Here is a 72089-nt window from a genome sequence, read left to right on the forward strand (position 1 = left end):
TTAATTTCCTTTGCAATCAATCACATTATCTGTAATCATAGGCAAATAGCAATTTCATTCCTTCTTTCATAATCGTAAATCTCGTTCGTTTTCGCAGCTTTCGTTACTGACTAAGCAGTTCCGGCAGATGTCCTTGAATCGTTGCTGACTTGAAAGGGGAGGCTTCGCCTACTCTAATATTAAGTAAGCTAAGTTCTGGGGGATTATCATGTGATCATGCACTATCATGTTCAAATTCATTTCTTTATTTGAGAACTGTTTCCTTTTTTATCATACGTGAGTTTTATATCATCCAATACTTTTGCAGCATGTATTACGGTGGGCATACAATTTTTCCTCACAGTCTCTGTTAATAAGGTAAATTATATTAATTGTTTTCCTAATATAAAATGTCCAGCTACACCGGTGGCAGCTCTTCTTGGTCACGGTGTCTTCAGGGTCCTTAGTGCTACCAACCTCTGCTGGCCTCAGTACTGCTTTCGCTGGCTTGGGTCAACCCCCAGAGGGCGCCAGTGGCCAAACCAGACCTTCCTCTCCCTTTTAGCACTCCGCGCCCTCAAAATCAGTTTCATTCTGCCCTACACTTCTCCATTATCAAAAAAAAAAAAAAAAGCCCGAATCTTCTGGGTCATCGTTTATCACCTGCTCCTACTTCCCCATGGCTACATGTCTCCCAGCATGACCCAAACTTTCTTCCTCACTCTTAAAGTTTCTTCCATGGGGTAGAGTCAGCGAAATGCTCCACATCGTCAACCTCTTCTCTTAACTTCTTGAAGAACCTACCTTTGCCATTTTCCTTGGGCCTTCCCAAATGGTAGGTGTTTTTCTTCCATACTTCTCCTGTGATTCGTCCTAGAGTTAGGGGCGGTGGTTGTGGAGGCCGCATTTTACAGATGGCGGCGTTGCATAGCCCATCCCGTGTGCTCTTCGTGTGATGACGATGTTGACTCTCCTTCCTCGGGATGTGGGGTCTGTGTTCTCTTCTCTTCAACTTAGATGGACCTTTGTAACTGCTTCAGTCACCAGAATGGGGCAGAAGTTTTTCCACGTGACTTCTAAGGAGAGGTGATAAAAGGCAATGCGGCTTCTACCTAACTTTCTCGCTCTTTTGGGGTGCGTGCCCTTGGAACTCAGGCCCATGCTGGGAGGCAGCCCAGGCACCTGGACGGCCATGTGTGGATACTGCAGCTGACAGTCCAGCTAGGCTCGCAGCCGTTTGCCAGTATCAGAAAGTGCAATGAAACTTCACGGGGTGCAGCGCCCCCCGCCCCACCCCCCACCCCCCGCCGCCCCGAGCTCTGTTTTCTGGATGGGGCCCCAGACCTCATGAAGAGACATCACTGTCCCCTTTGTGGCTTGCCTGAATTCTTGACTCACAGAAACCATGAGAGATAATAAATGATTATTGTTGTTTTTAAGTTTTGAATCAATTTGTTCCACAACAATAAATAACTAATAGGGGTCCTTAATTTTCTCATTATCATTTCCAAATCCTTAATTATCCCAGCTTCCTCCCTATAAAACCCTAGATTCCGTGAAGCTCTTGCTCTCGGAGCATGTCATACGTGGCTCTCGTTTCTTGTTATCCCTCGCCCCTATGGTGTTTTAATTACTAATTTGTCACCTCCTCTTCTAACCACTCACGAGTCATCCTTTTGGGTTACGTCAGCATTCTCACAGCGTGCCCTGGGGCCTCTCATTTCCCGGAGGTCCCCGCTTCCAAGGCCCCTGTCCTCGGTCACGGTCAGCCACCCGTGCTTTCGCCCTCGGTGAGTTCATCGCCCCCAACTGCAAGTCCTTCGGAACCTCACCTTTGCGCATTCTGCTTTCTGACCACCGCTTACTCCCTCCGCACTCCAGCTTCGACGGCTTCCATCCTAATTGGCCTCCCAGTAAATTGACCCATGGCCTGTCACTGACCCTTAAATTCCGATCACGCCTCACTCGCTTTCTTTCCTGGCTTAGAGCTCCTCGTGCATCACCGTGATCACTTCGATATCTTCATTCCTGACAAAATCTCACACCTAGTTAATTACAATTCTCCATTAACTCTGCAACCAAGGAGGCGAGCGTAACCAGAGAAACACGTAGAACGATACTGGCTGGTCTCACGGGAGATTCGTGACCCGTACGCTTAAAAGCGTTGTGGCTGCTTCCTGCCGACGGTATCACCCTTCCTTCATCTTTTCCCGCTCCCTCTCTCCCAGACCTCTTTTTAGATCTCCAAAACCTCCTGCCCTCTCCTTGCTCTCAAGCAATAACTTTTTAAAAACTTATTTCTATGAGAAAATACAACAACAACAAAAAAATTAAATGAGAGCTTTAACGTCTCCCATACTGTTCTATCTGCATTCGTGTGTACATTTCCGCCTCACCTTTTATTACATGGAGTGAACTCCCGGCTCCTAAAACCGGCTCCTCTAGTTATGCGATTACGTCCAGTTTCTCTTTTTAACTAACGCACACACTTGCATTATCTCTTTTGTATCGCTAAATTTCCCCCGTGCTGGACCATTTCCATCAGCCTACATGTCTGCTCAAAACACTCATTAAAAAAAAAACCCTATTGACCCCATTATCTCTCTAGCAACGTGCTTCTTCTCTGCCCATTTATTTAGAACCAGATTTTGAAAATGTTTTCTGTACTTCCTTTCTGCAGCCCACCTTCTCTCATTCTTTCTTGAACCCATCCATTAAACTTCCACCCCTACTCTCCCACCGACATCTCACCCGACAGGGTTATCTGCGATCCCCGACTTGCCAATTCCCACGATTATTTCTTGTTCCACATCTGTCTACAAGTGGCAGGACGGTGCGTCTCAATTTGCTCTTCTGTTCTGGTTTAAAGGGAACAAACGTCCAGTTATAAGATGGATCAGTCCTGGGATCCCACGTACAGCATGGTGACACAGTGCGCGGTACTGCGTTGTGTACTTGCAGGTTGCTAAGAGCATAGGTCTTAAATGTTCTCACCCAACACATGAGAAGGTTGATATGTGAGGAGATGGATCTGCTCACCAAACTTCTCACGGTGAGCATTTTGCAACACGGGCATGTGTCAAGTCACATTGTACATCTTAAATCTATATGAGGTCTTGTCAATCAGATCTCAATAAAGTGGAGGAAAAAGGTGTCTTTACTTGGCTTCTGGGAACGACTTAAGTTAATCCCCCATCGCGAGGCATTTCTGCCAACCAATGTAGAACGCCTTGGGGGGAAACTCCCTTAGAGTCAGGACCCTCCAAGGAATTGTTAATGAGAGACCAGTTTAAAAAAAAAAAAAAGGAAGTATCTTTGTTCACATAAATGGAACATATGCTTTCATCTGTTACGAAGACACTGTCTCTTACAGGTGGACAAAGTAATCAAAGGAACAAGAATGATAAAAAAAAAAAAGGGGGATGAGTCACTGAGGAAGAGCAGTAACTCGGGTCATGACCGGGGGCATCAGCCAAGGAGTTTGAATATCTTCTTGTGTCTATGCAGAACCATGTACCAACCTACAGAGGAGTTCAAGGTTTAGTAAGAAGGTGCCAGGTTATACGACTATTTTGAAACTCGAAGACATTTGGGAGAGTTCCAGATGGCTCCGAGTTGAAATTGGGCGCCTGTTCCATTAAGTTCCAGGAGGGGCCTCGTGTTTGCTGGCTCTCGGGTCCCACTTCCATCTGCAGGTACGCGTGACGCGCTGTTGCTCAAGTGTGTTTGTCATACTGGAGCCTTCTAGATTGTGTTCAATTAAACAGCTCACCGGGCAGCACCGACGGCCTCCGATCCCATGAAACCACTCCCGCCTCGTTAAAATCTCATTTGTTATGGGCACTCAAAAGCAAAAGGTGCCTCCGAGGGAAAATTATTACTACTCATATTGCAACAGGAAATAACGCTCCCTATAAATCAAGACCAGCAGGGGCGTTCTTATTAAGAAGGGACACGCGGGTCAATTGCTAATTTCCCGTTGACAGTGTAACTTAGTGAGGCACGCTGTGCCCTCTCGGCGGCTGCTGACGGTTTCCAGAAAGAGCAGGGGTTGTTTTCCTCGGGCTCCATGAGGAGCGATCTTCAGTAGAAACAAAATCGTATCAAAGTTTTGAATATTATTAGATATTTTCTTTATTTTCAAACAGGCTTTATTGAGGTAGAATTGATATAGAAGAAACTGCATGTATTTAATGTGTACAGCTGGATGCTCATACATAGGCAAACGCCCATGGGACCATTATCATAATCAAGGTAACAGACACATCTAAGACCCGTCAAAGTTTCCCTGTGTTCCTTTGTGGGTTTCTTTCTTCCGGTTATTGATTTGATTTGATTTAATGTGCGTGCGCGCGCGCGCGCGTGTGTGTGTGTGTGTGCACGGGTGTATGTGTGTGTGTGGTAAGAACACGTAACGTGAGATCCACTCTCTTAACGGATTTTGAAGTAAAGGACACTGTTTATAACGACAGGTACGCATCGCATGGCAGATCTCTAGAATTCACTCATCCCCTATAGTCGCAACTTTCTAGCCAGAGGGCAACTCCCCGTCTCCCTGCTCCCCGACCTCTGGCAGCCACTTTGCTCTCTGAGTCTAGGAATCTGACAGTTTTTGATTCTTCGTGCAAGTGGAATCGTGCAGTATTTGCCTTTCTGTGACTGGTTGATTTCACACAGCACAATGTCCTCCAGGCTCACTATGCTGTTACAATGGCAGGGACTCCTTCAGTTTAAACGTCGAGTTATATGAATGGATGGATGGATGGATAGATAGATAGGTAGGCAGACAGATAGAGATGGATAATAGATAGATGATGATGATAGACAGGTGATAAATAAATAGATAGAACATAGATAAATAGAGATAGATGATAGATAGATATAGATACATATATCATATCATATACAGCATTTTCTTCAGGTGGACTCTGGACCCTGAGCTGTTTCCGTACCTTGGCTGTTGTGAATAACGCTGCAATGAACATGAGGTACAGATACGTCTTCAAGATTTTGATTTCATTTTTTTGGATCTATATCAAGAAATGGAATTGCTGGATCAGGTGGTAGTCTAATATTTTGGGGAACCCATTGTCAAGCTTTCATTTTTTATTTTTTTATAATTGCCATTCTAACAGGTGAAAGGTGATCGCTTATTGTAGTTTCGGTTCAGATTTCCTTAACGATTAGTAACGCTGAGCATCATTTCATGTACCTATTGGCCATTGGTGCGTCTTCTTTTGAGAAATGTCTATTCGAGTTCTTTGCCTATTTTTAAATTGGTTTGTTTATTTACTATTGACTTATGGGAGTTCCATATATATTTTGGATATTAACTCCTGATAAGATGCATGGTTTGCAAACAGTTCCCCCGTCTTGAAGACTGCCTGTGCATTCTGCTGCTTGTTCCCTTTGCAGAAGCTTTTTAGCCTGTAAAGACGGAACAGGTTTTCATCAGTCTGCACTGGCACTATTTTGGGATTTTCCGGTGCGAGTTGAGTTTAATCGAGGCACAACTGGTTTTCTTACTCAAGATCCCAGGGGGTTGCACTCTAGGGAAAAAAAAAAAACACTCATTGTCCTTTGCAAGGTTAGTATCTTCTTTTGCTATCTTAAAGGCTGATATAACTGGAATTAGGGAACATGCGAATGAGGCACTCATTGAATTTAAACCTTGATTCGGTCCCCAGGGAGGATGTGTGTGACCACTTCAGTCCTCACTTTTGCTTCATAGCCGGGCAAAACGCTAGGCTCAAGTTCATTACTCACCATGATTAATACAAGCAGTAGTGGGTTAATTCTGATATTTTTAATCCCGGCGCTCTGCAGCCGTTTTCCAGGTGAAGATAATGAAATGACACTTTTAATTTTTTTTATTTGAGCTTTGGAAACGCCTTCATGTACACTATCTCATTTGCTTCTTGCAGCCGCCACACGAGAGAGGCAGGGCAGGGCTCATAATTCCCACTGACAGATAAGGAAATTGGGAAGTAGGAAGGATGAGCGGCTCCTCACAGACGTGCTGCTTCTCTGGCGAAAGGCATCATTTTTGTAGAAAGCAGCACGTTGTGGGAGAAAAGACACCAGCTTAGGACACAGCGTCTGAGCGTCCTGTCTTTTCCCATCTTCGGCACTGTCCTGGCCATGTCATCGGAATTCCCCGAAGTCTGTGTCTTTAAATGAGCATGAGACACTTAAAATGAAACACGCCAAATAACAGTAATGCCTTACACACAAACCCAGATAATGAGTATGACGGGCAGAGAGCGAGGAAGGCCAAGAAACAGGGAACAGCGACAAGACCGGAGATAAAGACGCCGGAAATAGAGAGGGAAGCCACGTTTTATTACTACTCGTATTTATTTCCGTTGTTGGAACACCTCTTGGATGTACAATCGATCACAGACCTGTGGCGTTTTTAGTGGCAAGGAGCATATGGATGCTAGCATCCTGGACATTTTAACACCTGCGGTAGCACCTGTCACTTATTATCAGGAACAGGATGCGCAGGTGTCGTTTGGGGAGAGACACTTTGGAAACAGCCTGAGACGCGCAGCCCCGAGGCTTGCGTGATGTGATTGTGGATCGCAGTGTACTGGGGCGTGATGAGGAAGGGGGTCTCTCGGCTGGACCGGCGGTTATCCGGGAAGAATCGCTGTGCGTGGGACCAAGAGCTAGTGTGGCGCCGAGGCTCGGAGCTGCTGACTGCCTGTGTATACAATTTATTCTCTATTGGCAAAAGAGAGACGTTGAGAAGTTTTGAGCGAAGTCGTTCCACGCATTCGTTGGATGCATTCCCTGGTTTCCAACCAGATTTAACAAATGAAGTGCCTTTTTGCAATTCCGAACTATTTACAATACAGTTTGTGTACGATTCTAATTGGGTGCGTAGTCCTTAGTTTACTAGATGTTAACGATAATCGTGTAGACATCCCCCCAAACGCACAGGCCGGTGGCTCGTGGCGGTGGCGCGGGCAGCTAGGCCACCCTCGCGTCCTCTGCTGCGAGTCGCGCGCAGTCCCGGGAGGGCCCCGTCTCCGGACGAAACGGCGCCGCATCGTCGTCTCTTATTTCAGAGTCTCGTGTCGCTGACGCGTTCGTGCTGGCGCCAACAGCGTCCTCTCCCCCAGTTCTCATGCTATCACTGCGATTAGAGTTTTGTTTTTAGGCATCTTTGACTGAATTTCTTCTGGTCATCCCTTAAAAGTAGCCTCCCGGGGCTACCTTCATTTTTGTCCGATGCCAAGAGCCTAGTCTCATCTTGGTAATTGCATTTCTGTAAATTTGTTTCCCAACGCCCAAACACACCTTCTTCTCGAATTTATGAGAGTTCCTCTTTTTCACCTTCTCACTCCCGGAAAGAGTAAGAGACAGGTGATCAAATTAACATGTAACGGAAAGAGATGTCGCTCTCACCTAAAAGCATGCTTAATGTCTCTACAGTTAGGTGCAATTTTAGAAGCTTGTTTAAATCACTTTCATTTACTCCCCGCAAACCACAGATCATAAAACAGAAGGGCGCATCACAACAACCGTTTAAATGATGTGCCGTTGCTGGCCATTGAGAACATGCCAGAAACAGGTACGTGTCTGTGCTGAGGAATTCGGGAAAATGTACTGCTGGTGCCAATTTAAAGCTGAAATGAGGCTCTCGTGGAAAAAATAAGGCATTCCTGTCTCAGTACAGTAAAATATTTTAGATATGTCAGCCTCATCCATACCTGTCACTGAAGCGATACTTACACAAAATAGATGCTTTAAGAAAAATTTGCATGAGGTAGAGGTGGAAGTGAGCTTAGTTCCCAGGCAACCAAATGTGCACCTAACCCCTTCTGCAGAGTCTCGGAAATTCAAAATATGAGTCAAAATTAGAAGAGTTTGACTCTCTTTATGATTCCCCACGGTTCTTAGGCTGGCAAAGGTTGGGAACACCTGCAGGGAGTTAGAATACAAAGATCTCTGTCAAGCTTAGCTAAGGAATTCAGGATTTGCATAAACAACCTGGTCAATGCATCTCCGTTCTCTCCTTAAGCTTTCCTGCCTGTCTTTCCTCACTCCCTTCTTTTCTCTTTATTTACAAGCCTTGCATTTCTACTCTAGGCAGGAGCTACACTGCTGTTGGGGATACAGAGTTACAATTCAAGGGGCTTATGAAATGCACCGATAACTTCTATCTGAAGATGTATGATCCACATTTCCAAACCTTTGAATCTGAGATGCAGGCAACATGAATTCTTATAGCAAAGGCATTCTTAACTCTGCATGATGTTGAAACACATACAATGGTGTGCTTCAAGGGCTCATTGCTTATTGTTACAGTTTTTTTGCATACTTATTGTCATCATAAAAATTTTAGTAGTATGAAGTTTTAATGTATATTTTGCATCTCGATGGGTGAAGATTTAAATGTCGTTTGGCTTGATTTTTAGTTGAAGGCGCTGACCTCGGGACTTAATTTGTAAGATTGGCCTATCCCCCCCAGTAAAGCTGAGTTAGCCATTCAAAATTTTGAGTATATCTTGATTTTCTTTTTGAAACACAGCAAAGTGTGTTAACATATTCGAAAGCATCTGAGTCACTCTTTTATTTTTAGTTAATAGATTTTAGACAAATTTTAGGTTTACAGGAAATCGAGCAGAAGGTCTAAGATATACAGAGGGCTGAGATATACTTCAGCCCTCTGTATATTTTATCGACTACTTCATTATTGCTTATTTATAATGCTTTATTCTTAGTATTTTTCCACCAACTTTTTTCATTTAATTGTTTCATCCACCTAGAATATTCATGGGTTCATAATGATCGGTGACTATGCGACCACTTTTTGATTGAACCATAATTACGGATTGACTAATTTCACTTTTCCAGTTGCTTTCATATAACCTTCATCGTGCATTGTTTTTTACACTCCTGAGTACTTTCTGGAACATTCATTGTGTTCCATTTGTCCTTCTGCCAATATCCGGACCCAAACCACATTATTTTAATTCTTGTACTTTCATTATCTGGGAGGTTAACTCTCCATTCACTACTCTTTAAAAATTTCCTATGGGTATTTTCCCTCATTTCTCTAAGATTACGTTTAAAGTCATTTGGCAAAATTCTAAAAATGAAAACAAAACAAAACAAAACTTAGCTAGGATATGTTTAAAAATGCATGGCTAGGAAAGAATGGTCATCTTTATAAAGACTCATTTTGGAACATGATATGGTTTCCAATTAATTTTTCTTGTGTGCTCTCAGTATATAGATTTTAGTTTTCTTCATTTAGGTCTGACATCTTTCTTGATATTATTATTCTTATTGATGTGTGTGTTCTCAGTGTGAATGCATTTCTTTTTCCATTATTATTCTAACTGGTATAAAGGAAAGTGTTATTTTGGTAAATTAATATTTATATTTTATGATATTATCGTTAATGACTAGCCCTAAAATGTCCATTTACCCCTTTGTGCTTTTCAGCAGATAATTATTTGCCTTCAAGTTATGATAATTATATTTTTCTTTCAAATTTTTCTTTCTTATCTTTGTGTTTTGCACCGGTTTGATTATGAGATCAGTGTTAAATATCAAACAACAATAACAGTGATCCCGATTATGTTTCTTAGCTTAATAAAGTGTTTTCAGTGTGTAAATGTTAATTATGTGTTTTCTTGTTAAAGATAGATTTTATTCATTTTCTTGGGGATGTATCTTTCAAATTGAAGTTTACAAAGAATTTTCTTTTTAAAAACTTCATTATGTATCATTTACTGTCTATAGAGGCGCTCGCTAAATCACCTTATTTCACCTTGTATTAATATATACGCTTGGGCTCGATGATGAGGCTCCCAGGCTGCCGCACTTCCGGGTCCCCAAGTTGCCCATAGGAGACACCAGTGCCGAGCCCGTGACCCGACACCGTTCCCGGGGGACCTGGCAGGGCTGGTTGATTCCACTGGATTCTTTCCATCACGGAGCAGGTGACCGTTGGTTGTGTCTGGACCAGACGAGCGTTCTGCACCCAGAGTCCCCGCCCTCGGGCCCTGCACTTGCCAGCACAGAGGAGGTGGTGCCTCCATCAGGCGACAAACAGTGGCTTCATTAAACTGGAGGTTGAGATTGCCACTTGCCAGTTTAAGCAATCCTGCCACCCAACCTACTAGAGATGATCACAGGCACGTCGTAGGTCATACGCTTGTATAACTATTACTCTCTGATCTCTCGTTATGTCTTAACATTTTTTTCCTTCCACTTTTTCCAAGTCGCTCGCCCAGAATTTTGCCTCTTTTATTACTCGTTCAAACAACTTTCTCCTGTATCTGCTCTCTAAGGTTTTTCTATTATAGCTTTCGATGTATTTTATTTATTTTTATATTTCTCCTTATCCTCTGGTCCATTTAAATGGCGTGTTTTTACCTTCTTGTGTTGAGAATATAATTTACATAATTTTTCTTGTTTTATAATAAAACATTTAAGAATGCCGATTTTTCTCAAATTCAGATTTATGTTTACAAAGTGTTGGTTTTATTGTTATTGCTTTCTTTTATTTTTAATGAGATTGAATATTTTCATGAATATTGGCTATTTGTATTTCTTCCTTGAAAAAATTTGATTATTTGCCTCCCCCCTTTTTAAAGCTGAGATTTTTTTTCTTTTGCTTACTGATTTAAGTCTTAAAAAATATGAAAGGATATTGATTTGGGCATATTATGTATATGTCAAAGTGGTTTTTCCCTTAGTTCTTCTTTGGATTTTGTCTTTGAAACGACATAAATTTTAAATTTTATGCTGCAATTTAATTTACTCTTTACTCACTTTATTTTGCTGGAATTTCACCCCTCAAATAGTTAAGAAATTATTATTCTGAGAGTGCCCGAAGGACTATTTTTTCCAGGGATTCGAATGTTGTCTTCACCATATGCTCTTTAATACACACTGTAACTGTTCGAACAAGTGTATATATGATTTCGACTGTCAAATATCTGTCATCAGATATTTCTAGCTGAGTTTTGTCTGTCTTCTAGATATCTGAAGAGAATAGACTTTCCTGGCTGCAAAATCACCTATAAGTTGCATTTAAACGTTTTCCTTTACGGAGAAGTAATTCCTGATGACACTGTGAGGTGGGCTGATGACGCGGTGGGAATACGGAGGCGGGGCGTGACGTTTCATGCACCTTCAGGACCTTCTCAGACACTTTCTTCCTTCTGTGCGATGGCTGGACTTCGCGAGGGACACCAAGTCCCAGCGGGTCACATCACCGCCTGGTGGCCCATCTTGATTTAATTTCTACCAGCGGGCAGTGGTAAATGGTTTCTTAGACGTAGAGGAGTAGGTAGCCACAGAAAACATGGCTTTCCTACTGGAGTCTAGTGCTGTTTATGGCAACTCCTCTGGCAGGAGTTTTGGCAGGACCTGGAGGGGGTCCTGGTGTGGTCACAAGGGACTTTGAGCGCCGTTGACCTGCAGGGCTGTGAGTTCTGGGGAACAGAGCCACCCCTTCATGGACTGGCCAGAGGAAAGGCCTTCTTTCCCTCTGGTTTGCACCCACACCTGGCTTGCACGTCCCTCAGCAGCACAACACACTGGTGTGTGTTGTTTCCAAAACCCTCACATGCCCGTGAACCTCGGGACTGTTTCTTAGCGTTAGAAGAGAGAAGGCGTGACATATTTCTCCACTTTTGAAATTTTCTACCATGCTGCAGACACCGATTCAATTTTCCGTTCTCGAATTCTGTGTACGTGGAATGTTACCATCTGTACCTCCTTATGTCTTTAATCAATCAAGTATCGATTATGGCTTTGAGATTCATTTGTGATGTTGAAAGTAGCCCTAGTTCATTTATTTCCCTTGCCCTCTAGTATATCCTTCTAGGAACATGCCATTTACTTACATATTCTACTATTAATGGTCATTTGTGTTTTTCTCAACTACGAATCATTAAAATGCTTCTAAGAACCTTGTTATATGACAGATTTGCATGGGACAATGGGTTTCATTGTCTGGTCCCTCATTCCCAGCTGTAAAGGGAAACTACTCAATGTGTCATAATTTAACATGGGGTTTGCTACAGTTTTGAAAATACCCATTACCCAGGTAAGGAAGGACCTTTCTATTCCTAGTTTTCCAAGAGTTTCTAATCAGGAATGGACGTTGAATTTCAACAAACGCCTTTTTCTTTCCACTGAGTTCTACGCACGCTCTTCCCTTCCACTGATGCTGTAGCAGAAGGTGCTGTGGTCCAGACCCCACGGGCCTCAGCACCTCAGTGTATTCGCACGAACACCCCGCTGCCCACGTCTGTGGTTCTGTTCCCAGTGACCGTCCTAGGAGTTGCAGAAGGCTCTTCTGCTCGTGCACAAGGCAGGCTGGAGGTGCCTGGAAATAAACCCTACTTCTCTCTTCCTCTCCACAGGGTCGGACAGCCTCACGCGTTGTCCTTTGGATGGGGGTAACTCAGGTGTGTGTTTCATACCACTTACTTAGTCTCCCCGTGGGATGGGACTCCAGGGGCCCACAGCGACAGCTGGCTGGATAATGCACACTGTCTTCTCTTCCCTGTCTTATTTCCTATTCTTCTGCTCATGGTTCCGGAACGTCTCAGATAAATCAATGAGACTCGAATCCTGGTCTCGCTGCCTGCCTCTGGGGACTATGATCTAAGATTATTGAGGATCCTATTGTTGGATTTTCCAACTTTGCATTCCTGAAATGAACCGTGTCTGTTCTATGTGATGTATTGTGTGTGGGTGGGTTTGTTTTGTTATTATTCTGTCGATGATTTTTGCACCTATTCCCACGAGTTAGATCAGCTTGGGATTGTCCCTTCTCTCACTGTCATTGTCAGGCTGTCTAGCTACGTCATGCTGGTCTCATAAAATGAATCGGAGAGTGTGCCATGTTGTTGTAGTCACTGGAATAGTGACTACAATCCTGTGAAGGATTGGGATAATTACTTGAACGTTTAAAGGTCTGCTTAACGCCATCATGGTCCTATATTTTTATAGTTTATTTTCCACCCTGTAGAGTATATGTACATTATTAAAACCTCCAGGGTGCTGTTCCATCCTTACCTCCAGGTCTTACCAACATGGTGCCATCAATATCATAGGGCCACAGGACGTCCGAGGGCTCAGTGGGGAGGACTAAATTGTGGCTCTGACCTGGAGAGTCAATGTAACTTTGAAGCAAATGGCATAGAGACACTTTCATCCCTGCTGGGTTAAAAAAAGATCCTTTTATTTATTCTAATTGCAATAAAGTAGAAAACTACAAAGTTATTAACTGCACGACAGCTCTGCTAATTCGCTCCACAAAGTAGCTATTTTTGGAGCAGCAACTCTAGTTGAATTCGGCACCTAATTATGCTTATGATAACTCAATACTTGACTGTCTTCTGTACTACCAAAGACAGAGGTAAATGCTTTATCCATGACTTTAATAGTGTCACAATTCTGTCATTGTTTTTTTATGAACTATTTTGGTAAAGAGGAGAAATTCGAGGGTTCTTCAAAAACAGATAGCCGTTACTTATGTGACAGGGGACCCATGTAAAGTTCCTAAAGGTATACATTTCAATTGTATTTTTAGGAGCTGGGGAAATAATTGCAGGTAGATATAGCAGTCTCCACGCACCAACGATGAATCGTGATGAATAGTCTATTAATTCTCTGCCTATTACATCTTGGACCCAAAGATATGGTATTAGTCCTGAGTCGTAACATGGCAACGTCTAGATAGTTCTTTCTTTGATGCACAGATACTCCCCAAATGTCTCGGCTCCCTTTGGGGGAGGCTGAGAGTGATATGCTCAGTATGCACCTAAAATATTACCGTGACCGGTGATCCCTTCAACAAAATCGACACTGGTGACGGGTTTGGATGAGGAGTGTGGCTCAAAATTCTATTTTGAAGAAATGGAGGACTTTTCTTAGAAGGTGATCACACAAATCAAGTGTGACTTCACGAAGGTGGCCCCTCTGTTTCCTTCCTGGAGATGCCACAGTCAATCGCCACTTCGAAACTGGCTCGGACGATGCCGGTCGCCTTCCTGGGTTGTTTCTCATCACAGGCGCCACGCACGTCCTTCCTTCAGCGATAAAGGCCACGCCCAGCATCTTCCACCACGTCCTGGCGTCTGAGGACCGCAGCGGAGGTGAACTGCGAACGTGCTGGCGTGCAGCTCAGGCTTCCGCAGAACGGGGTGTCTTCTGGAGGACCTCGTCGGTGACAATAAAAGGAGCCGAGACGTTTGGGGGGATCACCGTGCATCGAAGAAAGAGAACTACCCAGACCTTGCTGCGTCACTGGGAAATGACTCAGGACTGCTACCATGTCCTCGGGTCTCTGGGGTGCATTAGTCCAACGCGTAGTGGGCAGGCGGTTAAGGGGACAGTCATCGGGATCCATCGTTGGTCCGTGGAGGCCGCTGCACCTCCCTGCAGTTATTTCTCCCGCTCCTCCGTATCACAAACACACAGGAGGGGCGTTCAGACGACAATAGGGCAGAAAAGAAAAGGACGCAAACCTGAAACGGAACACTGAAACACAGGACACGCGTCACTCCGCGGCCCCCAACGCGAGTCAGGCCGCTTTTCTGTGCTCGGGTCATCTCTGACTCACTGGTTCTAAAAAATACAATGCAATTGTATTTTTATATAAAAATAAAACAAAAAATATAATTGAGTTTAGAACTCAAATTAATGTTTTATTATTATATACTGTCATGTAATTATGTTTGCCATTTATATTAAGTTTTGGAATAAAATACACCTCTGGATTCTTTTTTTTTTTTTTTTTTCAAAATTTCGGGTTGCAAAATCAATTTAATGTTTTGTGACAAGTTAACAAAGAAATAAAACAAAATAGAAAATATTAGAGTGCATTTCATTGCCTGCACAAAATAAGTTAATATTGTTTTGTGAAACTTTTGTTTCTTTTCATGTACAGCGAAATACAATAAAATGTTCAGTAATTCTTTACATTTAATACCATCTGATATGGTAGAGAGCCTCTATCATCCCCATTTATTTTTAACATCATATTTAATTCCTGCTTGCGTTGGAGCAGATAGGTAAGCATGGCCTTTAAGAAGATACATGCAGTTCTTCTGTGGGCCTCGACTACCTCAGATTGATTTTGTTTATTTCTTTAACAATGAAAATATAACTTAACTAAGTGTAAAATTATTTTGTCACAATATTTCCTCTGCTGTAGTTTTTAATCTATTGTGTTCTAGAGAACTCTAAGCTCTTATTTTCTGATTTTTCGATCATTTTTTTTTCTGTGTACCTGTAGAGTTTTTTTCCTCCTTCCTCTACCATCTTAATTACAATGTTTTGCTACCACGTGTCTAGGAGCGAATCTCTTTCCTTTTGATTTATTTCAAACTGCCTTTGTAATGATCATAACTAGTTCTGCGCTACACTAAAGGCTGTCCCGATTGTCTCTCAATCTTTCCTCTTCCTTCTCCAAATTATCAGTTGTAAATCAGCATCAGAACATTGAGCTACATTCCACCACGGCTAACACGCCTCAGCAGCTTCTAGACAAAAGCATAACCCGACCATCTGAGGGGTTCGATGCTATTTCCAAAGGCGTCTTGCTGACAAGCTACACCACTAAGGAGTCAGCTGTGGGGACAGCCTGTGTCCCGTCTCAGAATAAGAGCCCGTGTGGAACTCACACACGCTCTGTCCTGTTCCCCTGTCCTTGGCTGGGTCTTGTGTGTCTTTTTCCCTGGCCTGAATTCCTCTCACGCCCCTCTCCCTCACTGACTACACACCTGCCCTCTTTCTGGCCCATGAGCGAGCCCAGGTGGACTCACCCTCAGAGCCTGGCACAAGCTGCCCTCTGCCTAGAGGCCTCTTCTCCCAGACCCTCTCTTGACTGGCTTCAGGTCATTCAAATTTTGCTTAAATGTCGCCTCCCTACCTGACCACTTATAGTTATACGCCTTTATATCATCATCCTACTGTGTTTCATTCTTAGAATTTATCACTATTATATATTTTCTTGTTTTTGGATGTTTCCTCTCTGTCTCTCTAGATGCAATAAAGGACCTTATGTATTCCACCGATTGGACTATGAAGTCTAGAACACTTCCTGAATGATAAACTGCTTCCCTAATTAATGAGATCTAAAATTAAAATTATTTTGGCTTTATATTTGAAATTATGTGCATATATATTTTGCAGCTTCATAGTCTTAATTCCAAGATGCAATCATTGGACTACATGTATTTATCTAAGGCAAATTACACTTCCTTTTGCAATTATTTTTTCTCATCAAAACTACCGCCAACTTATTTTTAATATTTTGTCTTTTATATAACATCCACACCAGGACCACTTATGTAATTGGTATCTGTGTATAATTTGTAAAATTATATTTTAAGCGCTTAGTATTGGTTCTAAAAATTCAACAAACATCATCTCGTATCTGTTATTCCATACTATGTATGAGAAATTAAAAGGGAATTTTTTCTTTACTTAAAACTATGTTTTCTTGGTCAAATACACACACACACACACTATTTCCCTAAACACGTCTTGCTTCCAAGAACTTTTAAGATAAACTAGTTCAAAATTATAATAATCACATCCTTGTAGGTGCTCGAAATCATCTAAGCATTCTTCTTTTAGGCAAGCAAATCATAATCAAATCACTTTCAGAATCAATGAATACAAAGGGCCATCTCCAGAAAACAAATACACACACAAACATGCATATAGCTTCGGCGGGTTCATGGACTCCACCGAGCCAGCTAACACGTGTCCTTTCTTACAAGGGATGTGGTAAACATCGCTGATCGGAGACACTTTAGCACTGACCACCCTCCTGACCAGTAAAGTACACGGTGAATTTCCCCAGCCTGATTCAATTTGAATCAGCATACTCATTCATGCTTGAATGTACGTAATCTTTAAAGCCCAGGGAGGTAGAATAAATAATATTTACCTTTCCATTATTTCATGTACTTTAAGTCTTCGACTTAGAAAGAAAATAAATTTCTAGGTTCATAAAATAGTGCAATCAAATCCTTTATTTATTGTTCTCATTAGACCGAAATAATAAACCAAATGAATGAGAAAAATGTCAATAAAAGGCTTAGCATGAAACATTAACTTTCAGAAGATAACGTCAAGAATATTGTGAAAATACGCACGTTGCTTGTGACTGAATTGCAGAAAGTCGACGCGTTTACCTTTGAAAAGCAGAGGTATTCATTGCCTCTGAGCTTCAGCTCGGGACCGTAGGCTGGGAGCCAATGGTCCTGCACAGATGATCTCCTGGTTTTGTTATGAACGAAAATGGAAAGATCGTTCCCGAAGAGAGACCTAGGTCATTCCTATCTCAACCCGTACCTAGTCCATAGAGCATACAGAACTCATTCCTCCTTCTGCCTGCCAGTCTTTTCCAGAGTGGAAAACAGATTCTAAATGAAATAGTCTGAATTAGCATATGACCAAAGATAAGAACAGAGTATTTAGAATTACAATTGACTTAACTAGTGAAAACTGAACACATTATCTTCATTTGGGATTCGCAGTCATCTTTTACATATTATATTTAGCCAACCAAATTTGAATTTTTAATTAGGAGACATTAAAATATAATGAGGAGCAAAAAACAGAATGACAATGCTACAAAAATTCATAAAGGTCAAAGGAGGCACACTTTCAGCCACGGCAAGAAGGGTTTTTCCGGGAATTAGGGAGTGAGTAATGGCCACCGCTTTGTTCCCCACACTCACCCCCAAGGCAGATTCGCCAGGAGCAACATTGCTTTTTGACAATAATAATGATGATTATGTTATAGGGAAAGCTGTCAAAACCAGAGAGTGTACATTCTTTAGAGTCAAGAGACCCTCAAACCTCAATAAACACCATTTGTAAAGGAACATAGCAAATTCCAACAGAGCATACACAAGAAGAAATTAATTCACTTATCAGAGACCGATACAATTCTGGGTATGCTTTTTCCAGAAGGAAGCAGAGGCCAACAGAGGCCGTCTGAAGCTGTCATACCTGTGGACGTGAAACAAGGTGTTACAAAATTCACACAATATATGAATCATAAATGAGAAATGCTTTATCGAAAAAAAGGTTGATGGCCCAACATATAGATATTTATATGTATATATTTATATATATAATGATAAAAATCAGCTTGCATGAGGGTCATAGTTCTATCTACTTTGAAGTTATATCACACATACTATAAGCAATTTACAGAATTTGTCAAGTTTGCATATACAGGAATTGCAAAATGAATTAAAATACATTGAAATATAGAACACTCAAAATGTATTTCTATAAACCTTCCAGGAATGACAGGGATTGGCCGTAATCAGCATTTGCCACCATCGAACAAGAACCATAATCAAGAAAACGGAGAAGAATCCGAGGGAAAAAATAAAGGGGAAAATTAAAAAAAAATTCTCTCTTTTCTTATTTCCGATTTAAAATAATGTTCTCCTTGTTGCCTCGCAGCGTTGGTAATTTTGTTCTTGGCCCCAAACGGGGGTTTTCGTTTGATGATAGTTTATATTCCGAAGTCTTTTGATCTCTGTTTGCTTCCTGCAGATAACGGGTCCTTTCGTAGGGAATCAGTGGCATCCGCAGTAAATATTTATTATCCCCATCGCTTTCAGGCCAACCCCTGAGCAGTCAGCAAGATGATGCTTGAAGCAGCCGCAAGAAAAGGAAAAAAAAAAAAAAAAAAAAAGATCTTGCTGGTAGAAAACGTCCTATCACTTCACACTAATTCTCTTGAAAGAAAAGATCAATGACTCGCCCAAGAAACTATTATGAGCAAAGCGTGTGATAGCCTCTTCGTTTTAAGCTTCTGGAAGCAGGCGTCCTTGGGTAGGAAATTAGAGTGCAGTGGGTACAGGGTGGTGCTTGGAGTTTAGGGTCAACTTTGCTGTCCGCTCCGTAGATTTTACAGGCGATTTGCTCTTTGCTTTAAGAAGAGAAAGTGATATTGGAAAAAAGTCAGCACTTTAGACTAAAGCAAAGCACCCTTCACAAAGCCACAAACAAGAAGCAGGACAGAAAGCCCGTGGCTTGTAGCTATCCTCGCACCTGCGGAAGAAGTTATAAGATATTCGCTCATCTTGAAGATATCCAACGCTCCTTATTAGGCTGTTTTAAACACACACACATATATATTTAATTAGCTCGCCAGCTTGGCTCTGGTGCCCATGAATGTCTTGGCATGCACTGCAAACAACAACACATACAAAGTATTTCAGTCCCGGGAAGTTCGTCTTGTTTGTTTTGTCTGTTTTCAAACAATGCCATTCCACAGGCGGGGGCACCGAGAGGGACGAATCCAAAACGCTCCCCCAGCCCTCCCCGAGGGAACCTTTGGGGACCATTCCCTAGAGTCACGGGGTTTGTTCCTGTCTTGGTACCTACGACCGCAGCCCTGGCTCTGCTGCTGTGTGGCCATGACATGTCAAAACGGGGTGTGGGGGTTAAGACCCCAGCTGAGGGCAGCTGGCTTCCGAGGGCGGACGGGACCTGGCTGTGGGTATCGGGGCATCGTCTTTCTGAGGAAGATCTTTCTCAGCTTTAACCTTGAAATCTGAGGACAAGGTAGTGCTAGCTCTCAAGAACTGGACACTTTCGAAGGGCTTGGAGACCAGGGGAAAGAATTATATTGTATTTTTGCAATTTTTCTTCAATTACACAAATTTCATCTAATACGTTTCTACTTACAAATGATGTATTAAGTACCTTTATTAGTAAGAAAACAAGAATGGACTCAAAGCATTTCTCGTTCTTTTTTCTCATTGGAGAAAACTTAAGCGGGTGTGAAGGGGGTAACGGTAGAGAAATTCGATCCTTTGGCTATTTCGGCTAAATCGCTCTCAGGTCCACACTGGCAATATTAACGACTGAGAAAAACACGTGGTGTCAAAAGGTTGCTGCAGAGTCAAGTTTTGGGGGCCTCGAGGCGCCCCACGTCGCCGTTTGGCATTAATGTTCCTTAACATTGGCTTTGATTCACCTGGGTCTGGCAGGAGGGCCTCACACTGAATGCCCCATCCCCTCGCAGAAGCCTAGTGACTGAAGACCCGTTGGTGGCGGTGGGCCCCGGGAGAGTGTCCCTGCTCTGAAGGTGGGGTGACAGTGCAGGCCGCGGGCGGCTCGAAGGGCAAAGGCCACGCCGGGACGGTCTGTGGGGTGTGCCCGCTGGCACCCGAGCCCGCCCCGGCCGAGCGCGTGCTCTCGCGCCCCTCTGAAGATTCTTTGACAGGGATTCGTTTTTTGAAAAAGAAAAAAAAAAATCAATTACACGACTCCTTAAATAGCCGATGGTGCTTGACACAAAGTATGTCTGTCTGCTCTTGAAAAACGTTTAAAAATGCTAAAAGCGATAAAATGAAGTAAAATGATTCACCCTTTGAAAAACGCATTTTGGGAAGTAACAGTTTCCTCGTCAGCACCGGCTTGGCGGTTTGTCTCAAATGTGCGGAAACCGTGGAGCAACCTTCCCCTTTCTCCAGTCACCTGCCCCTCGCGGCAAACCCAGGACCCCCTCGTTCCCAGGAGAGGACCCAACGTTTCCTGCCACGCTACGTCCAGCATGTGCAAGTTAAAACGAAATTTACGTGAGCAGTTTGATTGGAAAGAATCTAATTACACAGCGTAAAGAGTATTTTAAGGCGACTCAAACTTCGAACCGCCACCTTCCAGGCAATGTGGTGTTGTCACATAACACTGTCCGCCCAGACCACGCATCCGCGCTAGGCACGTGCATTTCCTGGCCGATTTTTAGTAAACGAAATGTATTTATCAGGACAATTATAACGTTTTTCTTTCCTGCACAGTGAATTCTAACGCAAACCTCCAAGCATCTTTTCTTTCTGTATTTCATTTGTGACTTGAATGAAGAGATGTGTACTCCTTTATCTTTGGAATCCCAAAGACTTAGTGAAATCTGAGAATCTGACATGCTATCGAACTTGTCCTGCGCAATTTGAACAAATAATCATCATAGCCGTTTTCATTGAGATGTACATTATTCTGAACATAACAGTGACCTGAACATACACATGTCTATCAAACATGCTACAGTCTGTTCCACAGAAAGTTTAAATTCATGTATTTATTGATTTATTTTTTGTAAAAACAAACTTTGGCCACATGCCTCATTGTTACAGGCAGTGTTTTGTTTCGTTTTGTTTTGTTTTATTATTTTTTTTTGGTGAACGAGAGCTGGGATTGCATGAGGAGTCCTGCACTCTGCTTTCCTCTGCTGCCGCTCACTTCTAAGAGACGCCCACTGCTCCCCGCGTTCTGCGGTGGGCACGACGACGCTTCGCGCGTCGCTTGCTTTTCTCCGGACCAGGATGCCGGACATCGTGTTGGCGCAGCTCGCCTGTCCCGCTTCGTCTGGCTCCTTTCGCTTGACGCCCGGCCCGGGCCGCAGACCTGTCATCCCTCCCACACGACACCGAGTTTGAGCCACTCTCGCCGTCGGACGACCTGCCGTCACCTGGGTCCCTCCTGCCTTGCCCCTCCGACGCGTTTGGCGTGGCTTCCACTGACCTGCGGGTCATTACATCCTGGCTCGTCTCACGGCCTCCGCTGTAAGCTCATTAAAGGCAAGAGGTGAAATTTCAGCAATTATTGTTCATTACTCTCAACATCGAAAACAATGCCATGAGAGTTTCGGAGTGTTTGGCCCCGACACAAAATACCCTGTGAAGAAGAAAAGGAGATGCTCTTCTCTAAATGGTGAGGCGACCGTGTACAGACGACCATGGCCCCCGACAGCCCGGATGAGGGGCAGTCTGCCAGAGCCTAAGGGGTTCTCTGTCGGAATGTCATTTCAGCACGACCTTTGACTTCTACTTAATAATGATGCCCTTCGTTCATTTTTTTTACACTTTAAGATTTTCAGAGTGCTCTCTCAGGTATAATTCCCTACGCCTTTGTAAAGCAGGGGAGGTATTTTCTCCATTTTGCAAATGGAAAAGTCTAAGAAGTCTTAGACGTCCAAGGAGCATAGGAGGCTCAGCTTCCCATTTTCAACCCTTTTTTGTGCCTGATGCCATAGCCGGTCACATCGCCATCCCCGAGATGTGGATGGCAAGCGTTTCTCAAGAGAGTGTCTGTGATAGAGGAGAGTCTGGCCAACGAGAAATATGAAAAACAAAACAAAACAAAACAAAACAAAAGCCACCTCAAACATTTTATCTTCACTAAATTATCACCTTAGGGAACAACAGAAAATTCCATCTATTTCTTTAAAAAAGACAAAGCAGTAACACCATCACGACCCAGCAGCGGAGAAGGTGGCCCGCTCCGCGATCAGGCAGGGACGGGGCACAGTCCCACTGCCGTGTCATGAGCATCTGCCACGCTCGGCCACGTCCCCACTCGCGGGACTTGGCTCAGCTTCCCGGCCTGCGAAGCCCAGCCCGGCTGTGCCGCCACGGGGAAGGACGTGGCCCCTCTCAGCGCCTGTCATCCGAGGCCATTCCGTCCGCGGCACCACGTCTTCACCGCCGAACCTGCGACCATGAGGCTAGCGGGCTCTGTAGTAACGCCGGCCCCCTGTCTCCTGCCAGGGTCGGTCTGCAAAGCGACAGAGCTGGACTGGGCCTCTCCCGGGCCGGCGACGACACGCGTCGCCTTACTTCGTCCTCTCTACGGCCCTGCAGAGTCCACCTACGGACCGGGAAAATGTGACTCGGTGGCCTGCCGTGACTGCCCCCTGGTTCCAGGGATGACGGGCAGGAAAGCGAAGGGACGGAAACGGCCCAGTCACTCGGAATGTCGACCGCCAGCTCCTTGTGAAACTCCCCGAGGCAAGCGACCTGGCCCCATTGTCGCCACCTCTGTCAAATCAGGATGCGAGGCTGTTGCTTGCACGTGCGCTGACCTTTCCGGAGAAAATGCGCTGGCTGCAACACGCTCCAGGGAAAAGAATTATTTGATCCAGAACTTCTTTTCCCCAATGCCGGCCTAAGAATACATCAGCCTCTCAGTTTTCCTAGACATTACTAGTAAGTAAAGTTTATTCTGCTCCGTATAGTGTACCGAATGTCATAGTATTTTGAACTTTTCATATTATAGACTTTTAGAGCTTAAAGTTTCCTCCAAATTCATTTAAATGTTTCAGTGAGAGGTGGCTCCGCCATTATTCTTACATGTCTTCTTTCTAAGAACTTCTCTTTTCCAAGCTTTTCATTCAGATCCGATAGCCTGGGACCGAGAAAGGTTACGTGCACCAGGAGTGGGTAGCAGGGAGAGAGACCACCAGAGCGCCTGTCTTCCAGGAAAGATCACCTGACCAGGATCCAAGCATTTCATTCAAAGAACTGAGATGAGCGTTGAGACGTGTTCTGAATTTATCCCATCTCGATTTTACCAGCTCTTCAAAGACCCACTTTCCCTGGGCTGTGATTCTGATGGATTAATTTTGTGTGGAAGTATAACGCATAGTTAAGTTTCGCTTTGGGGAACAGTCATAATTCATGGCAGCTGTCTGTAGATAGGGGTACGATTCTTGATAGGTTTTCTCTTCTTCTTCTTCTTCTTTTTTTTTTGTTTGAGTATCCAGTAGAATCCAAAGAAGCAAGAAAAAGGAAAGGAAACAATTTCTCTCACGCTGAGGCTCTGTGGCCTGATGTTAGAACATTTATTTAAAAAAAGTGAAGACCAGCGATGCTTATCGAATGAACAAACCTAAACATGGAAATCCGCCATTAATAGAAGATGCAACAGTCTAGCGTTTCTCTTTCTTTTTGTCTGTGAAGCAGCTTAGCTTATAGAGAACGGAGAATCGATACAGCCAGGAACAGACCAGCCTTCAACCTTCTCCTTCATTACAGATTACAGATGGCAGCTTTCAGGAATGACAATAGCCGTGAGGGAGAATCTGAGCTGGTTTCTAATGTAATTTTTACTCAGGTTTGTACATGCTAAGTTGCTATGTAAGAGGAAAAGTCAAATAATAGGAGGATTTGAGCCTGTAATTTTTTGAAAAGATTTTTTTGCTCTTTTAGAATTCCTCTGGGTCCAGCGCCAATTTCTTCCAGAAATCCCTCCTTTTTTTTTTTTTTTTTTCAATGCGCTGCACTTTGACCCGGTACATAGATCGCCCGGTTCCTGGGGCCCCCGCACGCTGGCGGCCGCGGTGCGTTTCCTCTCCTGCTCCCCGGTCCGAGGGAACCGCACACCTCCTGTTGCTCAGGGGAAAAAGCGCAGTTAGTCACCCACGTGCGCGAGGTCTCAACGACAAGGTGCGTGGGGATACCCTGTCCACCTCGGAATGTTCCAGACTCTCTCGCCCACGAACAAGTCCCTGCAGACCTTCTGGTTGCCGCTTTTCACGGTAACTCAGAACCGGGCCCTGGGAAGCGGCTCTGCCTCCCGCCCGCAGTCGTGCACGATAGGACAGCTCCTTCCCACCGCCACTCGCTCATCTGGGCGCGGACCGCGTGGCGGTGATGACACTTTCCTGCGCGTTTGCTGCGTCTTCGCCTCCGAGGGTGACCGCGAAGTTCCTACGATCGGTCTGCTCACCGAGGAACTGAGCGGAGAGGGGCGCGCGCACTTCTCAGCTAGTAGGTGGTGCGGCGGGCGTTCAACGCCAGTTCTGTCCGACTACAAATTTGCGCCGTGATTTCATCTGGCAGTTCTGCATGCCTGAAAACTACACTTTCTCAATTCTGCCTATTAGAAATCTGCGGAACTATGAGTGGCTTTGATGAAATAGGAGAGAGGACAATGTAAATTAGTGGAAAATCCAATAAGATGTTTCCAAAGGATGAAGTTTCAATACCACTTGGATTTCCCAATTGCTCTAATGCATAAATAAGACTAATTTATTATTAGCACTACATTTACAGGTATGTACATAAATGCTGCTAAGGTACTTGAAACTATTTGCTCATGGAGCTTAAATATGCCTCCTGCATGCATGTTTTCATGATTAATCAGCCGACTCTTTATGCATAATACGAAGGCAGATATTAATCCTCACCCTGCTGGAATGATCACAAATTCCATATTAGGGATTTGCACACACGTGTGCGTTGCGGCACTGGTAACATTGTTGAAAAACGGCAAATTTGTCCAAGGGCTTAAATGAGGACATTCAACTAGGAGAGTGGAGTGGAGGAAATTGTCAGGACACTGACCAACGAGTAGTGGCTTTGCTTCAGGGATGGTGACGCTGGGGCACTTGTCCCAGGGGAGACAGGATAGCTGGCCCCGAGGGAAGAGGCTGATACAGAGCTCAGCACAGCTAGAATTACTGACTGCTGAGAGAAGAGGTAAGGAAGGCGGATGTTGGCACCTGAGCGCTCACTCACTGATGGGCGGGGTGAAGGCCTGCCCCGCCCCCACTTCCGGCGCTCTGTCATAAATCCCCATCTCCAACTTCATCAGGGAAGAATGTCTCGTCAAAGAAGAAAGCATATCTTGTAGTTTAGAGAAATGGACTCAAAGTCAAGAAATAGACGTAAAAGACAGAGGAGGAAAGAAACGTAGCTGGAATGTGTGATTTCAGTTTTCACACATCTTATATGATTTGAAAAAGATAAAAACTATCACTTTACTTTATATGTACAGTAATTCGCTTAAATTAAAAAAATATTTTTAATCCTTCAACAATGTTTGTTTTTGAGGAAAAAATTATTTGAGGACCTAATGCTGTATTATATAGAAGAACATCGATTATATAGCTTCAGATAACACATTTGTTCTAACATAAGGAAAATGTCTTAAGGCAGTAACCATGCATTTGCCAAGTCTGAGCCAATGGTTTTACCCCTTCATCTGGCTATTTCAAAATTATCTGAATTAGAATGTTTCGTAAAGTATTTTCTTAGCCATAAGAATTAAGCAATTAACAGAGATAATCGAAGCAAGATTTTTAAAATCCATAGTCTACTTATCAAAGAATGATAAGTAGTTGCCAAAGACTGGTCATCAACATTCCTAGATATAATTTGTTATGAAATATAATTTAATATAAATGAGCATTACTGTTGTCATGGATATGTAATGAGGGGCGGTCCAAGTGCTATTTTCCAATTTTCTCTCTCCATTAATACAAAACTAGTCTAGGGTTGTTTTCTTAAAGATTGACCAATTTCATAAAAAATCATGTATCTTCTTAGCAGTGGTATTATCCTCACAAGTGTCTTGCACTGTACATAAGCCAAAACTTAACATTCAATCCTCAAACATCTATTCAATTCTAATTCTGTGCCAAGCACAGTGCTAGACACTTCAATAACACCCAAAATATCGAGATACAATTTGTATTTTCAAAACCTTCATTTTTTCTGATCGTTGGAAATAGAATGAGTTTTTATATTCTAAAGTCTTTTTTTCCTATTTAGCTGTGATTCTACTGATTGTTCCCTAAATGTAGCATTTTTCAGATTAACTCTTTACAATATTAAGAGGAGTGAAAAAATTGCCTTCATAGCAAATAAATGTGTTTACTCAGAAAAATATTTTCTAAATGGCTGAAGAAGATGCTGCTAAGAATGTATCTAAAATGTAGACTTCTCAATAAAACAAGAAAAAAAAGCTCAGTCCTGTAATAGATGCTCTCACTGCAGAGTGCTTGAGACTTTTATATTTTGAAATTTGGAGTATCTGACTGCATTATTTAATCTTCACTAAAATTCTTGCATCTGTGAAGATAATAAATTTGCTTAATTCATGTCTTATTTTTATTTTTTCAATAGCTCCATAGTGGAAGGCTGCATGGAAGGAGTAATTCTAACTCCTAGTTTTTACAGTTTAATTCAAGCACTGGAAGCATAACCCGTATCAGGTCTGTTCTATACACATGGGATTTTACATTCATGCAAAAATGCTCTCTCAGGTTTTTTTGAAGCAGTCATATTAAATAAAACACAATTGTCATTTATACACATTCCGGCGTATTGATTTTCCTTGCCTCTCTCTGTGACTGCACTGCTGCCGAGGACTTTGCTCTCCCTACGAATTGGGGGCCAAAGGAGTCATACTCCTGAGAGGAAAAATGATGGCATGATCTTTTATTTATGGACTTTATATGTGCTTGATTTGTTTAATCAGTGTAAATTTATCAAGCACACCCATTATGTTTAGAAAAGCAGAAAGAATAATTTAATGGTCAGATTCTCCGCCCGGCTCCCAGGAAATAAGGTATAATGTTTTTAATTTCAATGTTACTAGTAATTTCTGAGTATACCACTTTCATAATAATACTTATAATATACACATGTCCATGTGTGTATATTTTTAATTTGTCATGAGTTCCAGAGTCACACAACACCATTATTTTACTTTGCCTTTCTTTGACTTTTTTTATTGAGTACATTTTATTTTATTTTCTCTCTTGAGCTATCATTGCCTCTTTTTAAATCTGGGAAATTTTAAATAATTTCCTTTTTCTCCTTATAACAAAAGTAACAAATCATCATTGCACAAATGTTACCAATACAAATGAAATAATCAAACAATTAAAAATCATAACTTGACTTTTGATGTACATTTTCATATATTTCTTCTTGTCATTTTTTTCTGTGCACCTATCTCAGATTGATTTAGGGTTTCACAGTCTATATTTTTTCATTTGAAAGTTTTGTACCCTGTACTTTTTCACATTAAATTTTACATAGAGTCTTCTCAAATTTCCTCAAATGCTCTTTGAAAACATGATTCTGGAAGCTGCTTAGTATTAAATGTTTTATGGTTTTAACACATTCATTAGGTGACCACCCTACTCTTGGTCATCTCACTAGTCTCAGTGATGGGAAGACCCCTGTCACGGGCACCCTGTCGTGGGTCTGGGTCCTCCCGATGACCCATCTGGAATTTCCTCCCAGAAGCATCTCTGCTGGGACAAATGGGCCACACAGCCTGAAGCCCTGTGACTGATCTTTCCTCCAGAACCAATTCAAGTAATAACACAGCAGGATGCCTGAGTTGCTGTAAACTTGATGATAGGTGTTGATTGAAAAAATTTTTGCCCAGATTACATGTGTCAAATTTTAAAAAATGACTAGGGTTTTGACTGGGACTGCATCAAGTCCATACTTTCGAAAAACTTGACATATTTACAATCCTGAGATTGACCATCCAGAAATGTAGAACGTTTTCTCCTTTATTTATACCTAAAATCTTAACAGTGTTCTAATGCTCTTCACATTTACACTACTTGTTTGTTATTGTCTTTGGGAAAAATGCTAGATATTTTATACTTCTTTTGTTGTTACTATTGATTATATATTATGCTCCAAATATTTTTAATTTGGGTATTGCTGTCATATAGAGAATTGATTTCAATTTATATCTTTGTCTTGTCTTTATTGATATTATACGATCAACGTTTGATATTTAGAGTGGATCACATGACAGCACCTGCGAAAACGACACTTTTTCCTTCTTAACTGTTAGACACAGATATTTTCTTGTCTGTCGCCATTGCCTTTTGGTTACATTTGATTAAATTAAACAAATGTTTTTAAATTACGTGTAAGTAAAATGTTATTTCATTTGCATTTTTTATAACTGTAAACCTTCAAAGCCTCAGGCCTCTGATTTTATGCTAATTTTCTATATCTGATGTTCTTTCCTATGTAGCTCTTTAATCAGAGTTCATTTGAATATATATCATAAATTGTGATTATACGTTTCCTTTTGTCATTTATTAATTAAACAAGTCCTTCCTCAATTATTATATTTTTTAATTCATCAGATATTAGTTTACATAATTCGAGAGATTTCCGGGCTTCTTATTTTCTTTCATCTCTATTCATATCGATGTTCCTTAATTACCCTCTTAGATCGTGGTCAGTTAAATACATACTTTCATATCCGATAGGTAAGAAAGAGAACTAACGATTGCCGAGATCGCTCCTGCGCCGGGTTTGTTCTTACGTCACTTATTGCTGAAAATGACCCTTGGGGCAGACTTATTACTACCTCAGTTTTATAAATAAGGACTCTGAGTTTCAGAGAGATTCCAGCCCAGCGGGTGGGGAGTGACTCTCGCAATCCACTGTGTCCCCAGGCCATGCCTGCTCATCGCAGGGCTCTAAATCCAATATTTTCACTTGTTTATGTTTTTAGATGTATCTAACATCATTTTATGATTTAAAAAATTCCAAGGGTCTTTTTCGAAAGCTCGAATTTAGTTAAGATTGCAGCCAGTTTGTATAAATGCGGCCTCCAAATACATATGGTTTATGTGGGTCGCAGAACTCAGATTCTTAAAAATCATTCAGAATTTTATTATGTTTTACAATAGAGATCTAGTTATGACTTTGGGCAAGGCAGCCGGTTGGTTACGTGGCGCGCGGTTACCTAGGGGAAAATGTATCGTCCATCAATGGCACTGCGACAGAAGGAGAAAAGAAAGTTCTGAAATGATAAACGATCAGACAGAAGTCAGGGACAGAGACCCGGGCTCCCTTCTGTAACTCACCACCTACGCGCACCTAACAGAGAGAACACTCGCCGCGAGTGGCGCAGAGCAGTCGTCCTCACCACGTCACTGCCGCCAGGCAGACCCCGGGAGCACCCGCGGGGGCCGTCACCGGGGGCCGCACCGGGGGCCGTCACGCTAACCCAGCCAGCAGTCGCCACTGACAGGCCGGGGCGGGCGCCAGGCGGCCTGTCTCTGTGATTTCATTTAATCCTCAGAATGAGGCAGCGGAGACACACACAGCCACGAGTGACGGGGACGCGAGGGGCCATCTCCCTGCCTAGCCGCTGCCCGGGCTGCCTGGGCTGGGGAGCAGCCGTGGAGGGCCGGGGGGCTGGGGAGCAGCGGCGGAGGCCCGGGGGGGGGGCTGGGGAGCAGCGGCGGAGGCCGGGGGGCTGGGGAGCAGCGGCGGAGGGCCGGGGGGCGTCTTCCCGTGCATCCCCGCTGCAGCGGAGGGGAACGCAGCGGGCGACCGCAGTGTTCCTTGGGAGAAGGACCCCTGACCTTTCTTTTGGGGCCTGCATTACCTTGACCCACAGAGTGAAGTCTTGCGACTGATCTGCCCTGGTCAGAAAGCCACTCCTCTGGCAGCTGTGTGAAATCTTTAGAGACAAGCTCTTAGGACAACGGCAAACTCTGCTTCCCGTCCCCTCGGCGACAGAGCTCCTGGTCATCGGGAGCGACCCTTAGCTTGGCCACTCAGGCTCTGGAAGGCCTTTCCAGCCTGCAGCTGGGCCCTGAGCTGGGGGCCCCTGCCAGGTGCTACATTTCAGTGCGTTAAGTTAAACACAGCGGGGGGGGGGGGGGGGGGGGGGGGAGTTTGGCCAGTAGAGACTATCGATTTACATAATTCTGGTTCACACGTTGCTAGCAGATTCCTTGGCCCGTGTTATCCAAAGCCCTGCCTCCAATCTGCTTTTCGTCTTATTTGCAGACACTCGATTTACACAGCAGCCATTTCACTGACAGAATTACCATGATCAAACTAATTTAACCAGTGTGAGCAGCCAAGTTGGATCATTTAAACCGAAATCAACATGAAGGCCTGAATTGCATGCCCGCTCTCCACCTGGACGCAGCGCCGCACATCCTCGTATTTTAAGTCAGGGGGACAGTCTCCCCCAAGCCCCTCGGCCTCTCGCTCCCTCCCCACCCGCTTCCACTTGGGTTTGAAGATCGTTCCCGCTAATCTGGCCCCTCTAGGAAGGCGCTTCAGGGAGCTGCAGCAGCGGCTGCCTCTCGGGCTCCGGCTCACGGCGGGGCGGACACAGAACCACCAGACTCCCGAGTTTAGAGGGTCAGCATTCCCGCGGGGTGACCCGAGACTCCGCGTGTGAACATCGCCACACCTTCACCGCGGCCAGTTTCTCACAAGTGCCAACTGCGGATCACAGGAGTGACCGGGACAGCCTCGCCACGCCCATCCCAGGACTCCGGGAAACTAACGCGACAGACTAGTTTCTAAGGGATATTCTTAGTCTCTCTCTCTCTCTCTCTCTCTCTCACACACACACACCTCACAGTAAATGATAAAACCCTTTTATCCTCATCTGTAAGAACTTTTTAGAGTTAATAATCCTCATAATTTACTGCACATAAAAATGCCTGACTCTGGTTCTCGACTCAGAGATTTTGATCCTATAGGTGCTGCGTGAAGTCCTGGAACGTGAGTTTTTCAGCAGCGCGTGGAGGGAGAGTCTGGCTTGGTCGTCTGCACTACATACACACTTCGAGAAACAGTAACTACGAGTCTCGATCAGGTCGGGACAGTGGCACTAGGGTTTGTGCAAATGTAAGAAAAAGAAGATTAAACGAAGACACGCCGTGCCCCTATTTTCCTTCCCGCCCCCAGACACGAGCTGGCCAGTGGCCTTCGAGAAGGCACACGCAAGCCGCAGCCAAGAAGCTCTCGGGAGGGCGACCCACTGTCCTGCTTTGCCTGCGACCGAGCGGTCCCCCAGAACGTGGGACTCCCAGCACCGAGAGGAAAGCCCCAGGAAAAAACACACGGCGAAGCAGGGCGCACCAGCAGGTGGCTTCAAAGTGCCCGCGAGCTGCTGGGGGGCGTGCGCGAGGACGCCGCCTGTTCTTGGGCAGGAGGGGAAGGCTGCGTGCAGGGGCTCCGGTTCGAGTCGGGGCCCAGCCAGCGGGGAAGGACCCACACAAAGGAAACAGCGTCTGCAACGTCGCAGAGGTGAGAAGGCGCCTGAAAACGTGCAGGAGATGCCATTTGGGAAGGTGTGAGGTGTGAGGGTCGGCGACCCGGGGGGAAACAGGCCCGGACGTCCGACCGTGAGAGCTGGAGAGGCGCTTTGGGAAACGCATCACTGACCCTTGCTCTGCGGCGGTCCGTTCCTCGCGGTGGGAACGAGGCAGGCGCCGCGCTAGGGGCGGGCGGGACCGCTGCGGACGTGCGCGCGGCCTGCGCTGGGAACCGCACCTGTGCAGGTGGAACGGAAAAGACGCAGGTGACGCAGGGGTTCGAGGACATCCCGAAGAGGCGGGAGGACGGAAGCGCCGATTCACGGTGACAACCGAATGCAGAAGAGGCGATGGGAACATTGTCAAGGTTTCCGTAAGACCCGCGATTGTGATGATGCTTGTTATTAAAAGGATTTGGGAACATTCGTTTTTGTTTTTTTGTTTTTTGTTTTTGGTGAAAAAGCTAAGTTAATAAATTCAGTTTTGAATACCTGAGCTTAGGGGCCTGACCTGGATAGCTCTTGCTGTGAAACAAATGACCCTAAAACCTAGAGCCTTAAAACGATAACTCATTATCCTCTCCCAGGAGCCTGTGCGTCGCCCGGCTCAGCGGGGCAGTGCTAGCTGGGGCCTCTCAGCGCTGCAGGGAGGTGGCAGCTGGGCTGAGGTCAAAGGCCACTGGGCTCTGCTCTGCCCCGGGGAGCTGCCTTAAGGGAGCCGCACTCCTTAAGTGGGGGCTGGCTTCCACGAGGCCACAGCAGAAGTTGCCGGTCCTCGTAAAAGCTGGGTCTGAAATGGGCCCAGCACTCGCCTAACGTCATTTCTTCGTGTCTTGTTGTCAAAGTGGTCACAGGCCAGCCCGGGTCTGGGGGACCGGGGCGAAGAGATGCCGCATCTCCGCGGGCGGAGAGTCGGCAACGCGCAGCCGCCTCTGCTCGGCCGCAGGACACACACGCGAAGTGTCGAGCGCAACAGCGAATCCTGGTCTGGCTCTCCAGAAAGAAATCAGAATGAGAAACGTGAATGAATGGATGGAGAGTGGATAAATGAGTGAATAAATAAAGCATGGGTGTTGAAATCAGCTTTATTTGAATAAAACCTGAAAAAAAAATATAAAGCAAAATTATAAATCAGGACGGGGATATTACAGTGAATATAATATATAAATACCTATCCCAGGCACTGTGTTTTATACCGTAATTGCGCAAGCACAGGAACTTACAAACGAATGGAATGGTGGCTGGACCACCCCAGCTTCTGAATTAGAAGTTGGAAAATGCTGTTAAATGTATATAAAATCGTTTCCAGTGTTTACTGGTAGGAAAAAATAGAAATGAAAAATTTTGATGTATTTCAGATTAATCTTTGCCATAAGCAGATAATGTTTAGTGAGCGTGGCTTTTAATGCATCTGGCTCCCATGAGTCAGCATTCCTTCCTTCTTTTTATCCTGACTCTGGAAAAAACACTGAGTGAGGGTGGGAGTAGGGCGGAAAAGGAGCAGTGATTTTTTATTTGAAAATGGCTAGAGGTTACCATTTAGCTCCAATCACGATACTAAAAAAGAGATATTAAAATAAAATTGCTATTTTTAGAGGACATAGTTGAATCAAAAGTAAATAGTTTAGAAAGAGACAGAACACTTTAGTCCATGCTCAGGATCCTTCGTCGGGATAGGCAATCTTTTTGATTTTATTCCACAGCATGGATTTCTGCTACGTAGCTGGGAATAGTCTACGCAGGCTAATAATTTCGCCTTCATGATTTAGCGTTCTCACTAATTAGGTCGTAAGCTGTCTGCTGAGGCTAGTCTGTAATTTTACACCTCGTGTCTGGCTTCTTCCCTTGATAGCATGCAAGGGTCAGGGGCAATGAATCCGAAGATATTAAATCTTGATCAAATAATGACTATAAAAATTATGATCATGAAGTGCATCTACACGTATGCTATGTATGATTATGCATATATACAAGTATATATACATGTACGGAGATATATTCTAGCTATGGTTGGTTCTTTAATTTGGGAAACGAAAGAGCCGATAAGGAGGAAACTGAGACAAAGCCATGCAAATTGACCTTTAGACGGTAAGAAATCTACTCATCAGACTGACATTAACTGCCGGGACCAAGGCATGCTGGGACAGTCGTTCGCCTGCATTTGAAGGCAGCACGAACTCACCGGGACCTTTAGTCTGGCTCTCTACAAACCCTATCCATCAGCGCGTGATGCCTAAGGAGGAAACCGGAGCTGGCACATGTCACTTTGAAAGTATTGTCCGCGAGAAGAGATGTAAAGATACATGCACGGTAAGACACAAGAATACACGCGTATGTATATAATTATCCGGACGAAATGACCAGGTTTTAAACCCCCTAATGGCTGAAGAGGCCTTGAGTTTAGCAGCGTCACTTCCCGGTACCGATTGCAGCAGCGATAATTTTTCAGTGCTAAACCGTAAAGGGAAAAACTTAGAGAATGATGACAATGTTTATGCCCTCTCCGCCCCGTAACTCTGTGTCAAGGGTCTGAGCCAAACCCAAGACAGTGGCGGGCCCGGCGAGGTACCGCTCCTTCCCAGAAGCCTTTCGCCCCCGCGGAGGGCGGCACTCGGGCGAGCGGCGACTGGCCGGGCGGCCGCACAAACTAACGGTATTCAGAGCAGCTTTAACTTGCACAGCTGACTTCGGAAACGTGTGACTAAGCTTCTGCACTGGCACCAGAGGCACATTTACAGGAGTCGCCTTCTCTCTGCACTGCTTCCTGCCATCGTCTTCGTCACTGCCGTCACAGGCAGCCCAAGCCTCTCCTCCAGGAGCAAACGCCCTTGGGGAACAGGCCTGCCGAAAGCTACCGGCGGCTACCAGGGTGGTGCGTTTTCTTTCATTTACATTTTGATGAAGTGAACGTCTCTAAATTTGGGTCACTATCGATATACAAATCTGTAAAGAAAATGAACATGCGTCTCTAATGCAACCGACACGTCGTGATTTATTATTCTCATCGTGTGTGAATACAGAAGGGGGAAAAAAAAAAGTAAGTCCAGCTTTTAGTTCCCCTGGACCGGGAGGGAGCACGGCCAGCGACTCACGGGGCAGGTGACATCCTCCGGGGCTCTCTGGAGTCTCGCCTCGTCATTATTTGAACTGAACTAGGTCTCCGATCTTAAAACCCGTCATGCATGCACAGACCTGTCTGCTGCGCCTGACCGGCTCTCTGGGAGCGTTTGTGAGTGGGAGGACGAAGGGCTCAAACGGGTGTCCATACCTGATTGTGGACTTTGCTCGGGGATTCTGGCGACGGCCTGCGGGCTGGAGGTGGCGCGCGCTCGCTGGCTGGCGGAGCCCGGGCCGCCGGGGACCGCCGCCGACGCGTTCTTGCGGGGCTTGGTGTCCTGCAGCCACATGGGCGAGGCCTCGAAAGCCTGCATCCTGCGCGCGTGGCCGCTGGCGGCGACGCGCAGGTAGGCCTGCGCCTTGTACTCCTGCAGCTCCCCGTAGTTGGCGTCCGTCACCCGGCATTCGTACAGGCCTTCGTCCTTTTTCCTCACTTTGGAGATCTGAAGCTTGTGAGAGATGTCATTGCCTTGGACTTTCACTGTCTGGAAAATTGCAGGTAAAAAAAATATATATAAAGGGCTACATCAAACGGCTGTGTTCGCGCCCACGCAGGGACGTGACAAGGCCCTCGTGGGCGCAGTCAGGGGCCTCGCAGGCGCCCCGAAGTCCATTCTGAAGGTCTCACTCGTCCGCGGCTGCGACAGCCGGCTGCACCACCCCGGGATGACTGGGCGTCAGAGTCCGCTGGCCACGTGGTCGCGTTCCCCCGGGCTGTGGGTGCAGCTCTGGCCCTGCCCAGTCGCCGGCTGGGCCTCAGCCTGCGTAGCTGGGCCGAATGAAGCACCTGCCTCCTGGGGCCACATCGGGAGTCACACAACCTTTCTCTCCACTTGGGGCTATGACTCTGAGCAGTCACAGAAGTATTTTGTTGGTCGTTGTGACCAAGGAATTTAAGTGAGAATGTGCTTTTATATCGGAGCAGCTAGTAAAGGTACTGACAAAATAAACGTGGATATTAATGATTTTTCTTCTCAAATTTTTGGTTCACTCTGGCCTATCATCCAGGGGCGCCATAGCTCGGGGTGCAGATTAATGTCACCCGAGTCTTATGGTGCAGAGTACACACTCCCTGCCACTATAGGGTCTTTACTGGAACTTGAAATTAGCACTGGTTAATATTCAAAACTGGCTTTCTTATTTCTCCTAATACATTTATGCCAGATTAATAGCGAAATTATATATATGCTTGTGTTTAATACAGAAGATTCTATATACTATTATACATATATATATATCCATAAGCATCTTTATCAGAACAGTTAAATTTGATATACTTTATATATTATCCACGACTGACTGAATGATAGATTTCATAAGACATTCAGGATTTAAGGATCTGGATGATTTTGAAAGAAAGAGAAAACAAATGAAGGTGACAGAAAGTGATTCTGCTCCTGGCCATTATACTTTCAAATGGCCATAAATGGTTAAGAAAACTTGGGGGTCCCTCCATTTTTAACATATAGAGTTGTATATACAAATAGTTTTCAACATTTGAACCATAACCATGGTATGTACGTGAATGGAAAATCACACATAAATATACTACTGTAACAATAATGGAAATTCATAGCTTCATGTATATTCTGTGTCTCCAGGAAGTGAAGCTCAAATTGGTATTTTATAAAAGCTCTTCTGGGAACTCTAAGGTGACAACTACTATTGTAGAACATATGTTCAAGGTCACACAGTGGTAAACTGGGAAGTAATTACTTTCTATCTCAATTTGTATCTAGAACTCTTTTTTGCTAGATTTTATGAACTATCGGCATGGACACTACTGTGAGCAGTTGTATCCATGATTATGTATCTGATCGTATTGCTGCCGTAGGTCAGGATTTGGAGGCTGTTTTCATTGATGATCTTTGGAGATATGACCAGTGAAGAGTGAAAGCCGACTCATCGATAAATAATCTATCCAACTATATGTGTGTATGAAAAGTAAAATATTTAAGAAAAATATCGTTAACGATCGATTTTGCCAATAAAGTTTTATTAGCATTGTCTGAAAACATCAGTTTCTGTGACATAACACTAATTGAATTGAAATATTATAAAAAGTCTGTGAGTTTATGAATATAAATTGGAGTTTCTGGTTTATATCTTATTTTTTGTTTGACATTTTCTTCTGTTTTGAGATTATGCAGTTGGGTTACAGAATTTGAATCCGCTAGAGCAATATACTTTCACAGTTTTAGTTAACTCTAGTCTTACACCACTTGATACTGTTGTGAAAGCCTCAGAATAATTTTCTTTTTAAATGTAGGTCGTTAGATTTTTGTCATATACATATTTTTTTGTAATATATATGTAATGTATATGCTTAGCAGGTCTCCTTTCTTATTATATAACTATTTCATTTCTAGTAATGGGAACATTTACTAATTATCAACAAATTATTCAGATCTATTAACATAAAATGATTCTATATGGCTTTATTTAAGCTAAGGTTCTGTAAAAAATAACTTTCATGTTTTTCGGATTTAACACACAATTATGAAAAGTAATAGCCTGTGGGGTAGAAATGCATCTCTATAGTTTCAATAGGTTAACGTCCTCCAGGTATGTTATGTCTTTGCTGGCTTTTGGTTTTATCTTTCTGTGATTTTGAACACTGGCAGTAGAAATATGGCACACATATCAGGAACGGCAGTGAAAACTGAAGTTTTCATCGCAACTTCAGCATCCCGTGTGATGCTTTAATTTTGTTTTCTGCTTAGGAAGATTTTCCTACGTTAGTTTTACTTCCTGTTAAAGGATAATTAATTCCGTAACTGCAAATGGACATTAGCGTTGCAGCTCTTAACTCTTAAGCTTATGTAACTTGTAAACGGGCGAGAAAAAAGGGTCGCAAACCCTTCGTGGTAGCAAAATGATTCTCTACTAATGTTGAAATATTTCGGTGGTCACAATAATAATTTTATTGGACCAACTCTAAATCGCCTTGCACTTTTAGGCACCCAGTGAGGCAAGAGAGAGACGCTGGTTCTCCTTCTGCGTTTGCAAAATTGCCTTCCTTTTCAGGGACAATGGGTTGAGAGGCTTTTAAAACCCTAAAATGCACCATTGACTTTCGCCTTGCGCCCCCTGGCGCCCGTCCCCGCGATACTCACGCTGATCTTGGTGCCGTCGTTGTCGGGGTCCCGGTCGGGCACGAGCTCCACCTGCGGGACAGGGAGGCGGGCGCTCAGGCGGCGCCCCGGGCGGTTAGGGGGCGCGCGGAGCAGCGCGGGCGCGCGGGGCGGGCGACGCCGAGGCCACCGCCGCGCGGGGGCGCTGGGGCCGCGGCGCCCGGACGCCGGGGCGCGCGCGGGCGGCGGGAGTCGGCGGGGCCCGCGCCCCGCGCCGCGGCCTCGGCGACGTTTTCTTTCTCCCGACGCGAGCGCCCTGGCATGGCCGGGGCCTCTTCCGCCGAACTGCGTCTCCGGGCGCCGCGGCGACCCCCCCCCGGCCCCTTCCTCTTCCTGCCCCCTCCCCGCCCCCACCCGCCTCCTCGGTCTGGTCTCAAGTCCCCCCCCCCCGTCGCTCCCTGCCGCCTTCTCCGCCCCCACCTCCCTGCTCCCCCCCCCGTCCCCGTCGCCCCCTCCCCCTGTCTCTTCCCGCTCCTTCTCTGCCGACCGCAATGTGGGGGCCGGGGGGATGGGGACCCCCACAGCATCCTCCGCCTCCCCCCGCCGGCCCGGAGAGGGGGCCGGAGTGTCCCGGGATGGCGCCTGCACACAGTAGGGCCACCGTGGACACGCCGACAGTGACCGCCGCTGAGAGGAGGAGGCTGCGCCCAGCTTTCCCCAGACTCGACGAAACGTCCTGCTCGGGTTTCCCCTCGAGCCCCCGGGACACGCACCGTGCCGGGCCCGACACCCGGCGGATAAGGGAGCGCGCGGGGCAGGGCAGGGGCCGCGCGGGCGACGCCACTCCGCTACCTGCGCGCCGGCCCCCTCGGCCCCGGGCTCCAGGTCCTCCGGCCCTCGCAGGAACCACCACTGGATCTCCAGGTACACCGAGGCGGAGCCGCTCTGGAAAGCGCACGACATCTCCACATTCTGCCCCTCGGTCGCGGTCACGTTCCGCGGAAACTCGGTAAATTTTGCTGTAAAACAGAAACGCGTTTTTTTTTTCTTTTTTTTTTTTTTAAGAATGTCCACACCACCCTTGTCAGCTCTCTTTCCTTGAGAGCTCGCTACATTTTTCTTGGAATTAAACCTTCAAGAACAGACCCCCCTCTGTGACGTCCCGCACTCTGGCTTCCCGAGCCCTTCTCCTCTGCCTCTCTCCTGTCTTGTTTCCGTGGCATGCCAATAACTCCTCCTATTAGCCAAGCTGCCAGTCAGAAGCAAGTACCTTTTGTCAGATTGCAGTAGTCCCCCAAATTTACTGGGGGATTTTAGTGGGGGTGCGTTTTAGACAAATCTGTCAAGTTGATGAGCCTCGTGCCTTCCAAGTTCCTGAAAAATCTGTGATAATTGGATAGTTCATGTAATAGAGAATGGATCATGATTACCTGTCAAAATGCACATTCCCGATCTAGAAAAACAATTATTAGCAATTGTGATTCAAATGCTACGGCATCGAAACAAAACCGCACACTTTCTGAGCTGTGAATATTTCTCTCCAAATCCACCTCCCGACTTGCTCCAGAGAAGCCACCGCCTTGTAAATTGGCGAGCAGCGCGGGATGCAAGAGTCACACACTTGGACTTAGTTCGGATCAAAGACCGAGTTGAAGTCACTAGAGATAAAGATTTTTTTCAACACCAGCCCCGACCCTCCTAGTTGGCAAGATTCATGGAGTCATGACAAAACTTGCAAAAATAAGATGTTCCCTTTTTCTCCCGGGCATTTTAAAAAAATATATGGAATGCTCTGGATGGTCGCTTATCTTGTGTAACGGACACTTTGGAAAGAGCTGATGGTTCCCAAAAAGTGGTGTCAGAGAGATGTGTGGTTGTTGGGGGGGGGGGCCCAGTGCACACTCACGGAGAATAAGGCTGAAGGGGCTGCAAGACTGGCTCAGGGTGGGCGCACCTTCCCCCCACTTTTTAAAGAGAGACCTTCGGAAAAGAGACCTTTTCACAAATGTTATGAAATCCCTAATGACCGCCATTGAAATGGAACGGGGATTATACTTAAAGGAGACGGGAGATGCGCAGAAGACCTTCTGTGGGGGGAAAGAAAAGGCTCGTTTGTTCCGGCGGGAAGGAGGAGGAGGGGGGCGTCCGTGCTCCCCAAGCCACGCAGTCTGGCAGCAGGGCCGAGATCTGTTCGTGGTGCTGAAGCGGGCACTGCAGCCTGCGAAGTGCCGGACAACTGGATCCGGCAGGCGGCTGCGGCTGCTCGGGATGCGAGCCGCGCCGTGTCGCGGGCCCTCGAGGAGCCCGTCCTTCGACAAGCACGCGTGCGAACGGAGTCCCGGGCCCGGGCAAAGGGAAGTCTGAGCCCGCGCCGCCCGGACGCAGCAGGGGCACTGGCGGGGGGGGGGGGGCGTCCCTGTTTGTTTGCGACGATTATGTATGCATGAGTGGTTACCCTGTGCATGCACACGGAAGGCACGCGCGCGCGCACACGCACACGCGCACACACACACACTCACACCCGTGTTTGTGCTCGCCGAGGAACCCACCTCACTGCCAGGCACCAACTAGATTTGCTCTCAAATCTAGCATGCCTGCTATTTCATAAACTTTAAAGAAAAAGGCCAAACGGAACACGATTCCACTGTTACTTGCTAGGAATCTCCGCATCTGCCTGGCCACACACGCACAGCCACACACACGGGCACAAACGCACACGCACACTCGAGCCCCGCGAGCAGATGTGTACGTATTCGCCAACGAGCGCGGACTTACCTTGAGAAGAAAGCCCCTGCTGCACATACGAAACGGAAAAGAAAACAAATCCCACATACGCCAGAAAGATCCCCATCATTCCAGAGGAGGGAGGGGGTCACATCAGTATCCGAGAGCCCTAAAAAAGCCCGAAAGAAAGGAACGCGAGCGCGTCAGAGGCCGTGTCTCAGAGCCGCGGGCGCGACGCGGCCACCATCCCGCTGCGGCGCGGCGCGGCGCGGGGCTCGGGGCCGGGGCGCCGGGGCTCGGGGCTCCGGCGTCGGGAGGCGGGCTGGCCGCGCGGCGAGCGTCTCCGGCGCCCGGCCGCCTGCGCGCCGCTACCTGGCAGCCCGGCCACGTCAGCGGCTGCGGGGCTTGCGTGATCACTGCCCTCCCTGCACGCCGCGCCGGCTCGCGGAGCGGGGCTGGGCCGGGGGCGCGCGGAGGACTCGCCGGGCGCGCGGCGCCGCAACTTTCCCTCTGATGGCTGCGATGATGCCCTTAACCCTCTGCGCGCCGGGCGGCCCCGCACCTGCCCGGACTCGGGCGCGCGGCCCGCGGAGGCGCGCGGCGCCGAGGCTGCTCTGCGGGTCCCCGGGAGGTGGAGGGGGGAGCGGCAGCCTTTAATCTTACCCAGCCCCCCGCCCCCCGCCCCGCACCTCCCCAGGCGACGGAATCCTCCCTGCCTCGGCTGGGAGGACCGCGCGGCGCTGAAGGGGCCGGCGCGGCGGTGGGACTGCGGGGCGCGTAGCTCGGGGTGCGGGGAGGAAGTTGGGGCACGCCGGAGAGCGGGGAGGAAGGGCACGGGCGAAGGAGACCGCTCCGGGGGCGCGCGGCACGGCCACCGGAGGGAAACGTCGCTTACCCAGTTATTAACTGCCCTGCCGGCGGGGTCACATGGCGTCGCTTCGCGCGGATTTGCGGCTCCACAGCCTCGGGTGGGAGAGAAGCCTCCCGGGCACCGGCGGACCCCTCCGGCTGGCAAACGGAAAGCGCACGAAGTCCGAAGAAGTCACGGATTGAGAGCATTTTCCAGAAGGAAAAGCCCACCTGCCTTTATTTATTTATTTAAATTTATACACTCCTCACCCTTCTCTGTCCCCCGTCTCGTGTGTTTTGGAGTAGGGGAGGGGTTTAAAATACCGTTAAGGTCTTCGCGGCGTGATTTGTTTTTGTTTTGTTTACTCGCTTTTCTTCTGCATAACAAAAATCATTCAATGTGCCCTCGGCTTATAGGAATAAAGGATACTGTTTTAGGAATAAAAAGCACAGTGCTTTAGGATTTGGAACAACCTAGCTACCTGCCCTGGAAAAGGTTTGAGATGTATATCCTATTTCTTATTAAGAATTAAAACACCATATATCACATGAAAGGCTCTATTTGTCCTTATGAAGTCCAACCATTAGTCAGTGAATTTAAATCTTTTTAACAAAATTAAAATCGTTTGCCATCTCAGCAGAGTACTGATGTATTTCATTCCCATTATTATTTCTGTGCAACTATACCACAAATCTTAAATATTATTTGGAAATATGACTCAGTCTTAATAATGCTGTCAGGAAACCAATGGAGTATATACATTTTCATTTCACTCATAGAGAATTTGTAGTTGGCTAATTTCCTCACTGACCAGAAAAAATTAACCTCAGCATAGCTGTTGGATTTTTTAAACCGTTATCCTTCTACTGCCGAATGTAGCTGAGAAGATCAGAAAACTAAGTCACGATAACGTCATAGCAATATTATTTATTTTCTGAACATATATTTATTTTTCACTGTGGAGAGAGGCAGAGTATAAGATTTAGGAAAAGTCATAGTGATTTTTCATATGTGTTCACGTTTAGGCCAACGAGACTCTATATCCTTCTTGTACTGAGCAAAGGGTTCTGATGCATGTCATTCCAAGAAAATAAGTCTCTTTATGCCCAAACACTCTCATGGAGAATGTGCTCAGATTATAGAAGCAAATCCCAGTTAATACATCTACCCCATACTAAACATTATGTAGAAAATAAACAAAACTTTCCAGGGATTAGGTCCTCAGAGGTTAGACATCTCCAGCTTTAAATTTTATGCCTAACTGGGTATCCTCAATGTTTATCGCAAGGGTTTAGCTTTATCTGAACATTCAATATAAACATGTGATTAATATGTCATGAACATGACCTGACTTCAAGGTCATCTGCCGGTAGAACGGTTTCCCATAAAGGAAAAGGGCATCCATTTTAAGCAAGGGAAGTTCTGAATCAGTTTAGCAAAGCATTTCAATTGCTTTTAAGAGGAGCTTGATCACTGTTAGTGCAAAAATATAATAAAAATAAGTTTAAAAATGTGAAAAGTAAAGTGCATGTAAAGCTTTTATAACCTGGATAAACCATCGAACTCTTTAAATAGAAAGTTACAGCATTTAAGCAACAAGGGAAAAGGAAGGAAGGAAGGAAAGAAGGGGGGGGGAGGACTAGAGAGGGATTTCTGTTCTATTTTTTATGAAGCCTGATAGATATTCGACTTTCAGTTTTGCCAATGTAGACCAAAAATTTTATCTTAAATACCATCTGTTACATCATCTCAAAGACTGTAAAGAGTGCTGGTAAACACATTTGCATTATTTCCTTTAGAACATTTGCCTCATTTAAGACAAAATGTCTCTACATTAACAGTTTGAAGTGATAAGAAAATTTAATTAAAAAGTAAACATATCCAGTATATCAAATGATACAGTTGTGGGACTAAGTCCATTATTTTAAACGAATCCCTGTAAAACACTGTGTCCTTGTGCGAGGCTGCAGGTACCTTGTCAGGAAAGACATGTTGTGTGTCTTCTATGGGATCCTGCCCATTTCTCCCTCCCTAAGGTGATCACTGATGCCTCATTCTAGAAAGATTTCTCTGAAAATACCTATTTATAAATGCATGCTGCCCAGATAAAACCCTACAATCTAATTTTTGGTTGTTTTCTTGCTCTTTTGGTCATTTTTTTCTTTTAAAAAATGTAAATACCTTTATAACCACAGCTATTTCCCCTTACAATGTATGCTAGAAACGCTTGCCCGCGTGGGCTCCTTCCTTGGGCGTAATTAAATCTGTTTGCTTTTATTCCATTGCCCGCCTTTGGTGTTCTACTTAGATTGCATTTTATTTATTTATTTACTTATTTTTGTATATAAAAACTTGTTTCAATTTGTCTTTCAAACACTGCTTCCTTGAGATACCTGCAGACTGTTACGTGAACTTTTAGATCCACCACTTATCCAACAAGAGCTAATATGAGGAGGTGGGCATCTAAGTTCTGTGAAGACAGACCACCGTTCCTTTATCCTAAGAGGGTCTTGGGGCATCTGTGCATCTGGGACTTGATGAGGATACCGTATTTCACCCCCGTAGGCTCATCATAGAGTGACAGTCCCTGTTGCATTATCATGATCTGTTCTAAACTGGGGCTTAGGTGCCCAATGTAAACTTAAAATTTTTTTCTAAGTAACTGGAAGACGTGAAATTAGGTATTTTGTTTAGAAATAACCTTCAAAATAAAACCATTTAAGGAACTGGAAGATCATCCTTACGGATCCAGAGGCATGAGCGTGCGTTCTTCACCTCTCACGCAGGATTCTCGCGGGCACAGCTGCGCGGTGCGCGCTTTGCGGTCCACGCAGAGAGGCGCACCCTACTCTGTCCTCAACACGTTTTGGGAGAAGCTCACAAGTGCATGGGAGACAATATTTCAGGGTATCGAGGACAAATTTCACCTAAACCTCACGTCTGGATTATTTTTCCTCACTTGGGGAAATAAAAATAATATTACAGAGTCTTTAAATATGGAACCAATTCAAAAAATCCACAGAAAAACTCTATTTAAACTAAAGAAAATAAGAATCCAGGAAAAAGTTACTACTAACTCACATCAACTAAAGACAAGCTTTGAATTTAATAATACATTTTTTTTTGTTTTTAATTACAGGTGGAATATGATATTATATTAGTTTCAGAGGTGCAACATAGTAATTAGACAATATATTACTTACCAAGTGATCCCTCTGATAAATCCAGCACCTGCCTGATGCCAAATACTATGGACTACACTCTTACGCTATACATTACATCCCCATGACTATCTGGTAACTACCGATTTGTACTTCTCAATCCCCTCCCCTCTTCTACCTAATCCTCTACCGCCTCCCATCAGGTGACCATCAAAATGTTCTCTGTATCTATGAGTTTCTTTTCTATTTGTTTCTTTTCTTCTTTAGATTCCAACTGTAAGTGAAATAATATGGCATTTGTCTTTCTCTGTCTGACCTACTCCACTCAGCACAATGCCCTCCAGGTCCGCCCATGTTCTCTCAGCTGGCAAGATTTGACTCTTTTTTTATGGCTGAGAAATATTCCATTGTATAATGTATCACCTCTTCTTTATTCATTCACCCATCAAGGGACAACCGGGCTGCCTCCATTTCTTGACTATTGTAAACAATGCTGCAATGAACATATGGATGCACATGTCCCTTCGAAGTAGTGTTTTGGATTTTTTCTGATAAATACCCAGAAGAGAGATAATGGATCCTTCTTTGTCTCTTGTTAAAGCCTTTGTTTTAAAGTCTCTTTTGTCTGGTCTAAGTATTACTTCCCCAGGTTTGTTTTGTTTATTTCCACTTTCGTGAAACATCTTTTTCCATTTCTTGACTCTCAGTCTCCGTGTGTCTTTCGATCTGCAGTGAGACTCTTATAGCCAGCATATTAAGGGTCTTGTTTTCTTATCTATTCAGCCACTCTACCTTTTGATTGGAGCATTTATTCCGTTTACATTTAAAGTGATTGTTGATAGATACATAGTTGTTGCCATTTTACTGCTTACCTTTTTAATCTGTTTTTCTTTTTTCTTCTTGAAGAAGTCCCTCCAACATTTCCTGTAATACTGGCTTGGTGGTGATGAATTCCATTAGCTTTTTCTCGTCTGGGGAGATCTTTATCTGTCCTTCAATTCTAAATGATAGCCTTACTTGGTAGTAATCGTGGTTGTAAGTCCTTGCTTTTTATCAACTTGAATGTTTCATGTCAATCCCTCTGGCCTGCAAAGTTTCTGTTGAGAAATCATCTGGCAGTCTTACGAGAGTCCTCCTTGTAGGGAACTAGATGCTTTTCTCTTGCTGCTTTTAAGATTCTCTCTTTGGATTTAAACTTTGTCATTTTAATGATGATGTGTTTTGGTGTGGGCCTCTTTGGGTCCATTTTGTTTGAGACTCTCTGTGCTTCCTGGGCTTGTATGTCTATTTCCTTCATCAAGTTAGGGAAGTTTTTTGTCATTATTTCTTGATATAGGTTTTCAATTTCTTGCTCTCTCTCTCTCTTCTCCTTCTGGTATCCCTACGATGTGAATGTTGGCTCGCTTGATGTTGTCCCAGAGGCCCTTTAAACTACTCTCATTTTTTGAATTCTTTTTTCTTGTTGCTGTTCTGATTGAGTGTTTTCTGCTGCCTTAGCTTCTAAATCCTTGATTCGATACTCTGCTTTATCTAATCTCCTCTCGATCCCTCTTAAAGTATTCTTCATTTCGGTTATTGTATTCTTCATTTCTGACTGGTTCTTTTTTATGTTTTCTATCTTTACTTTTATGTTTTCCATCTCTTTGTTAAATTTCTCACTGAGTTCATCTATTCTTCCCCTAAGTTCACGCCACCTGGCATGAGCCACGAAGCAATCTGTGGATAGCTGCCACCTGCACTGGACTTAGAAGTGCCTTGAGAGGCCGGCTGTGAACCTAGGCCGCTGCTGCTAGTGCCGGGCTTGGGGCTGCTTAGCAAGAGGTACAGGACACACTGAGGCCAGATGCTGCTTGTTTGGGGTTTGTAGACCTTTGGGAGATTTTTAGGAGAGTCCATAGCATGAGCTTAAACGAGTGTTTGTGAGGAAAAGTCACCGGAAGTGCTTGGGTGGTCCGGAAGTTGCGAGGGGCGGGCTCTTGGGACTCAGGCAGGGCGAGCGGCATAAGCCAGGCTGGTGGAGACTCAGATATGGCGGCACCTGTGTCTGTGCTCGGGCTGGGGAGGACTCAGCAGGGGACGGCGGCCTCTGCCCGCACTTCCGTCTGGGAGGAAGCTGCCCACAGCCCTCGCCCTGAGCCGGACAGCTCGGTCCCTCCCCGTGTGTCCCTGGCGCCCTCAGCAGCTGTCCCTACGCTGGAGCTCAGCGAGCCCGTCAGCGGTGAGTCCACGCATGGCCCCTGAAGAGGCAGCTTCGCGTCCCCCTGGCCACAGTCCCCGCTGGGTTTCGCAGGCAGAGTTTGTGGGGACTTCTCTTCCTAGCACTGGAGCCCAGCGTAGGGCTGGGACCCCTCGCTCCTCCAGGGACCTCCCTCCTGATGTGAGACCAGCCTGTTCTGTGTCTCCGCCTATCCTACTCATCTCGAGGTGGCCTTTTCTGTGTCCCCAGTTGTAGGACTTTTGTTCAGCTAGACTTCGATGGTGGTTGTTCCATAGGTTAGTCGTAAGTTAGATGTGGTTGCGAGAGGAGGTGAGCACAGCATCTACCTGTCTGCCATCTTGACCGAAAGCCTCAGAACACGCTTTTAAATTTTGTTTTCCACTAAATTATAGAAGCCAATGCCTTGGTTGTGCTGGATTTACCTGTATTCTCCACATGTCACATTTTCAAAGATATGATAGAGTCAGGGACAAGATTCTGACAGAAGAAACAATATGAATAATAATATCTCTTTGTATAAATGTACACAGCACGTCTTCTGACAATGAAGGGGTTTCAGAACTAGAATGGAGCTCAGTAAACAATTAATCCAGCTGTGTGCACAAGATCCAAAGGCTAACCTCTGAGTGTGGAGTTTTAAGTGACTTGCTTTTTAGCGTCTAGCAAAGAGTTGGGGTGCGATTAGCTTTGTTTTCGATGATTACCTTTTCAGTATAACTTGTAGAACCAAGAGCATGAAAAGTTTCATTTGCTCACCTTAAAATATTTAATCTTCCACCCTACATTTTAAGCAATTTAGGTTTTAGGATCTTGAAGAAATAAAGCCTTGATTTGCTTTCGGACACAAGCGACTGGTTATCACTAGCAGCCACTGGTCCCTCAGATGCAGAATGAGTAGTTTGGATTAATTGCCTATATTTGCAATTTGAATGGAAGTAAGTAATAACTCATAATAATGCTGTTGAAAATCTTTTGAGAAACAAAGACATTTATAAACATTTAACTAGCCTTACATTTTTAAGTATACATGTTTCCCAACTAGAAGCATTTTTAAGTGTATGTGTTTCTTGATTATTGAGTATTATAGACTGGGTTTTAAGCTTTCCTTCGGCATTTATTGGCTCTTTGTGCTTAAGCAAGTGATTTATCCTCCCAAGATAAAGCATGAGGACAATGTTAGATATACAGTAAGTGCTCAATGAAAGTTAAATGTTATCTTGATTGTCATTTATCTCTATTTCTGAGGTTTTATAAATACAGACTGAATGAATGTGAAACGTTATGATAATCTTCTAGTAGGAATATATGAACTTCTCTAGAAGCAAATGGTGGCGGATTATAATCATTTTAATTGGAATTATAAAGAACTGATATGTGAGGACCTTGAGGCTGTGTTCATGAGATGTTGCAGAAGGGGTCCAAGGTGACAGTCAGAATTACGGAACTGAGTCAGCCATGTTCTCATGCGGAGTCATACCAGGCAAAGTGCATATGGACAGACCACCTGCCCCCACTTAAAATAAGCCAGGCATGTTAATAACTTAACATAAGGAATTCTGTATGAAAATAAACTCAATTGGAGTGGGTCTGGGTGCAGGAGGAAGGCCTCAGTAACTGCCCTCATAAGAACTTGGTGTATTCCCCAGCCCAGACCTCCAGGCTTTTTAGGGAAACATCACACAAGTTTTAATTTGGTTAGAAACGTAGTGATGTCACTGTCATGGTCTCGGTTCTCGTCGGTTGTCTCACCGTAATTATCAACAGCACATACTTTTGCCTTCAAACACAGCCCTCTTGGAGTGACAAACGATAGGACCACCCTTGTTAAAGAGGAAGATAAGTCCCTTACATCAGTACCAAGTTCAGGGTCGTGACTAGGTAACTTGTAAGGTACAAGGAGGAGAACTATTCGAGACTCCTTTGAATGGCCGGGATTTAGTCACGAGATTGTTAGAGGTTGGATGAAAGAAAATTTTGATCCCAAGTCAGAGTGTTCTAAGCTCAGAGAGTAGGAGTCAGACTGCATTCTCTTTGGAGAGGCTCACGGGTCCCGCGGGAGTAGCTCTGATGGCTGGGCTGAATCATCAATTAGGCTCCGGGGTTGCTAAGAGGGAGCAGAAAGGCATTCGATTCAAGGAAACATGAGTGCAGGAAACGATACTTTGGAAAAACGCTTCGCAATTTAAAAGGGGGGAAAGAAAAAAGGTAAAAGAGGTCTTTAGAATTTCCAGGACTTGTTCTGTGTTTGAAGGGCTTGACTATAAAAGGTGCGTTCACCACTCTATTGGAAGTTAAGTGTGTGTGTGTGTGTGTGTGCGCGCGCGCGTGCGCCTGCAGGGCTGACGTTAATTATTTAGAGAGGGTGGGTTTATCAGTAAGAATTAAATTTCACTCAGAGTGATAAACACTTCCAAATAATGATACCGTAAGCAAGGTCGAACTTCATCTCGCTGCCATGTGACCGGTACCCAGAGGGCAGCGGTGCAGGGTCATCGGGCCTTCCGCTCTTGGGAGCCTCAGAAAGGCAGAGTGCACCAGTCCTCGTGCTGTGATGGTGCCACAGCTACGCTCCAGACGGACGCGCAGAGAGAAAGAAAGGAGAGGACGGACGAAGGCAGAGGCGGGTGAAGAGCTCGTGACAACGATGCTCGTTCTTCCCGACCTGGTTTTCCGTTCTTCTCATTTTCTACAGTTCACTCCACATGGACTCAGTTTGAGTCACATGGCTCTCCCAGGCTGTTTCCACGGGCCAAATTTGGAATACTTCCAAGCTAGCTCTGTCTCCCACTTACAATGCCGTTTGTCCACGAGAGCTTCCACCACGTGCAGTCGGCTCCGGCGCAGCCAAGGCATCCGTTTGCATGGTCCCTCTTCGCTGCACGCACAAAAAGCCACTTGTAATAGGCCTGGTCTCATTCGCCACTTAATCCAACGTAGTCCGAATTTCGCCGACAGAAACGGACTGAAATTTATTTCATCGAGGTGACTGAAAACTCTCTTGCACAATAAAACCAATGTCCATTTTTCAGACCTTGTCTCATCTGACCTCTCAACGTCATATACTGATGGCTACCCCACGCTTCTCAAACGTGTCTTTCCCTTTCATGTCTGAACAGCACGTCCTCATGAATTTTTACCCACCTGTTCCCTTGGCCGTCTTCAGCATCTTTTTCCCAAGGCCTCTTTTTCCACTTTCCAATGAGTATTGATATCATCAAGAACTCTGTCCTATGTCACATTCTGTTTGCTCTTTACCCAACCCCTAACGATCTCAGCAACTTCAATTTTAATCACATTATCGATATCCCAGGCCTGCACCTCTAATTTAAAAGTTTTCTCCTGCGATCTCGGACCAACTGACTGTTGAAAATATCCCCTGTACTATCCCCAGGCGCACCTCACTCAGCAGGTCCAGGACTTAGCTTCTGATCTCCCGAAATCCATACTTAGTTTGCTGTCCCTACCTCAGCAATGGCGCGGTACCGTGCATCATTATGCAATTAAGAGAGCTGCGAGTCGGCTCTCTTTCCCCTTTTATGCCCCTCCCCCACCCCTCCCGCCAGTGTCCTGCTGAGCTTTATCTGTCATCGTTACCTCGAGTCCAATTCTCAGCTTCAGGTTGCCGCGGCTTCTTCCCTGGATTCCCTCGCGACGTCTGAGTGCGGTGGTTTCTCTTCGCTCTTGCTTGCTCTAAGTCATAAGGATTTTTTCAGAACTGCACATCGGATGTCATCCCTACCTCAATGTCGTCTTCAGAATAACTGCTACCATGGCTTGAGACGACTTTCAGGCCCACGTCCCCTCCGCGCCTCTTCAGCTGTGTCTATTGCCACTGGCGCATTTGAATTTCATGTTTTTTATACCCGGTGAAGAACCATGCCTTGCCAGCGCGGATTGTTCTTCCTCTGAATGACACCCCCTAACCCCTCCCCCTTATGTCTAGCCACGCCCCTCATGACCCTAAATTAACATGAAGATAATATTAGAGCATCTCTTTAGGAAACCTTCGGTGGTCATTTTATACAAGAGTCCACTTATTCTATGATTCTAGATCATCCTATATTTCTCTTATAAATCTTATCATACTGTTTGGTAATTGCTTAACCTTCTGTCTTTTCTGACAGGCTATTAGCTTTCCATGTGCAGAATTTGAGTTATTTTGCTCAATATTTTTTTCTTTGGTGCCTAGCTCAGTTAATGTAAATAAAAAAAAAAATCACATATGTGTGCGTGTGTGTTTTTGCTCAATACCTGGACCGTTGCTGAGACAAATAATTATTTGCTTAATGTGAAGCTGGTCTAAATTTGTTATTCCTACTTAAAGAGATTTTAGAAAATGTGTCAACATCAGTGATTAAAAATTCATAAAGAGACAAAGGCACAAAGACAACTCAACGGAGGATAAAATAGTATTTTCAACAGATGGTACTTTAGTAATTAGTCCTCTGTATGTAAAATAATGAAGCTAGACACACACATTATATGTTTCACAAAAAATTTATCTCAAAAAGGATAAGAGACGTAAATGTAAAATACGAAACTATTAAACGTCTAGAAGAAAACATACAGGAAAATCTGCGTGACCTGGGGTTTCATGATAATTTTTAGATACAATGCCAAAAATACAATCCATGATAAAAACTAGTTATGTTGGACTTTAGTAAAATTCGAGCTGTTTTCCCCGGAAAGGCATTGATAAGAGAATAGATAGACAAAATGAAGACTTTGAAAAAATATTTGAAAAACACATATTTGATGAAGGACTTATATCTCGAACACACAAAGAACTCTTACATCTCAACAATAATAAACAACATAATTAAAATACAGCAGCAGATCAGAATAGCCACCTCATCAGAGGTCAGGCTATCTATCTATCCAAAGATTTCAGCGAAGAGTACATGCAGATTGCCACTAAGCATGGGAGAAGACACTCGGCTCCTTCGTCACCAGGGAAATGCGAACTAAAATTATCACGAGGTCCCACTATCCCTGTCAGAACGACTAAAACCCCCAAATCTCAGAATACCAATTGCTGGTGAAGACGCAGAGCAATGGCAAGTGTCGTTCATAGCTGCTGGGAATGCAGCCTGGTGCAGCCGCTGTAGAAGACAACTCGGCAGCTCTTTACAAAGCTCGACATGGTCTCACTATGTGAATCAGCAATTACGCTGCAAAAGCCAGCATGCGGGAATGCTACCGGAAGCTTCATTCACAATTGCGAGCAGCAGCGAAGACAGCTTTCAGCAGGTGAATGCATGAGCACTCTGGGACATCCACAGGACATGATGCCCTCCCACGGTGGAAGGAGCTAACTCTCAGTTCAAACGACAGCGTGGGTAAATCTTAAATGCACGTCACCGAATGGAACCAATCAGTCTGAAAACGCTGCATTTAGGATGCTTCTGGTTCTATGACATTCTGTAAACGGAAAGCAGGTGCGCGGGCTGAATGGGTAAACATTAGGTAAAAGGCCACTTTCATCATACCTCACACGTAGTTATAAATATACTTTTTAGGGTGGATAAACTATTCCGCACAGTATCGTAAAGGTAGATACATAATATTATGATTGCGTGTTTGTTACATATGTGTACATTTGTCAAAATCCATGAATTATAATGAAGATTGTATATCTTTCTCTGTGTAAGCTGTACATCATATATTTATTTCAAAAAGCAACACGTATTTATATTTTAGGAAGTTAGGTACTGATTGCTTGGACCGAGCCTTTCTTTAATTGTATTAAGTTAAATCTGTCAGTTTTAGAGAATTTGGTATTGATTGGCAGGTTCTTATTTTCAGCCTTCGTCTCCGAGGTGATTTGAATCGCCCCTAAACGTGAAACCATCGCACAGATTCGTGGAGCTTCCCTCAAATTCCTTACAGCTCTTTCTACCTTATAATCCCATAAACTTGATTTAAGAGTTGTAAATTTAATTTTGAAAAACGATTCTTAAAAGGAGTTTTTACACCTATTTTTGCTGAAATTCTCATGCATAATAGAACAAACGGGAATTGTAAAAAAATTAATTAAGCTCCATAAAAAAAAAAAAAAGGGAAAGAAAAGAAGGCACCATTTTCTAGAAAGTGTGAAGTACATTAAGGAGCCAGGACCACGAGAAGGACGGGGAGGAGCTGAGACTGTATTAACGGTCCTTCTGGAGCCCACGAGCACCCCGGACCTCAGTGAGGACGGGCACATTTCACTCTCAGAGTTCTGTGCCTTAATCATTTTGAAACACTAGGTGAAGTACTCACATCTTTGGACACTTACATATAGTCCCAGCTGTTCTCAAAAATGATCATCCATCCTTCCCTTTCCACCTTACTTCACAGATCAGAAAAGGACCCAGATGGTGACCAGTGTTCTCTCTAATGAGGGCAAAACAGTGGCAGAAAGTGACCCAAGGTTATTCCATCAAACATATTCCTCGTAATTATAATAATAGAATACAAATTAATTTTGATATCTTCATTGCTGTAAAGATCTTCACGTTTTTCTGTGACAATAAACTATCCCTAGGTTTTATAGCAGCTGAGGCTGTACATTGCATGTATTTAAATGACTCAGAATAGGTGTGATCAAGTGCTTGATCCTTCATTTTTATATTTCTTCAATGACCATTAGCCAATTACATAGACTTCCTCAGTAAGACAAATCTTTCCCTAATAGGGACAGTAATTAAGGACTAAGATGGCTAAATATATTTCTATCATATTGTATAAGAATTTCAAAATTTACTGACTGTGCTTTCCAATCTACTCATGTTCTAAACCCCTTTATGCATTTAACTAAAATGTAAATCTCAAAAAAAAAATATGCAAAAGGAGCTAAAGACTCTGTATCCCAATGTTCTCCTGAATTATGTTCCTAAGATGCGCCATCTTCACAATTCTGTATCTAATTCTGTTCCAACAAACATTTTTATTCTTACCTACCCACATCATCCGTGACCCCAATAAGTCTCCAATTCTAAGGTAATTGAACTAAATCGTTTCTGATATTATTATAAAACACGACTGAATAGGATGAGTATCTTATTTTCGAACAGCCCACTCTCTGAATCCTTATCCCTAAATTTTCTGATTTCGTTCTCCAGCACATCCTCTCCAATACTTTATCCCATCAGAACCTCCAATCCATTAACCCAATCACCTCTTCATGGTCCACCATCCTAATTATCTACTTACTTCTCTTCTTATTCAGCTTATGTTTCATAATCCATATCATAATCAACTTCTTTTGTCCTTTCTCCCTGCCTGACAAGTTGATATGTCACTGACAAAACAGAACAAAGAACCTTTCTATGCTCCCATGATTAAATCTAGAAACGTACCTGCCTCTAAACTGATAGATTTTGTCTTCTCTTCTTTTCAGTAGATTAATTTTTTACGCTCCTAAATAATGGCAATGCCCGAATTTCATCCTTCTCATGCAACTCTACCCTTCATACTGAATAATAATTTTTTATTGTCTACTGTGTCGTCCTCAATAGCTTACAAACATGTTGGATATACCCAATATTTACCGTCAAAGCATCTTCCCTGATTTCCACATTTCACTCCAGCTACGGTATTTCCCTCCCTCCCTCCCTCCTTCCCTCCCTCCCTTCCTCCCTCTCTCCTTCCTTCCTTCCTTCCTTCCTTCCTTCCTTCCTTCCTTCCTTCCTTCCTTCCTTCCTTCCTTCCTTGTTTGGGTACTGTTTCATAAAAGCATATCTTGAACGAGTGATTTGCATATCCTCTCATTCTTTTTTTCTTTTAAAGAATTTTTTTTTTACTTTGAAACGATGTCAAGTTTGGCAGAAAGTTTTAAATACAGGACAAGTAGCATTTTTTCCTGCATCATTTGAGAGCATGTTGCAGACCTGAAACCCATGACTCCGGAGTGTTGTGATGCGTGTTTCCTGAAAGCAAAGGCATTCTCCTGCATACCCATAAGCAGCCATCTGGCTGGGGTCTGAGGCTAAACGGGATGTTCAGGCATCTTGAAGTCACCATACAGGGCCCCGGGGGGACAGAGGGAAGAGACTGAAAGGGTTAAATTTCTGAAGTGTGGAGGAGACGCCCTGCCCAGCTCGCTGGGACTCAGGTCCCTGGGGGGCAGGTGCTGCTTGCCACTCTGCCTGGAGGCAGGTCAGGTGCTGCCGGGACCTCGCCTTGGCGGGATCCTGCGGCCTGGGGGGCAGCCGGCATGCAGAAGCCTGTTGGAAACATGGCAAATTGTCATCAGCTACTGCTGGCGAAGAGGCACTTCCCCAGGGGGGAAGACGTCTCAGTGGAGAAATGCTGCCAGAAAACGGAGCGGAGTGGGGACAGAGAGCAGAGAGGACCGAGCGAGGCCTGTCTGGCCGCAGCCTTCTGGGACCCCCGCCCCCACCCCCCACGCCCACGCTGGGAGAGCCGCGCCAGGTGGCGGAGCAGAGACGCGGCTGGCCGGCTGGCCGAGTCCCCGCCTCGGGGGGCCCAGAGCGGGGCAGACAGGAGTGGCCCCTTCACTGACCCTCCCTCTAGAACGCCGACCCGATCGATGCGAGCAGCCCCGTTATGCGAGAGGGTTAAGGACCGCGCCGCGATGCAATCAGCAAACGCTGTATTTACGTGATTTCTAATGGAGAGAACACGGTGTTCAATACGGACTCTGCTTAGAGCATGATTCCTGATTCCAGTTTTGCAGGATGGTGATAATAAATGTGCTTTGGGGTAGCGATAAGAAATAACAGTGATAAAGTAGCAATGACGGTAATAAAAGTCATAACTAAAATAATCATAGTAAAAATAATATAAATTTTTATGACAAGAGCTAGCGCTTTTGCACTAATAGTCGTTAAGGTACTTCTCGCCATTGCCGGGCATTTTGTCTTTTGTTCATTACCCATTTCAGGACTTCCCCACGAACCTGGTAGGCAGGTAGCGGCGGTTTTTCAATGAGAGTCAGAGGGGCCGAGCCGTATTCTGAAGGCCGGCGAAGGGGCTAACCCAGCTATTGGAACCTGAACTTCCACGCTTCAGATCTGACGTTCCGACATTGTACATACACTATACATCACGTGTGTGTATTATGTGCCAATATATAATACAAATAATATCGGTATCTCACAAATATTGCCAATCTGTCTCTGCAGTTGGCAAGAAATCTGGCTAGCCATCGTCATCTCTGGTTTTAAAACTATGAGGTAAAGTTTCTTCCCTTCTCTTTGGAAATTTCTTCTCACATTTCGAGAAGGAGCCTTCTTATTATACATGGCATTTGTACATTCTCCCATGTCATTAAAACTTGATTTTTAAAGCTTACCGGATACCACTTTGCTCGAGGATGGCCCATTTCACTGCTTTCCTATATTGGACATTTAAGTTGTTTCAATAAATCCACTATTATATATAAATAACACTGTAATGAGACTCCTTCATGGAGCTCTGCATGAATATCTATGATGTTTTCGTAAGATAAATTTCTGTAAGTGAATTTTCAAGATCAATGATATGATCATTTAAAAAACTTATGGGTGAGAAAAAGGCCAAATTGTCTCTAAAAGCCTGTCAATTTGCATTGTGATTAGCAATGCATGATATAGCAGGACTCTTGAGTTTTTTTTGTGTGTGTTTTCTTGAGTTTTACATGTAAGTATGATGTTGGTTGTTTATTGAGGCCAATATTTGGTATTTTATTCCTTTATTTCCTATAGTTAGGTTTTATTTTGAATTTTAACAAATATCTTCATGACATCTATTACATGATAGCATGGTTCTATTAGATTAATCCCCATGATGAATGATTTATTCAAATTCATACTAATTTGCATTAAAGAATAAACTTAAAACTTCAGGTACTAAAAAGTTTTTAAAAATGACATATGAATTTCTGTATTGAAGCTATTTCTTTCATGAGTTTTTATGAAAACTTTCTAATATAAATCGCCATGCAAAATGTTTAATGCAACATATTTTATATTTAAAATGGTTAACTACTATTTAAAAACTTTTTAAACAAAAGATTTTTAAAAAGACTCGACACATATTTTAAAACCTTTTAATATTTTGTAAATTATTGCCTTTCATCCACTTTCTTTGGACGTCTTTTTTTTTCAGATTTTTTCTTTCTTCTTGAAAACCCTGTGTAAAAGTAGGTTTTGCCTTAAATTAGGAGTTAGTCTCTTCTTAGGGATCAGAGTTACAGGGTTTTGTCTCTTTATTTTTTGTATTGTTACTTCCGATGAAAGAGAACTAAAAAAAAATCTTGCTTAGATTTAAAAAAAAAAAACTTGTGCGGAAACAAAATAGTCTCTTTCCTCACTAACTAGTCCGAGGAGGTTAGGCTCTGCGTGCTGCAGTATCACCGTTCTTCTTCAATTAAATAAAACTAGAACCTCCTCCTTGCTAAGGCTCCCTTACCTGGTTGAAAATTATTTATGCTTGACGATCACATGGACTGTTTCGCCGAGGCAGACATTTTCCAGGGCGGCATCCGTCCCATTTGCCATCGATCTTGTGGAAGCTTAGGAGAGACAGCCATCTAGAAGTTTCTCTCTTTTGACCACTTTCTATTTAAACTTTGAAAAACTCCTAAAACTGGTAGGATGGAAACATGTCCACCATCGGTATTCAGTCTGCTTTCGAGCTACTTTAGGCCAGTTCGAGATTCTTGGAAGATGGACCGCTTTTTACCAAAGAAAGCTGGAGTTATAATTTGCAAGTCAGGCATCGTGAATCGTGACACTTTCAACAGGACAAGGAAGAGAAACGTGGATGTGAACATAAAATCGCCCTTTCCATGGTATCCTTACGTTAGTGAGTCAGACTGCTGCACTCTGGAAGGGAAATAAACTACAGCCGACTCCACGATCGTACATTTCACACACCCAGAAAAGTCCAGGAAGTGTTTGCCGGTGTTTAGGTCACGAAACTCGGCCGTGGCAGATAAGAGACTGGTTGGCGTGTCCCAGGGTTTTCTGAAGTACGAACGAGGAGTGCTAATAACCCTGCTTCCTCTTGCCTCATCATATAACACATTAAAACCGTCTCGTCGGTTGAAATCATTAGCACCCAGAGCTGAGAAATCAACACAGACTTGCCTTGCTGATCATCTAGGAAGGCCTTCCATCGGTTTGTCTGCATAGGAAGCATAGTGACTGCTCTTAGAGTCACGCCCTTGGGTGGGGGTAGGCAGTGGGAGAATAAGAAAGAACGAGCCTTAGGCTTCCGGTTGAATTCCACAAGTGTTTACTGAAGTGAGCTCTCTGACAGGGCACCGTGACGAGGGCTAGGTAAGTAAGAATGAGCGAGCCTGGCATTTCTGTCCCAGGGTTTGGCTCTGAATACAGAAGAGAGGGCCAGTCACATACGGCTGCTTAAGTGCAAAGCAAGTGGCGTTTCGCGGGCCGGCTCTTGAGCTGAGTGTTCAGAACCAGGGGAGCGAGCATCTGTCTGGAAGGGAACAAGGAGCCAGGGGAAGGCAATTATGCGGAGGAAGCAGACTGAGCAGGGGCAGCACTGAGAAACATCTTGACATGCTCAGGGAATTGTCATCGTTCAGTTTTGCTTGATGCCGAAATGTCATCAGTAACGGAAGAGATAATTCTGGAAAATTCATCAGGGCCAAAATTACCAAAGAACTGCGTTAAAGATGCCAAAGAAATAAACATGCATTTTGCGCGTCACGAGGAGCTATCATATATTTTTTTTAAAAAAGAATATTTGCATCGGGAACGCCTGGCCAAGGCGATGGCCCAGACTCTGAATTTCGAGACCGGAGTGGCCAAGGAGAAGAGCGGCGGAGGAGGCAGATTCGTCTGGGGTCAAAGCGTGCGCCGAAGCGGCGTGGCCCAGTCTGGTCGCCCCGGTCCGGGGAGAGGCTCCCGGGCAGGACTAGTCTCCCACTTCGCTCGGTTAAGCTCGTAAACGTTGTCCTCAGCCTGTGTAGTGGGTGCTCCAGACGGCAGCCATTCCGTCAGGTTTCCGATGCGCTTTGTCGTCCAGACGACATCGTTTGGTGGCGGAGAGGTGACAGCTATGGGACGAAGGGCCCAGACGTTGGCAGTGGGGCCCACTCCCCAGGTCTCCCCAGGTCTCGCGTGTGGGGAGGGGTCGTTGCCGTGGCGCTGGCCCTGCCCTGGACCCTTGGGATCCTGGCTCTGTCGGTCGGCTAAGGGAGACTCATCCGTGCCCCGTGGGCACGCGTCCGACCGGCTGGCAGGGGTGATGTGGAAGGCAGGCTGCGAACGACGGTAAGAAGGGCACCTGTGGGGCAGAACAGAATGTCCGAGGGGACAGGTGGGGACATTCGCTCAGTGAGCCCGCCGGGCGGGAGCCGCCACCGTGGAAGCTTTGCCTGAGCACGCGGATGAGGAGGCGGCGGCGGCCGCACAGCTACGCTCCCCCAGCGCGGCGTGCCTGGCACGGGGACCCGGGGACCCGCCCTGGCAGGCCCGTGCGTGGAGGGTCGCGAGGGCACAGACGCCGGCTGTCCGGGCTCTGCTCCCGCGTCACCGCCGCGCCGCCGGGCACCCCGTGGGGACTCGCGTTGGCCGCCACGGCCTGGTGTCGCACGCACTGTGCGCACCCGCGTTTCCGTCAAGCGTCCCGAGACTGGACTCAGGTCGCCGTGCCCGGGGTCCGGATGCGTGTGCAAACTCCGACGGGACCTCCGCGTCCTCCCACGGCTGGCTAATGCTGTCCCCGGGGCGTGGGCCTTGCTCTCGCCCAGAAGGCCCCGGCGCGCTTTATTGCGAGTTGTGAAGAAAAACTGTCCGGCCGCCCACGCGCACCAGGGAGAGACAATACTAAACTCTTGAAACATTTTCCACGGGTTTTGCACGTTTTTCGTGTGTAGCCGGAACTTTCGAAGGGCTGCCGCCTGTGGCGCGCTATCGGCTTTTTTGGAACAACTCAACGGAAAAGTGATGGGGAGAGAGCCACGGCATACACAGGGGGGCAGAGATTTGGGGTCTCTGAGACACACGCGCGTCTCCGGATGCGCCTGTGCGAGAGCGGGTGTGTGAGGGCCGCCGTGGGACTGCGGGCCAAAGCGAGGTTAAGGCGCGGGGCTGGGCAGGACACGGAGTCCTTGTGTTTTACAGAAGGGGGTCAAATCTGATGAAAAGAAAAACTCGCTCTGATACTTAACACATGTAAAATACACTTGGGAATAACTTCGTCCAATTAATAATGAGGATTGTGTCTTTCTAATCATTTCAGGCTCAAAAATGAATCAAAACACAAGGTATAGAGCAAAATGCAAATTAGGACCGATGTAGACACACAGAGGTAGGACCAAGATCTTTAAAGAGAAGATGGTTCTATGCTTCTCGGGTGAGAGGACCAAATGCATCCATGAAGCGGGGCTTCTCGGTGTTAGGACAAGGACGTCCCCGACAGCGTGAGCCCTAGATGACCCTCGACCCTAGCAGGTAGTCGGGGCACCCACGGAAAATAGTCATGTGTGTCTCAGACGAAGGACCATTTCTCCCGCCTCCAGACCCAACACCGACGGTCTGGATTTTGTTAAGACTTTTCTATCGATTCTGAAATACTACAAAAAACAAAACAAAATAAAACGAGGTTTAGAGTGAAATGGGAGTGACATTAAAATCATAGGGCGAAATAATTATTTCTAAAGAATGCCGTGTTTCTGCGTCTCAGCACCGTTAAGTCAAACACGATTCGCTTCCACTCGGTGGCAGAGCAGACGCGTGCGCCCCATCTACCGATTTGGGGCCACGTGCGGCACAATGGTGGAGAAAAAGATGGAGTAATCCGTGGCTAGAAGGGGGATCTCATTTTATTTTTTTCTCTTTTTCTTTCTAACTTTTGTAGTGTCCTTCAGCGAGGAAGTACACAGCAAATCCTTACCCTGTGCCCCCTAACTATTTGATTAGGAAAATATTTTAAAAGACTCAGAAATTAAAATGCGATGAAAAAAGGAATTATGGGTACGTGCAGCGTGAGCTAACACGGGGCACATAACGGCGATGTTTCTGGGGACGGTGATGTTCTGGGGACACGGCCTTTTCCCAGCCTCTTGGTTCACATTCGCTCCCGGTAAAGGGTTGATGTATCTACCGGCCCCTTTGTTACCACCTGGGACGCTCGCGGGGTTTCATCTCTCTTCACAGTTCTTACAGACATATTTCTGGGCCAACAGAAAACGATCTTTCGGGACCGGAGGAGTTAATTAGAGTTGGCAAACTTCTCATTGAAGCGTTGAAAATGAGTCACTTCAGCTTCTTCATATTTCAAAGTGGCATCTAATTTTCATACAAAAAGAAATGGAAAGAAGATTCCCAGTGTCCTGGGAAAGGCTGCCGGGCACGGTGGGTGCCGCCCAACGCCGCGGGAGGCGGCCCTGGGTGGGGACAGGTGCCCTCTGCTCTCGGAAATGTGCCCTGTGCTACGTCCTGGGGCAGATCTGATAGTGTGACCGTGACACCGCGTGCTCCAGTTCCGTAGTCAGACACCCTTTGGCTGTCACTGCTTGAGGGGTCCTCACCCAGAGCCCTGTCGTTGGTCCCCCCGCCCCGGGTCCAGGGACTGGGAGCAGCCCGCGAGCGAGGGGGCGAAGGGTGGCCGGGTGCTGAGCACGTGCTTTCCGAGCGTCCCCTTCCTGGTAACTCCCCCGGCCGGGAAAGGTGGTCTTGCTAACGGGGACTGAGTATGAAAGCTGGTCACATATCATTGAGGGGACACTTGATTACACAGGGCTGGAGGTGGCATCAGGCCGAAAGGGGTAGGTGTTAGCATGAAGTCAGGAAAGGTCGTTTTGAGAAAAATCTGTCTAATGCTGATTTTGCGGGTTTCGTTAGGCTACAGTGCCTCTTTGAATAAAGCGCTGTGCATCGCCATCTGGTACCACGGATTCACCTTTCTGCCTACCGCGTTTGGATTTCGTTGTGCACCTTATCTGTGTCTGCGTAGCTGATCATGTAAATTATGGTAACAGATTTCCTAATTTTCATCCATTCTTCAACTAATTTTCTGGTCATTATAATTTTTTTTTGCCATAATTAAGCAATTTGCTAGTTTTTTTACTTTGAATTTATGCATCTTAGGTGACACGTGTTTCTTTTTGTGAGCTATCTCTTTTGAGTTTTATTTTACGTGCCATATTTTTAATAAAGCGTGTAGCAACAAAGCCACCGAAATATTACAAACCTTAAAAAACGTGTTTGGTAGTTACCGGTTCATTCGAAGTTTTCAATTCTTACTTGGGCCAACACTGTTTGTTTATTTGTTTATTGTCTTTTCGTGAACGTTGAGACAATTCAAATACTTAGGCTAAACAAAGTAATCGAGTATACTTTTCTGACTCCAAACTGTTAAGAAATTTCTCCGAATGGCGTGCTCCGATGAGTACAGATTTGCCTTGGCCAGTGGATGTGGCTCCTGTGTTTGGAGACAGAATATATTGATTTTCATCTTCTAGTCCTTACAGTCAAAGAGACCTGTTAGATTATAGCTAAGCCACCTACGAATCGTTCCGAAGTCCTTTCTGATGAAGCTTCCAGTCTGAGTTTCCCCGGAGGTCCCGTTCAGGGAGCCGGCGGCTTTGACGCGGCTGCGTCGTTAGCTGCTTTATTACCTGGTGGGCTGTACCGACACACCCTCCGGTCTTGACTCTGTGGCCAGGAGTCAGGCTGCGGCCAGCTTCGCCCCTTTCTCCATGCCCTCTGCCGCTTCTCTGCCCCAGTTTACCGTCTCTTGCGTAAATTTTTTAACGATCTCTTAAAAGGGCTTCTATCTCCGTTCTTACTCCTTTACAATTAATGATCAACCCCTCGACTAAAGAAAATGTTCAAGAATATGAATACGATCATGCCGTTTTCCTACTCGACGCCTTAGTCCTGCCCCACTGCCCTTAAAAGAACCTCCGGCCTCCCGAAGACAGCAGGCCGCAGGCCGATCTGTGCGTTGTGCCCTCCCGCCGCGCATCCGGCCTCATCCTCCGTCCCCCGTCCCGCGTCCCGCGCGTCCTGCCCCAGCACCCTCGAGTCCCGCACGCCCCTCAGCCCCTCATCGTCACTCAGCTTAGACGCCCCCATCGTTTGCTCTCAAGGCCTCTCCTTCCGTGGCCTCTGCAACGCTCAAGCCGTTTCACTGTAATTCATCGTCCAGGGTCTTCGTTGCTCACTAATCTGTACACTGCGGACAAGAAGGTCAAGTCGTTCTTGTTCCAAGCCCACGCTGTATGCCGATGGCTCATCCAATGCCTGGCATACACTAGGTGCTTAATGTTTGTTCAAAAAAAATATGGTAATAAGGCAATGAGAAAATAACAACGACAGGATTTTATGAGAAATACAATGGAAGGTGTGGATAGACGGAACATACTCTCTACTTTTGTGAGAAAATATGTTTGCTCAAACAAGCTTATATAACAAGCACAGCCAAAACTACGGGATTGATTATGGAACCGAAAAGACTAAAGTTCATCTAGATAAATAGACATACGCAAAAAGGGTAAGGACATTTAAAAAACAATGTGAGGGCGTTATGCTCTAAGCAGTTATTAAAATGTGTAATAAAACAAAAATAATTCAAAATATGTGTTTCATGAGCAGGGATAAACAGAAAGATTAATATAATGGAATAGAACTTTTAGAAGTAATGCTAGGCACAGATAAAAGGGCGAAGATAAAACGGCAGCATAAATGAGTGTTTTGATAACTGAATAACCAACTATACGAGGATGAAATTAGATTCTCAAATCCTGAACATAAATGCTAATAATTTTATTATAAAAATGGAAGCATTCATAATTGAATTTGCACATCGTTATTTGCTAACCAAGGGTTTTTGAAGCAAGACGCCAAAGGCAAATATTTTATATATTGAAAATAAAAGATAGACGTGAATACATTTTAAAACAAGGCAAAAATTGCACAAAGTTAAAGGACTGTTTACCCATACTCTTTAGAAGTAATTTCAATATAAATGGATACTGGATACTGGGCTAATATCCATAATTGTGAAGCTTTCTTACAAATCACAGAAGACCAGGACAACGTAGAGTGAATACGACGTAATAGCTTTAGAGGAGAGAGATTTTCCTGAACCACATGCCACCTGCCCCCTAGTCTGGGCTTTCCTTGGGGTGCAGCAGCAGTGATGAACCAGGGGTGTGCTTCTGGGTAACGCCACTGCTTATCCTGGCCATTTTCTGAATCAGAAGCTGTTGCTTGAAGAGGTCGGATTACGTCCCCAGCACTGACCACTAGGTGCATGTAATTAACTCATCTAAGATACCGCTCCACGTTTTTGCAAGACATTTCTCTTTTGTCTCCGAATCACGAGAGAGCCGTATAAGCTAAAATGCTCTATGAAGTTAGGAATCCTTGAGTCTTAGATGTACCCCAGGTGCCTAGAATAGTGGCCAGTGAAAAGAAGATGCTTACTAAACATCTGTGGATTGAATGAATAAAAGGTAGTTACTATGCTTCATCATGGAAAAACCCCTTACACTAGTGTGATACTGAAGTGTCAAGACTGAATTCCAACTGAGAGTAGTTTTGGTCTCACCCTACGCATTCTGAAATATTGTTATTGCCAAAACTGTGTTATTGTTTCCATTTTCAGTTACACAAGTGAAACGTTAATTGTAGAAAAAACATGGAAGGATAATATTTTGACACGTTTTTCTTATATTAATTAATGTGATCAGTTTCCCCTGCATATTTGGGAAATTGATTGCCATTGACCTTTTATCCTAGGGTAGTCTCAGTCTTCTGAGTGATTTGAAAGAAAGCTTATCCATTAGAGATATTAACCCAGTATCTGGCATTTATGTTGAAATTACTTCTAAAGACTGTGGGTACATAGTCTTTCAACTTTATTTGTGAAATTTTTGAGATAGTCTAAAATTCCAATAAAAATGTTTTTAATATTTTAAAGCTTGTAATTGAGATAAATTTACTTCCTAATTATGTTTTCTACCTAGGGCCAAAAATGCTTCTAATCGATATATATTTTTTCTTAACTTAATCTGTTCCTGGATTAAGGGTATTTCAGCGATGGAAGTGATTTATCTATCATCTACCCTCATGCTATTTGTTACCATTCAATATATCCTTTGGCAAAAATCTTTTTAATAGCTCCCCTGAATTTATTCAGTTTTGGAGTAATAATAATTGTAAAAAAGTTCTTGGTTTTGATGAGACAATAATTACTTCTCATATTAAAAAAATAAAAGGAGGATAGAAAAGATAAATTTGATTTTGTGGGAGTGTTATCTTATTTATAAACATATCTTGCTCATGACCTGCCTTCCTGGATTCTCAGCTCTCCGAGAGCTCAGCGGTCTAACGCCTCCAAACCTGGGTCCAGCCATGGGTCAAGTGCACATTTTGTGACAGTTTCAAGTTTTCCTGACAAAGAGGTTATGCTTTGATTGGCACTTAGACCTGATTTACTGGGACTGATAATTAGCTTAATAACCTGTGAATCAGAAAGCGATCCTCAAATTAGAGTGGAGAAAAGTTGAACTAAATTAGCATCTTAATATTAGTGAACTGACCCCCATTTTGAGTACAAAAGAGGAAACTGTTGATTAAACATTTTAATTGATGTATCATTTATTCATTCAAGTGTTCATCTGATACTTACAACATGTGAGGTGCGGTGCTAAATTTATTTCATCAAGTTTTTCACTTTCAAACTGTTTTGGGATTATCGTATAGCAGAATCAATCAAAAAAGGATATTTTTATTCCTCTAACATGCAAGAAGATTTTCGACATAAATGTTTATTTATCCAAAAGTAATATGCTACTTACATTGTTTTATTGAGGAAACTGTGCATTTATTTAGATCTTCTCGGGTCGTTTCATCTGTATTTAGATACCTATAATCATAATATACCACCTGCAAAAGGGAAAATTAGCATTTTACAAAAAAATGTAAATGAGCGGAGTATCATCAGAATAATAAAAATACTCAGAACTGTGCATACTGAGTAATAAATACATTTCTTCATTTGATATTTCCCTTAAAAGAATAAATCTCAACAGCCACAAAGCGCGTAAGGCAGCGAATATTTTCAGAACCCATATTTTATTAAATAGCCATATTTCTTCTCAGTTATTTGTTATTTTGCCTCCTCTTTGTACAGTCGATTAAAACTTTCAACCCTGAAAATTTGCGTGGTTACGCTCAGCTAATTTCTAGAGGGATCGTGAGTCACAGATGGGCAAAAATCACAAATCTTATTGATTGGACATGGTTAAAACCTTCGTTTTGAAGGAAGCCATAGCGCATTTTTCCTCTTAGCGTCCAGAGAGGTCAGCCGCGCGGCGATGGCCCCCGCCCGCGACCCCCGGAACCGCGCGAGGCCCCCGGGGGCCGCACCTCCCGCCCGCGCACCGGCCTCCCGGCGCGTCCCCGCGTCCCCGGGGAAAGACGCGCCGCCCTCCGCGGACAGGTGCCGCCCATCCGCGCCCGGCGCCCTCTCCGTCGGGGCGCCGGCCCTCGGGGGAGCCTGGTCCGGCTGCTTCTCCATCGTCCCCCCTCGGTGGCATTTGCCACTTCGTTCGCTGACAGCCTCGCACCCCCAGCACCCCCAGAGGCAGGATCCCCACGTCAGCGCCGATCACGACGGGAGTAAAATCACCCGCTGTTTGGTTTGCCTTGTTGTCTGAGAACAGGAGCCGTGACCGTCTCGCGGACGGAGTCCTGTTAGCCATCTCCAGCTGGGACGGGAGTTGGAAATAATAACAGAAAACTTTATTCTTTCATAGAGTTCAGTGATCACAAGGACGGAAAACTGAGTAGAGAGTCTAAACGAAGTGACACGTTAAAAAAGAAGTCGTCATTGAAACCAGGGCACACAAACATGCTTATCAAATATGTTAGAACCTCATTAATTCAGTTTCTTCATACAAAAAAAAAAGCCTACAGGGCTCTTAATTATTAATATGTTCAAATATTATTTTCCCCCAAATTAGCCATGATGGAGAGAAAACGTATTTAGAGCAAAATCTGTATAAAAATATTCAAATATTTAGAAGAAGGCTCCTAACTTCTACGAATATAAATTAAATTTATGTTTTAAAAGTTCTTGATACTTATCTATAAAGTCTAAACAATGAGATTTGGTATTCATAAGTTATTTCATTCACAAAATGCTTCCCATATTTTACTTCTAGTAATATATTTTATATCAGAAACAAACTGCCTTTAAAATTATACTTAATTTTTTTTTCCAGAATAGTTTCTCTCTTTTTGCCGAAAACTCAGCTTTCTCCCTTCTCCCGACCTGCTCTGCTGACGGAGTTCCCCGCCTCCTTCCATGGCCTCTGGCACTTGCTCCAGGCAACAGCAGAACACGCGCGGAACACTTTCTCTCTCCCTCGCGATAATTCAGTCCTCAAGTTCCATAAGTGCTGCTCCCGACTAACCGCGGATCCCGCCTGCATTTTCGCCCTCGTCACGTCTAATCGAAGGTCTTTCGGCATCGCTCCGACGCGCCCTCCTTGTCCTCTCTTCCTTGCACACACATCCACACGCACACTGCATTCGTTTACCTGATATTTCTCCACCAGAAGGACATGGTCTGCCCCTTATACTCCAGCAAGTTCTCCCTATTGCCTTGAGTACACAAACCCAACCGCTTACCCTGGAGAGCCCGTTCTCATCAGCTCCTGTTTTATGGTTTACCTTTCTGTTCCGATGCCCACTCCGTGCATCTCACCTTCCTGCCTTTTGGCCTCTCTGCTTTTCCCAGCCATACCTGGTCACACCTCAAACCTTTTCATGTATTCTTCCGTTTCTAATGACTTTCTCCAGTTTGCAAACTCTTTATCATCTTTCCATAAACGACTCCACCATCGCCTCCTCTTCGAGCCTCTTCTGGTCTCTCCCCCTGGGACCAACCAAGTGCCTCCGCCTCTTTCATAGCAAGTGTGTGCAATCTACTTCCACGTCTACGGCTCCACCCTTCTCGTTCAAGCGTTGTAGACGCACAGCAGGTGATCCGCAAATGTCCGCTGGCTGGCAGAGCGGTCAGTCAGGTGGACACAGGGAGAAGGCAGGTGGGCGTAGGTGATGCCGCTCTTTTTCACACGTTGACGGTGGTGCTAACTCTTCATACCGTTCTCTAAGAAAGACACAGACAACTGAAGACCAGGAGAAGGGCAGGAAGGAGGCTTGAAACCTGGCAACCGAAGAAGAGTTAGAGAGAGACGCTCAGACTGGGCCAAGAGGAGAAGCAGGGCCACCTTCGGGTGACTGACAATCGTGTCAATTAAAAAAAAAAGCAACTATTAGATGTAGCATCAGGGATTAGAGGAGGACGGAGCGACAAACGCTACAGAAAGAGACATTATTCATTCTCTCCCGTACGTACCCCACCTGGAAATAAAACCGGCCACTGAACGATGGATTTAAGAATTTATACGTATTACGCATGTAATGCCAGCAGAACACGTCTGTGGGCTGAAATCATTAATGATGGATCTAAAGAAAGAACATGTCAATGAAAACTAAAGTTAGGAAATCATGGAAGACAGGAAGAGAATTAAAGGCAAAAGTTCATCGGGGCCATTTAAACATTTTACATCGCGAAAAATGCCCTCCCGGGTTACACCGCGCATTCCGTCAGCATGCAGCAAGAGTTTTGTTTAGAAAGCTGTGCAGAATTACTGTTAACTTTAAATCACATGATCTCACTCCCCTGCCAAGGCCGCTGACAGCACAACCTTACAAAAATTTACTTTGTTTTGGGGAGAGTTCATACTACGTGAACTGGGACAAATGTCCAGTTTGCCTAACAATGAAAATTTGAACTTTAAACTGGTTTTATCAGCACATCTTCTATGCCTTGGCTAGCATCAGGGAGTGTCTTGGAATCTGATGAGTTCCGGGACACTGATAAAACTTTTCTGAGTAAGGATGGAGAAGAAGGAAACCATGAACAGCAGAAGATCAGGAAAATAGATGATCCCGTTACCGAGGAGAGCCCGGCAGCTCTGGAAGGCAACCTTTGGCTTTCTTTAGCCTTTACGTAGGAAGATGACAAGGTCACAGACAAGGTCACAGAAACTGGGAGGGAAGCAGGGAATGCCAACAATGCCGTCCAAGGAGATGCTCCGCGCATGAGGAATGCTGACTCTCTGCAGGGTTCCCGTGTGGCTCAGAAACGAAGATGGCGAACGGAAGAAGGAGGGACCTCAGTGTCTAGGGGTTTTCATTATGACAATTCATCGAAAGAAAGAGGAACAATCGGCAAGAGTCCTCTTTCTCAGCCACAGCATGTTAGTTAGTAGATGGGTGAAGTTCCTACCTCAATGAGTAATACTGTTACTTTTTGTATAAAAAATAAATTCTACTCACATCGGATACATTACAAAAATGTTTACTCAAAAAGTTAAGGGAAATTTCACAGGGATTTTATTTAGAATGAACTCACCCCTTTAATATGGATGAAAGTTCTGTTTTGCCTTATGAAGCTATTATGATACACTCAGCCCTGCAATATGGAAATACATGTAAACTTTTTGACTATTTATCATCAACTAGAGATAATTTCTTTCTGAATATTTCAAGCATCTATCAGCCCCAGCTATAATTTCTCTATTTTACTATTCTTCTCATAGTGCCGGCACTAAAATGTAAAGTAGTTAAGTAACATACAGCAATGTTAAATTTTTTTTTGAATATTTATGTTAGAAATACTAATTTCTTTGCAAAAGTGGCTTTCAATTACATACAAAGATTTTGGTGGAGAATAAATGGGACCTTTTTTGTTTTTTAACAGACACATTTGAATCAGAGAAGGTCGAGGTGGTGTAATTGTAAATGCAGTGCATGGTCATGCTGATATAGGGCTATAAAAATAGGTATATGGCTATGTCACCCAAAATTAAGGAAACAGGGAACTATGGTAATACAATATGCAGTGAGTAGAATATAAGCAATTAACCACATACAGCGCGTTATAATAATACACGGAAATGATCTGCACAGAATTCAGCGGGAACATATACAAAGGAACACCTAATTTGTCTCAGAAAACGAGGAGAAACTCCAGAGAGAAGGTGCTATTTGAGTTGAGACTTGAAAAATGGACTAAAGTTTGTTTTTTGTACAAGTAACAACAGCTCATTTCGACCAAGCACAATAATCTCGTGTAGGGCGAAGGAGGCGGGGAACGTGTCGTATAGTCAGGAGCTGTCGTTCAGGGCGAGCTGGGAGGGGCCATGTGAGTGGACGGACGTGGTCGGCAGGGCCAGGGCGTGAAGAACTTCGACGCGAGAGGTTTTAGGCCCCGCAAGCAACGAGGACAGATTGGAGGATCGTGGGCAGGTGCGTGAGATTTGCAGACTTTTACATGCAGAAATGATAGGGCCACGCCAGCATGAGGGATTGGAGAGAGGCCTGGAAGAAGGACGTGAGGAAACTATTCTGACAGGCCAGGCAAGTGAGGGCGAGGATAAGGAGGTCGGCGAAATGGCATCTCTACGAGGTTTTCCATACGCAGAACTGACGTGATGCAGGGGTGGTTAGGATGAAAGGCTGAGGAGATGGTTCATTCATTTCCAAAATATCGAGTTCTTTTTTTTTTTTTTTTTTTGGTGAGATCTTCCTAGATAATTTCAGCCGACGCCATTAGTTCCTTATTTTGAACATCTCGGGCTGTATCAGTTTCTCCTACCACATTTGGCTACTTGGTTTATCCTGTTTCATTCATACACGACGTGCCACCGACGAGGCCGTATTTCGTATTTCATGACTGTTCCGTCTCACGTCCGCAGCAGGAGGCGCACCCGTCCAACCCATCCACGTCGAGCATGGCTGTGCCCAGCATTTGACACGGCGACATGGAAGTGAAGAGGACACTTGCCACACGGGGAAGCGTCCCGTGCCATCGCGGGCTCAGCGGAGTGTCCCTGTGCTCCTGTCCTATAGTTAAACATCACGTTCCCAGCCGTTTATGCCGCCGGGGGGCTGGGATCAGAAGAGACGTGGCCGGCCTCCCAGAGAGACACACCGCCTCGCGTATCACGAGCAGGAAACGGCCGCTCGCGCGAAGGACCGAGGTTCTGAGACGGTTCGTTCCTGAGGCAGAAGCTGACAGATGTAGGTCCTTTGGAGCCGAAAACGGGGAGTTCTGCATCTAGACGTCTTTGTTGTGGTGTGTCTTAAGGGGGACGTTTAAGAAAATGGGGCACGTGAAACCGAAGAGTTAGTTTGGAAGGTAGACGATTGTTAAAAGTGTGCCCTCTTTGGAACGCGAACCAGAGACCTTGCACTGTTTCCAGAGGACTAGTTTCAAACGGCTGCCTGTTTGCATAATGGGTTTCCTTGTATTCCCTTCGTGCCCCAGCTAATTATTTTAGAACAGCTTCCAGCAGCCTGCATCCTGATGGCCCCCCTCTTAGGACGCTGGACATTCCCGGGCCACTCCTTACAACTTTGAGAGCGTGCTTTCGGGAATGAAACGCTGGAAGATGCCAGGAGTCTGACACGATGGTAATAAATTAGCCACGTTGCAGACCGCGCACGTTAGCAAAGGAGACACCGCCGCCCCCGTCCCCTTCTCCTCTTCTTCCTTCATTATGCAGCGTGGGCTTTAGTGAGGGCGAGAAGACTCCTTGATATCTTGAGTTACTCTAGTCCCTGCTGCCATGATGAGGCAGATTGCTAAGACTTAACTTGGACCCAAAGGAAAGAATTCCGGCTCCAATAAAACGAATACGCTAGACCCATGATAACCATACCTACACACTCCCTGAAATAAAATCATTGTATTTCTCCCAATGGCAGTATCAGTTTTACTTCTGTTACTACTACGATGACGATGATGAGGGCTGCTGTTATCACTACTACGGCTACTGGTACTGCTGCTGCTGCTGCCGCTGCCATGACGATGACGATGACGACGATGACGATGACGACGACGATGACGATGATGACGATGACGACGATGACAATGACGACGACGACGACGACGACGGCGGCGGCGGCGGCGGCGGCGGCGACGACGACGACGATGACGACGACGACGATGACGATGACGACGATGACGACGACGACGATGACGATGATGACGATGACGACGATGACGACGACGACGATGACGACGATGACAATGACGATGATGACGATGACGACGATGACGACGATGACAATGACGATGATGACAATGACGATGATGACGATGACGATGACTACCGCTGCTGCTACCACTTTTACTGTCACCAGCAATAGCCGCCATTTATAAACAGAGGAATGAAGCAGACGATGTGTAATTCCATATATCGACGCACTCCAGCCTCAGAACGTTCTTCATAATCGGTATTAATATTCCCATTTTATAGACACAGAAGCTGAGGTCGAGGC

The 72089-nt window shown here is 45.0% G+C and overlaps 1 protein-coding gene across 3 annotated transcripts; it reads right to left on the reverse strand.

Moving 5' to 3' along the window:
• Positions 1–14690: 14690 nt before the first annotated feature.
• Positions 14691–40792, reverse strand: VSTM2A (V-set and transmembrane domain containing 2A). 3 transcript variants are annotated; one of them, XM_016127353.2, is made up of 5 exons: positions 40584–40792; positions 38661–38827; positions 37851–37901; positions 34886–35219; positions 14691–18925 (listed from the first exon to the last, which is right to left on the reverse strand). In XM_016127353.2, the coding sequence occupies exons 1-5, from the start codon at positions 40660–40662 to the stop codon at positions 18837–18839; spliced, it is 720 nt and encodes a 239-aa protein (XP_015982839.2). In that variant the 5' UTR covers positions 40663–40792; the 3' UTR covers positions 14691–18836. The 3 variants fall into 3 exon arrangements, with proteins under 3 accessions (XP_015982839.2, XP_015982840.2, XP_015982841.2); XM_016127354.2 differs by having other exon boundaries at positions 14691–19047; XM_016127355.2 differs by lacking the exon at positions 14691–18925 and adding an exon at positions 19072–19185.
• Positions 40793–72089: the final 31297 nt, after the last annotated feature.

Source organism: Rousettus aegyptiacus, unplaced genomic scaffold (assembly GCF_014176215.1).
Source record: "Rousettus aegyptiacus isolate mRouAeg1 unplaced genomic scaffold, mRouAeg1.p scaffold_m13_p_13, whole genome shotgun sequence".
Classification (NCBI taxonomy): domain Eukaryota; kingdom Metazoa; phylum Chordata; class Mammalia; order Chiroptera; family Pteropodidae; genus Rousettus; species Rousettus aegyptiacus.

Excerpts from the sequence above, each read along its gene's own strand:
- VSTM2A (XM_016127353.2), bottom strand. The coding sequence starts at position 40,662 with ATGATGGGGATCTTTCTGGCGTATGTGGGATTTGTTTTCTTTTCCGTT. Across the intron at positions 35,220-37,850 it reads ACGACGGCACCAAGATCAGC|ACAGTGAAAGTCCAAGGCAA; the intron begins GTGAGTATCGCG and ends GCAATTTTCCAG. Across the intron at positions 18,926-34,885 it reads CGAGCAAAGTCCACAATCAG|CAAAGAGCAAATCGCCTGTA; the intron begins GTATGGACACCC and ends CTCTTCTTAAAG.